The sequence below is a fragment of the Coptis chinensis genome, chromosome 7, assembly GCF_015680905.1.
Source record: "Coptis chinensis isolate HL-2020 chromosome 7, ASM1568090v1, whole genome shotgun sequence".
Taxonomy (NCBI): domain Eukaryota; kingdom Viridiplantae; phylum Streptophyta; class Magnoliopsida; order Ranunculales; family Ranunculaceae; genus Coptis; species Coptis chinensis.
The window spans coordinates 60,282,894-60,354,982 of NC_141462.1; the positions used below are offsets into that span (position 1 = coordinate 60,282,894).

A 72,089-nucleotide genomic window follows, 5' to 3' on the forward strand; every position below is an offset into this window, starting at 1 on the left:
TTTTCCCCAAATTAAAAAGGAAGTCCCTGACTTTTATGAATATCCCATTTTACAAAATATATTTGATAATATCCCATTTTACAAAATATATTTGATCAACCTCTTTTGTTGTATACAGATATGGCTCGAAAGTCCATGAATCCCAATGTTGGTCGCCTTTTACCCGATAAGAACAAACAGAAAGCTTCTGAACCTATATCATCTCAAGCTCCTAAAGACAAGCAATCTGTCCCTCCCTCTGAGCCTCCGACTGCTCCTGCTAAGGTCAATCTACCTGCTGCTCCCTCCCAAAGTAATCCTAGTCAGACTAGTTCCAAGAAACGCAAAACTCATTGGGGAGAGAGTGGTCTTGCTCTTGGCCAAACTCTTGAATATGTTCCTTCTGCTCATCTTAATACCATCTTTAGTCATGTCTTCCATTTAATTAATGGACATGATGTCCCTTTAACTGCATCACTCTTTGGTGAAAATCTTCCTGAGAATTTGGGTGTTTCACTCTCTACTAACTGCGTTCTTCCTATGGATAAACTCGCGATATGCAAAGTGACTTCTGTTGATCGCTTAACAAATTTCTGCGACTTCATTGAAAAGGTACTCATACTTGCTTTTCCTAATATTGCTTAATTAACCTTTTCCAAGCTGCTTTTATGTTTCCATCTTTTTCGTAGGCTAAGGTAAATCCCCTGGCTCAATTTGATCTCCACTATACACAAGATTTGGATATCGGTCATTTTCAAAAAACCATTGATGCTCAGAAAAAAGAACTTGATAAGCTAACTCAAGAAGTGACTAGCTTGACTAGAGAAACTACTCAGTTAAAAGCCGAGAATAATCAATTGAATACTGATTTGAGACTTAGTGTTGAAACTGTCGAGAAGGTTTTACAGCAAAAGATTGCTGAACATGCAGAAACTCTTAAGCAGGTTACTGACAACTTCGCTATAGAGGAGGCGAAGTACAAGGACGCTTCTGATGCTGAATTTAATGAAGTCGTTACAACTTTGAATATTCTAGGTGACCAATTGACAGCCTTCAGACCCTATATACCTCATGATGTTCTTATAGCTAGGGCAGGGAATCGGGTCGGGTAGACCCAAATTCGACCCAACCCGATTACCGAATACATCGGGTTCGGGTTGATTTTTATATCCGTTTATATAATCGGGTCGGATTTGGGTTCGGGTATGTCGGGTTCGGGTTCGGGTTCGGATATAATTTTTGGGCTTTTTTTGAATTTTTAGTGTTATCCGATCAGGTTAGTCGGATTCGGTCGGGTTCGGGTCGGATTCGGATATTAAATTTCGGATATAATCGGGTTCGGGTTCGGATTCGGATATTATGAAACTATTCGGATTCGGATTCGGATGTAGCCATATCCGACCCGATCCCTGCCCTACTTATAGCCCATGGAGTCACTCCCTTTGATGCTGTTGCCCAGGACCCCGTATCTGTGCTTTCTATCAATCCTGATGTACCAACCACTACAGCTTCTCGCGTTTGTGCTGATAGCACCCCAAATGATGAATTTGCTGAGATAGATGGTCTCCTTAGTACCCCTCCCTCTTAAAGTTGATATTTTGTCGGCATTACTATGTGAACTGGAAAATTGTAACTCAACCCATTTTGCTACAATCTTTTTCTTTCTTTATCAGTAACTTTTGTCCTTTATGTTTCTGATTGGTTATGAATGCTTCAATTATGCTTTTTTCCATTTCTCAATCCTAAAGAATATATCAACGACAACACTTGCATGAACTTCTGGATGTCCTCCACTGAACTTACATATCGTTGATACTTATACTTATATCAAATAATGAATGAAATTTTCAATACCCTCAACAAAAAGAGAGTATCTCTGATACTTAGACTTGTATAAAAAGGAAATGAAAATTTTGATACCCTTAACAAAAAGAGATTATCAGCGATACTTAGACTTGTATCAACAGAAAATGAAATTTTCGATACCCTCAACAAAAAAAAGAGTATCGGTGATACTCAGACTTGTATCAATAGAAAATGAAATTTTCGATACCCTCAACCAAAAAGAGAGTATCGGGATACTTAGACTTGTATCAATAAAAAATAAAATTTTCGATACCCTCAACCAAAACGAGAGTATCGGTGATACTTAGACTTGTATCAATAGAAAATGAAATTTTCGATACTCTCAACAAAAAAAGAGTATCGGCGATACTTAGACTTGTATCAATAGAAAATAAAATTTTCGATACCCTCAACCAAAAAGAGAGTATCGGCGATACTTAGACTTGTATCAATAGAAAATGAAATTTTCGATACTCTCAACAAAAAAAGAGTATCGGCGATACTTAGACTTGTATCAATAGAAAATGAAATTTTCGATATCCTCAACCAAAAAGAGAGTATCGGCGATACTTAGACTTGCATCAATAAAAAAATGAAATTTTCGATGCCCTCAACCAAAAAAAGAGTATCGGCGATACTTAGACTTGCATCAATAAAAAAATGAAATTTTCGATGCCCTCAACCAAAAAGAGAGTATTGGCGATACTTAGACTTGTATCAATAGAAAATAAAATTTTCGATACCCTCAACCAAAAAGAGAGTAACGGCGATACTTAGACTTGTATCAATAAAAAATGAAATTTTCGATATGCTTTGAACCAAATAATCATTATTACAATAGAAAACAAAGCATAACGACATACCTTTATCTTTTGAATGATCTTTCATGCACCATTGCTTGTAGATCGTATCATAACTTATTTGCTCTCTAGCTTTATCTTGGATTTTGGCAATACGCCTGAGACTGACACTTCTGTCAATCTCAGGACTTTTTATGCCTGATATCTGCCATGGTTTTTTGATATCAGGACTTTTGACGATATGCCTGATATCAATATTTCTGTCAATCTCATGACTTTTTATGCCTGATATCTGTCACGGTTTTTGATATCAGGACTTTTGACGATATGCCTAATATCAATATTTCTGTCAATCTCAGGACTTTTTATGCCTGATATCTGCTATGGTTTTTGATATCAGGACTTTAGATGATATGCCTGATACCACCACGTCTGTTGATACCAGGACTTTCTTATGCCTGATATCAACATTTCTGTCGATACCAGGACTTTTGACAATATGTATCACAGCTCGAATTTCTAAACAATTACATAGTGAATATTTGAAATATAAATATCTCAAACATCGCTATGTTATTGTCTAAAATCCCAGGCTATGACGGGATAGATACACCACATGCCAAAAACCTAAAACCCACATCAAAAAAGAATCAACTTAAATTAAAATAATCCCAAGAATTTTCCACCATCACTTTATTAAGCTATCTTTCGTCCAAACAGAATATCAAACAGCTCTAAGAATAAAAGTCTTCAATATCTTATTCTCATGTCATGCTGAAATGTAAACTACGTTATTACATCATTCCAAGAAGAATCATACCTAATAAAAGAACTAACTGACTGCTCCAGGAAAGAATCCAAATCACACGCCGCGGTTCCACTGCCTTCCACCTATGTTCCCAAGAACACACCCACGTTGCCAAAACAAAGCAAACATGGGTCAGCAAAATGGAATTTGATGGTATGGGTAGACTAACCACATATAAGTATTTCCAGTCTTTACTTATCCAACTAACACTTTAAATATATCATAACTTAAACATTCTCAGCTTGGAAAACAGGTAGTTCTGTCATTTCAACCGACATAGTTTCTTCCCAAGCAAGACTTCCATTTTATTAACTCGTTATAATAACTCATTTTAATAATTAAGTAATTTAATTAAAACGTACCGATATCCACTGCTGTATAAGGGTATGACCGCGTCCTTGTACAAAATATTATTAAGTCCTACCTTCCTACAAAAGAAAGTTATAACTTTTATATAACCTATGTAGATATCATATAGGTATTCAAATGTAAAGTCAAGCACACTCGCATAATCAAATTAATTTCTCTTATCCATTAATCAATTTCTTTTCCTTATACACCCACCCTTTAGTACCTACTCCACGATTTGCACTCCACACATTTGCCAAATCACACATTTCTGTGTGCCTTTCTCTCCTACCGATTACCACAATATCATAGCCATCTCTAGGCTTTCATATATACACATATTTCACATCCTCTTAGGGCATAAAACTCAAGTCATTCATGGCACATTCAATGAATACCTTAGGTCATTTCCGCCACATTCAAGGAATACCTATTATATCACTAACGGGCCATTCATGGCACATTCAATGAATGCCCTGGGTCATTCCCGCCACATTCAAGGAATACCCAACCCTATATTCCCGTACACTCAAGGAATACAACTAACCCGCAAGGCGAATACCTTAGTTCCTCTCTAGGGCAGTCCAAACAATCTGGTCATTCATGGCACATTCAATGAATACCCGGGTCATTTATGGCACATTCAATGAATACCCATTTATAACGTTAACGGGCCATTTATGACACATTCAATAAATGCCCACCTAACATATGACATCATCAGTCATAAAACTCATTTCCAAAACTTGAGGCGTGGAGAGTTTTAAAAGGGTGCGGTAAATTTGTTTACGTATTATTGTATTTTATTGTATATATTATTTCAGAGAACGAGGGAGTATCTTGTTTCATGTATTTTTGGTTTACGCGTTATTAATTAGATTGATGTCTAAGTGTCATAACGTTGCATATCATAAAAGGCTGAAATATCACATAGTAGTTAATACACGTACACGTATATATCGTAAGGTCTTAGCCTAAATCTAAGCATGCTAATAGCCCTAGACCTATCCTAATAGCCCAAATCATAATCCGAGGTAAAAGTCAAACTGGGTCAATTGGTCAAAGTCAACCCTGGTCAACAGTCAAAGTCAACCTGCCAAGGGTCAACAAAGCAATCAATCAGCCAGGTCAACAGCAGTCAAGCAGACCTAAACTCCTCTAACCCAAAAGCCCAAAGACTAAGGCCCAAAGTCTAACACTTAAGTCCAAAATGAAATTCCAAAATTAAAACAATCAAGCCCACCTAAACTAATCTCGGCCCAAGCCCAACAGACAAAATAGAATCACACTATTCATCTCCCTCTCTCTCCCTCACCAACTCGCCACTTCCACCAATTTACCACCACAACCCACCAACCTAGCTCCACTATGAACCCCACGGTTCCACTCCCTTTCAAAAACCAAATCTGCCGATACCCAAAAATCTCCATTCCCTTATACTACGAAAATCTCAAATCGAAGCCATTAATGTTCTGCTAAAGCTTCACTCATCCCTTCTCTAGCACCCGATCCACCACCAACAATCCACCTCAACCCAACAACAATCGCACAGCCAAAGTCATACAAAACACTCATTTAAACAACATAAAAATATGACGATTTGGTTCTTGTTTGAACGCCATTAATGGCTACGTTCACCACGCACAGTCCACACAACTCCACAGTTCCCCCATACAACCCAACAGTAACCATCGAATCTAAAACCCGACATCACCCATAATCCAACAATCACAATCAATCCAAAACGCAAAGACGCATATTAAATCCCTAGATATACAAAGTAATTTACATAAACTCTAAATGGCTTGATTAATCGATTTTGTTTATCAAAGGATCTGAACCAGTTTTTCTTTCGGAGGCTAGACTAGTTCTTCAGTCGAAATCTAACATGTAACTTAGCACTACGACATACCGTATTGAATAGAGTATCAAGTGAACAGTTTGAACAGTAAAAACATGTATTTAACGAGAAATAAAAATGTAAAATATCTACTCACCTGTAGCGCGCTCCGACTATCAGCTAGCTAACAGAAAAACTCTTCATTTTCTTCTTTCAGTAAAACCTTTTTTTTTTTTTTTCCCTGTATAAAACTCTCGCTGTATTTTTCCCTCAAAAACTCTACGTGAGAATCCATTTTTTTAGTTTTTAAAACCTCACTGAAAAACAAGGAGGAAACTTATCTATTTACCTACGGGGCTTTTATCCTTAACTGATAGTTATCATATCTTTTGTTTGATCTATTATTATTATTATTATTATACTAGGAAAATAAAATAAAAAGATGGGGTGTTATAATATGCCTGATACTAACACGTCTGTTGATACCAGGACTTTCTTATGCTTGATATCAACATTGCTGTCGACACCAGGACATTTTATGTCTGATATCTGCCACGATTTTTGATATCAGGACTTTTGACGATATACCTGATATCAACATTTCTGTCGATAGCAGGACTTCTTATGCCTGATATCTGCCATGATTTTTGATATCAGGACTTTTGACGATATGCCTTCAACATTTCTTTCGATAGCAGGACTTCTTATGCCTGATATCTGCTACGGTTTTTGATATCAGGACTTTTGATGATATGTCTGATATCAATATTTTTGTTGATAGCAGAACTTTTTATGCCTGATATCTCCCACAGTTTTTTATATCAGGACTTTTGACGATATGCCTGATACCAGGACTTTTTATCATAAAATAACAACATTCATAAGATAACGACTTTTATTTTGAATTTAAACTTTTTTATTGAATTGAACCATCTTTGTACATACCTCACTTCCTTGTAAAACTTGAAAAATACATTATTGATAGAATACTTTCTGATTATTGATATTCTGAGGCTTTGCTAGCAATTCACCATCAGCTTTCTTCAGATAATATGCTCCATTTATTCCCACCTTATGGACAATGTATGGACCTTCCCAATTCGCTGACAACTTTCCAACTCCCTTTTCTTTTGTTACTTGCGTGACTTTTTTCAATACCAAATCACCTTCTTGGAAACTTCTTTCTTTAACTCTCTTGTTGAATGCTTTCCTGAGCTGTTTATGATAAGAATCAAGCCTCATTCCTGCTTGTTCTCTTTTTTCTTCCAAGTTTAAGACTTCTACATGCATTCCTTGGTTATTCAAACCCTTTTCTACCATCATTGTCCTTGATGTCGATACTACCATCTTCGCTGGAGTAACCGCTTCCATACCATAAGCTAGAGTAAATGGCGATTCCCCCGTGGCTACTCTCGGAGTTGTCCTGTATGCCCATAACACATTATTTAGCTCATCTACCCACAAACTCTTCTTGTCCTTGAGCTTCTTTTTAATATTATCCATGATGGTCTTATTTGTTGCTTCAGCTTGCCCATTGCCCTGAGCGTAATAAGGTGCCGATGTAAAATGCTTGATCCTATATGACTCTAGCAACTCTTTTACTTTTCCTTCGATAAATTGAGGGCCATTATCCAATATAATAGCATATGGTAATCCATATCTACAAACCACTCGTTCATATAGGAAACCGATGTTATCTTGTTCTTTGACGTGTTGCAAGGCTATAACTTCTACTCATTTAGTGAAGTAGTCCGTTACCGCTAGCATGTATCTTTTCTTCCCCTTTCTAGGTATTAGTGGACCAACAATGTCCATTCCCCATAAAGCAAACGTTCATGGGTTCGATACACAATGTAACTCTTCTGCTGGAATATGAATGGCATGTCCATGCTTCTGACACTAGATACGTTTTTTTGCATATCGAAGACAGTCTCATCGCATTTGTGGCCAGAAATATCCCTATCTTACTATCTTATTTGCCAACGATCTTCTTGCCGAATGATTCCCATATTCCCCTTCATGCATTTCTGCAATAATTTGTATAGCCTCGGCTGCCGATATACATTTTAAATGTGGACCTCCTGGATTCTTCCAATACAATTGGTTGTCAATTAGTAGATATCTTTCTGCTCCTGGTTTTACCCTTCTAGCCTTATTTTTATCTTCTGGCACTTTCCCCTCAGACAAAAACAACACATAGCTGCTTAACCATGACGCCCCCAGCGTATCTATTTCCATCACCTTCGAATGTTTTATATCAATACTTAGGATTTGCTGAACACCTATATGCAACAGACGTCCTTCCTCATTTTCAAGCATAGCTGCTACGTATGAAGAATGCATTCCTGAATGGGAACTTGGAGGAGGAAGTATACATAGATATGCCTCCAGGTGTGAAGAACCATCCCAAAGATGTTGGGAAGGTGTGTAAACTGAAGAAGGCTTTGTATGACCTGAAACAGTCTCCAAGAGCTTGGTTTGGAAGACTTACACAGTCAATAAAAGTTTTTGGGTACAAACAAAGCAATTCTGACCATACCCTGTTTATCAAACACAAGGATGGTAAGATTACAGCTCTAATTGTGTATATTGATGATATGATCGTTACAGGAGATGATCCGAAGGAAATAAATGAATTGTAGAAGTATTTGTCGAAGGAATTTGAAATGAAGGATCTAGGACAACTGAAGTATTTTCTGGGTATTGAAGTTGCAAGGTCTAAAAAGGGGATTTCACTCTCACAGAGGAAGTATGTCCTTGATTTGCTTGCTGAAATCGGGATGTTGGATTGCAAACCGATGGAGACACCCATTGAAATGAATCACGGACTCGCCATTCATTCTGACCAAGTTCCTACTGATAAAAGCAGGTATCAACGTCTTGTAGGAAGGTTAATCTATCTATCTCATACTAGACCTAATATTGCTTATGCTGTGAGTGTGGTTAGTCAATTTATGCATTGTCCTAGTGAAGAACATATGGATGCAGTCTTTCGTATACTGAAGTATTTGAAAAAAGCACCTGACAAAGGTTTACTATTTGGAAAGTATGATGCATTGGATATTGTTGGATACACAGATGCAGATTGGGCTGGTGATAAAACTGATAGACGGTCTACATCAGGATATTTAACTTTTGTCGGTGGAAATCTTGTCACGTGGTGTAGTAAGAAGCAGAAAGTTGTTGCTAGATCGAGTGCAGAAGCTGAATTTCGAGGTATGGCACAAGGAGTATGTGAAATGTTATAGATTCGTACTGTCTTGAGGGAATTGGGCTTCGAACTTCAAAAGCCTATGGATTTACATTGTGATAATAAAACCGCCATTCAAATTGCACATAATCTAGTTCAGCATGATAGGACAAAGCATGTGGCAGTTTATCGTCATTTTATTAAAGAAAATCTTGACAGGAAGGTTATTCATTTTCCGTTTGTAACCTCTGAGGAGCAATTAGCTGATGTTCTTACCAAAGGTGTATCTCACAAGGTGTTTGACAACTCAGTTGACAAGGTTATTCATTTTCCGTTTGCACATAATCTAGTTCAGCTGTATTCTGCTTTCTGTGTATAGGGCGCGACCTAAATATAGTGTGTATAGAGCATGACCTGTGCTCGATCAGACGTTCGGGATGTCCAGTAGATTGAGCGCGACCCGCGCCCCGTGTTTCTCAAGCCACTGAATTGTGTTGTTTCCTATTTTGTAAACTCTATATAAACAATTATAATCTCTTTAGAATTCAATCAAGATATACACTGAATTGAATTGAATCCTCTGGCCAATTAGCTTTACCCCCCCCCCCCCCCCCCCCAAAGTTCTTTCATTTAGAGGTTTACACCCCCAAGATCACACCACATCCAAGTCAACTGTTATCTTTTTGGTCAATGCATGTAGAAATACTTCATTGCCCTTTGCCCTTTTAATAGTTTTCTAGTTTAACCCCCCCCCCCCAATTAGTTTTATCCCCGGTTCTTTCATCTAGAGGTTTACCTTCAGAACTTAGGCCAATTAGTTTTACCGCCTCAGCCCTTAGTTCTTTCATCTAGAGGTTTACCCTCCCAAGACCACAACACATTCAAGTCAACTGAGTTTGACTGTAATGTTTTTGGTCAAGATAAATGAAAAGACTCTAATGCCCTTTTCTAGGTATAATTACATAAATACCCTGTGACTTTGGCAAAGACAAACTTAGAATTCAAATCATCTAGGACACATGTCATGATCTTGTGAACTCTATCCGACAGCCATACACCATCACTACCATCACTATAGCATTATCTTCTCCAAGCCATACACCACTACCACATAAAAATACTTCATTGCCCTTTCATGGTTGATTTTCTCCTAACATACATGTAGCTTTTAACAACCGTGAGGTTAATTATGTAATTTCATAATGTTAAGGGTGTGAATGTCATTTGATAAGGATTAGTGGTAGCCGTCGGATAGACTTCCCAAAATCATGACATGTGTCCTAGATGATTTGAATTCCAATTTTGTATTTGCCAAAGTCACAGGATATTTATATAATTATACCTAGAAAAGGGCATTAGAGTCTTTTCATTTGCCTTGACTAAAAACATCACGGTCAAACTCAGTTGACTTAGATGTGTTGTGGTCTTAAAGGGGAGGGGTAAACCTCTAGATGAAAGAACTAGGGGGTAAAGCTAATTGGCCTAGGTTCTAGGAGGGTAAACCTCTAGATAAAAGAACTAGAGGGATAAAGCTAATTGGCCTAAGTTCTGGGGGGGGGGGGGGGTAAAGCAAGAAAACTGTACAAATAAATAATAGATGTTCTTTCTTTTGAAGCTCCAAGGATTATTTGAAAAACCTGAGCAGGTAATTTAGTGTGCGGTATTGTTAATGTAGAGAAAAAGGGTCTGTTTTTTCTTTTTAAGGCGTGACCCGCACCCTAGTTGGCTTGGAGTACAACGCGCACGCGCTCCTCGGAAGATTTGTACTTAGTCAAATTTTTGGGTTGAGTGAAGGAAAAAGTTACTGGACTTTTGGGCGCGCCCGCGCTCACCTATGCCTAAGGCAAGGCACGCACGCGCTCCACTGCATTCTCAGACACACCAATTTTTTTCGGTACAGTATTAAAACATAATTTTTTTTTCCTGAAGAACTTAACCTAACCAATACTAGAATAGAGACAGAAATTGTAAGAGTATATTCTAAGTGAGTGTTTTGAGTGTTCATTCTTTGTGAGTGAATTGAGAGCTCTTGTAATATGTTACTTTGTGCATCTAATAAAGTTTGGAACTCGCTGGTGGACGTAGGCATATTGTCTAATCACATTATATCCGTGTCTTGTGGTTTGTTCTCTTTTACGTTAGTCTCTTTACTTTATATGCTTGTTAGTTGATATTGAGAAGTGTTGGGATAGTATTTGGAGGGTGTTGAAGTCTTGTCTTGAAAGAATGATTAATCTTTGTGTAGGGTTGATCTATTTGGAATGAATAACATTGTTTCCGCTTTAGTTATTCACAACAGTTAACAAGTGGAATCTGATGAATATTGATGAATATTAGTATATTACTATATTGAGATACAACAAACTTATCAGGGCTAACTATAATTTTTTCAGTCAGGAACTCGACTTTGGCCGCTCCTACTTCATACTACGAAATTAAACAGGTGTTAAAATGTTAAACATCAATTTGTCCTTTAGAATGTTAGCCAATCATGATGCATTCTAGGATCCTAAACCCTTGGTTTTAGTCCATATTGGTTTTTGTATTATTTACGGATTTTTAGAATATTGTCTGGTTGTTAATTTGGTGCTTTTAGCATAAATTATTTTTAGGCTTCATTTTAATTCCAAATATTAGGTATTGTAGTTTCTAAATTTGAATCAAAAGGCTAGCTTCTAAATTCATAATTCCTTTAGTCCATATATTCATTATATTGAGTTGTAGGCCAGCCAATTCATAATTTCTCTTTGTGTGCGTTTGTTCAATTAATTGTAGGGTTTCTTTTGTGATTCTTTTCACAATTATGTGGGTTTCAAGTCTGGTTGTTGCGCACAACAACTGTAGTGTCTCACAATCAACCCGTTCATGATTGTTACCTAGGCGTCACGTCCATATCCCATATGCACACAAGTGCACCAAATCACCTCCAATTAGCATCCGCTATATTATGATATAGAGTAATTTTATGTGCACCTATAATGTTTGAATTTTTTTCGAGTCAGTTATCTGTGTGACCTTCTAATGTGGAAGACATCAAGTGATCTATGGTCTTTAATCATGATGACGCTGTATAAATCAGATCTTCATCTTTCCCTTATTTGTTACTTATGAGCATGAAATGTCTTTGTTAATTTCTTTGAACCTTGACAACTTGTCATGATAAACACTAATCTCATTCTATATTTAAAATGTCTTTGGTAATATGTAACATGATTTAGTCTTACTTTAGGTTTTCTTTTGGCGTGAAACTTAAAATATGTATTTGAGGCTATATGTCACCTGTGAATGACGCATACGGAAAGAGGGTATGTGGGTCTTAAACGTATAAAAGTTTTCAATAAACTCATAAGGGTCTTGGTTGAGCACTTTTGCCTCTTGAGGTTTCGGAGCTGGCAGTTTCCTTATATTTCCCCCCTATTTCATTGTATCTGTAGGTTATTGCAGCCAGACTTTGCTATCCTCTTTTACCTATAATAATAGCAAGAAATTGGGCCAAACAATTCAAAACAACTCTAGAGAACAGTGTTTTGTGATAATCAGGCTCAAATTCATTTTCCATGTCGAAACAACTCACGGATCCAGTTTTTCTATTTTAATAACCCTCAAAGACAAATTGAGTTGGCTAAGTCCATTATAATTTTATTAGATACCACTTTTACCTTTTTGCGTGTTAATATATAAATCGAAGATGTTTTCAAAATTAGAAATAAACAACGCGTTCTGGTTTCAATCGATTACTTCTTCTGCCTCAATTGAAAATCGAGTGGGTTCCTCAACTGAAGGTTTCAATCCATAGCTTCTTCTTCTTGCCGTCTAAAAAGATTCTTATTCAAACTTTGTATTTATAACCTATATGTTTATAGTATTTTGAAATCTTCATTTGATTTTGTTTTGAAATCATCTATTGTTTATAGCAATGATATTATGTGTTGTAATGAAGTCTAAAAACATTAGTTTTTATATCATGTTTTGTTTATTCATATTTTAGATCAGATCTGTGATTTTTGAGTTATAATTTGTTTATAGCAATGATATAGTTTTTATATCATGTTTGTTTTGAAAATGTTGTTTTATGTACTTTTCTTAATTAAACTTTAAGTTTTGATTTTGATTTTTGTTATGAACAATTATTGTTCATACATATTTGTTGTATAAACAATCATTGTTCATACACAAACAACTATGAACGTTCATAGTAGTTGTAAATACATTTGACGATGAATTTTTTCTTAATTGAACTTTAGGTTTTGATTTTGCTTTTTGCTATGAACAATTATTGTTCATACATATTTGTGTTTTATCTCTGTTTTACAAATTATTGTGGCTACTCTCGGAGTTGTCATGTATGCCCATAACACGCTGTTTAGCTCATCTACCCACAAACTCTTCTTGTCCTCGAGCTTCTTTTTAATATTATCCATGATGGTCTTATTTGTTGCTTCAGCTTGCCCATTGCCCTGAGCGTAATAAGGTGTCGATGTAAAATGCTTGATCCTATATGACTCTAGCAACTCTTTTACTTTTCCTCCGATAAATTGAGGGCCATTATCCAATATAATAGCATATGGTAATCCATATCTACAAACCACTCATTCAAATAGGAAACCGATGATATCTTGTTCTTTGACGTGTTGCAAGGCTATAACTTCTACCCATTTAGTGAAGTAGTCCGTTACTGCTAGCATGAATCTTTTCTTCCCCTTTCTAGGTATTAGTGGACCAACAATGTCTATTTCCCATAAAGCAAACGGCCATGGGTTCGATACACAATGTAACTCTTCTGCTGGAACATGAATGGCATGTCCATGCTTCTGACACTGGATACATTTTTTTGCATATCGAAGACAGTCTCGTCGCATTTGTGGCCAGAAATATCCCTGTCTTACTATCTTATTTGCCAACGATCTTCTTGCCGAATGATTCCCACATTCCCCTTCATGCATTTATGCAATAATTTGTATAGCCTCGGCTGCCGATATACATTTTAAATATGGACCTCTTGGATTCTTTCGATACAATTGGTCGTTAATTAGTAGATATCTTTCTGCTCCTGCTTTTACCCTTCTAGCCTCATTTTTATCTTCTGGCACTTTCCCCTCAGACAAAAACAACACATAGCTGCTTAACCATGACGCCCCCAGCGTATCTATTTCCATCACCTCCAAATGTTTTATATCGATACTTGGGGTTTGCTGAACACCTATATGCAACAAACGTCCTTCCTCATTTTCAAGCATAGCTGCTATGTATGCCAAAGCATTAGTATGTCGGTTTTCACCCCTATCAAGGTGCTGAAACTTACTTTTCTTTAAATCCTTGAGTTGTAATCTAACAAAGTTCAAATAATCGATCATGTTATCGCATTTTGCTACATAACCTCCATTGATCTGACTTATCACTAACTGAGAATCACTGAAAACCGATAAGTCTTTGATATTTAGCGATTTAGCCATCTCCAAACCTGTTATTAGAGCCTCATATTCAACTTCATTGTTGGAAGCGTGAAAACCCAAAGTAACTGCTGACTCCATCTTTGGTTTTCTGGGGTTATTAGCACAGCGCCGATACCACACCTTTTTTGCCCTGATAATCCATCTACAAATAGCCTCCACCCATTTGAGCCCATCCATGGATCATTTTCATCCGTCACATTATCAGGCTCATATAAGAATGTAATACTATCTTCTTCAGCCTTCCAATAATCTTCATCTTCAGCAGGAAAATCTGCTAAAAAGTCCGCCAAAACTTGGCTTTTTTTCGACACTCTATTTATATATTCAATTCCATACTCATCAATAAGAACTGACTATTTCGCCATTCTGCCTGATTTAGCTGTCTTAGCTAAAGTCTGCTTCAGAGGAAGATTTGTCATCACCACTATTGAGTGTGATTGGAAATAAGGCTTCAATCTTTGAGTAGAATAAAGAAGAGCTAATGCATATTTTTCCAACATTGAATATCGAGTTTCAGTCTCGAGCATTGTTTTAGACTGAAAATAAATTGGTCGCTCAGCTCCTTCTTCTATCTTGACGAGTACCAAACTAATGGCGAAATCCGATACAACAAGATATAAGAGTAAAGTGTCACCTTCTTATGGCTTAATTAAAGTTGGTACTTCTTGAAGATACTTTTTTAATTCAGAGAAAGCCATTTCACACTCTTCATCGCATATGAATTTTGTATTCTTCTTCAATAATTTGAACAAAGGTTTTCATCTATCAAAAGTCTGAGATATAAACCTATTCAAGGCTGCAATTCTGCCTGTAAGCTTTTGGATTTGCTTCCTAGTACTTGGCGAAGGCATCTGCTGTATCGCTCGAATCTGGTCTGAATTAACATCAATACCTCGCTTTGTGACGATATATCCAAGGAATTTCCCAGAACTTACCCCAAATGTACATTTTTCGGGATTCAACTTCATGTTGAACTGTCGAAAAATTCGAAACACCGTATCTAAGTCTTTAACATGATCACTCGCCTTTTTTGATTTGATAACCATATCATCATTATATACTTCCATAATATGCTTAATCAAATGTTTGAACATTTTCTCCACCAAACGCTGATACGTTGCTCCTGCATTTTTCAAACCAAATGACATTCTGATGAAACAATAAAGACCCCCTTCACCAACGAATGCTGTATTTAGTTGATCTAATACTGACATAATAACTTGAAAATATCCTGAATGACCATCGCAAAAACTCAACAATTCAAACCCAGATGTTCTATCCACCAGCTCATCAATTCTTGGCATTGGATAATAATCCTTCGGACACTCTTTGTTAACATCTGTGAAATCGACACATATTCTAACCTTACCATTCTTCTTTGGGACCACAAAAATATTTGCGACCCATTCTGAATTATCAATCTCTTTGATGATTCCACATTCTAATATCTTCTCTATTTCATTTTGTACTGCATTTGCATATATCGGTCTGACTCTCCTATGCTTCTGATGCACTGGAACTGCTCCTTCTCACATATTCAACTTATGAGAACATATAAGAGGATCAATGCCTGGCAAATCTGCCATCGACCCAGCGAATACATCTTTATTACTTTGTAAGAAATCCACCAAATCTTTTCGAACAGATGTACTCATTTCTGTACCGATAAAAGTGAAACAACCTTCATTATTCTGACCGATATCGACCCTTTGTACTTCCTCCATTGTTTTGCTTGAAAAGAGAGATACAGATAGTTCCAAGCAAAACAATAGAGGAAATACAAAGGGTCGATATCGGTCAGAATAATGAAGGTGATTTTATTTCTTTATATTGGCCTAAAAGTTCATACAAGTATTACTGAGGGTAATATTAACTGAAATCTGTATATAATATGATCTAAAGATACCAGAAGTGGCTTAGAACATCATATGTTAAGAAAGGACTATATGAATTATTATAGCAGAATAAGATTCTTGTGCAGATTCTATTTCTCTAAAGATAACTAGGAGATGATAATAGGAAAATGTCTTACCAAACATTCGTAAGTGCATATATGTTGGAGGATTGAAGCTTCCAGTTGCTACTAGAACAACAAATATCTGGCCCTGGTATACCAAGATACATGTAAATCGTATATCTAACGTGCCATTCAAAGAAAATGTGATCCCCCCACTACAATAACAAATACTGATAGGCCAATAATACAGTATAATAAAGTGAACAACATGGTTAAATCAGAGCTCTGTGTTCAATTCACACCATTTTTTTTTCTTATTTCTTTTTAGTTCTCCAAGTGTAAGTATCATGCAAAGGAAAAAAGTCAAAATTACAAAGTGTAGTAGACACTCCGTGTGGGACTCAGACAAACAATATGGGCTACATATTTTGAAACCTGAAATATAACTTATTGGGTCCTCCCCCTTATATTAAAATGGAGGCGTACCAACAAAATATTCCATGACATTTGGTCATAATCTAACACTAGAGTTGACCATGCAATCAGGTGCAAAATTCAACTCCCTCCATATTTATTTGTTTGTATTTTCTGGCAAACCTATTTTAAATAAGATAAGTAACTCTTTGATGCTAGCGGGGTTTGAGTCTCAGACCTCTAATATCATTATCCAAAAATTATATTGACTTTGCTAGTTGGCACCTGCATGTTGAGATAATAAGTCATTATTCCCAAAAATTTGGAATGCTGGAGTAGAATGGGATTTGATCCATATTTTGACCCAACCTTGTCTTACTTCCCACTCCATTTCTTCCACAATAGCCCTGCACTCCAGCTTCTGTTGAAGTTACCTTGAAATGAGAAAAGTTTAGAGACACATGACCAAATACCGTGAGTGATCTTACGATTTTAAATCAAGTGCTGCAGGTAGGACTGTTAATGGATCGGTTTGGATCGGGTTTTGGAAAATCCGAACCCAAACCGATAAGAAAATTAGGAACCCGAAACCAAACCGAACCAATAATATTACGTTTAATCCGAAACCGAACCCAAACCGACCCGAACCAAAAACTATAAAATCAATTAAATTTTAAATTAAATTAATTAATTTTAACTACACAATTGATAAACATATACAAAATTAATCATAAATATTACTAAAATGCTATCTTATCGGTTCGGGTTCATATCAGTTCGGTGGAGGGCAAACCCAAAACCAAACCAATATCTTATCGGTTCGGTTCGGTCCGGTTTCGGGTCAATAGAGGGCAAACTAAATTATCAAAACCCAAACCGTTTTTTATCGGTTTGGTTCGGATCGGTTATCGGATTATCGAAACCCATTGACAGCCCTAGCTGCAAGTCTTCCTCCATCTCACCAAAAAAGTAACACGTTGAAGCCAAATCAACTAGCCCTGTGTACCATAGTGCCTATTGGTACTCTACTTTGACAATATTTCCATACTGTTACAGTCAACCTAGGGTGTACAATATGACACCAAATATTCTTTGCCCACCATATGTTTTGACTAGTGTTTGAGCTTGTAATAACCTTTGTATAGGCCACAGAAAATTTTCCTTTAGGAAAAAGTGTCAAGATCTTCTGATCTTATACTCTTAAGTTTAACTTAGATTGTTAAATTGCCAATTTCTTCACAAGTTCGAATTTATGTGAATGGTTAATTCTATTAATATATTAGAGTAGGCTCGAGGGTACTCATATATGTCAACCATAGTTATCAGACCCAGCCCGGATACTGACCCGACAAAGAAACTGGGTCACTGGGTCACCGGTTCGACCAGTGGGTCAATACTTAAGTTAAAAATATTATATAATTCACTTAGTACATACATTTTCACAACTTCATTAGTGGCCCAGGTGGTCTTAGAGCCATTTCATTTTCCAATAAACCAAGGTTCGAATCTATACAGGTTATACAAAATTAAAATGTGAGATCCTAGATTGTTTAATAGTCACCCAAGGTTGAGCCTTAGTAACAACAACTTAAAATTTTATAATTTCTAAAGTTAATTATGGACCGGCGAAACCGTACGAGTTAACCGGGTTTGGACTGGGTCAACTGCTTAAACGATCTACTATGTGACCCAACCCGGTTCATCAGGTCAAACTATCGGGCCAGGTCAGGTCTGATAACACTGATGTCAACACTCTCTTTCAGTGGGACACAGGTAGAAGGACTAGACATTTTCACCTGGCCGGCAGGAATGGAAATGCACAGGTAGAAGGACTAGACATCTTCACTTGACAGGAGTTGAACTCGAGACCACTCAGAAACTAGAGCCTCTGGGCTATAAGCTCATAGTGAGCCATGTCATGGCAAAGTTTTTAAAATAGTCCCTACTTGAAAAGTATTATTTGTCTTCTTACTGAAATAACCCTGAATTTGGTGTCATTTCTAATTTAATATAAGTCAAAATTGTCTTTTGATGTGTGTTGGAAAAAAATAAAATAAAACTACGTCCGATTATTTGAATTCTACGCCCGTTATTTCAATTCTACGCATGAGCTATTTTAATAATTATCAAAAAAACACCCCAACCCTTCGTTAAGCTTAACCTAACCGCATTCTTCTTCTGACCAGAAACAAAACCTAAAAAAAAAAACCTAAAACAAACAAACACCCCGAACTCTCTCACAAAAAAAATACCAACCTAAAATCAAAAGAAAACATACTTCAACAAAACAATCGGTAGCCCAAATTTATATTATACGTTATTTGTCAGGAGACATGGTTCTCGGCTCTGGGCTATAAACAGAAATGTATTTGGTAGAAAGGCTCAAGAACTAAAGTCGTTTAGAGTATCCTCTTTATAGCACTAGAATATGCAAACTCAGCATAAACGAAGAACATTCTTGACCTATAAGACCATGTATATCAATCTATTTAAGGTCCAGTCCATCTTCTACAGATTCAGAGTCAGAAACTGCGCAACATCTCATGTGTTAAAAACAAGGACCAAAATATCAATATCGGTGAATATATCGGTGTACCCAAAAACCGATATATATCGGATATATCCATTTTTTTTGTGACCAGTCCAAACTATTTAAAATATCAAAAATATCAGATATATCGAAAATATATTGAAAATATCGGATTTATATTAAAAGATGGTCAAAAAGTCAAACGATATATATCATAAATATCGTATATATCGATTATATCGGCAATATAAAGTTTTAAATCGGAAATTCCGATATATCGGAAAAAAGGATTCAATATTCGGTAGATATATGTCGAAAATATCAATATCGGTGTACCAAAAAATGATATATATCGGATATATTGGCGATATTTTGGTCCTTGGTTAAAAGAAGATTGTGAATTTACTTAAACAGGATTGTCGAGGTCAGCATAAGACTATTGAGGTCATCCTTTTTTGCATACTAAAACGTGTCTTTGTTTGATAGATGCCGTTAGATAGCAAGAGGCTCCAGGAAATTTTGACAAGTTCCAGCTTATAAACATAACAAAGGTGTCTTGAAAATAAAGAACGAAACTTACCTAGTTACGTCATCATATCGGATTTGGCACCTGAACTCTGTGATGCCAGAGATAATTTATGCAAGGGCAGTGGAACATCCATTCTTCCTGAAACAAAAATGTCTTTAGATCTACCTGAACACAAACAAAAACAGTACCGCTCTTAAGATGGAAAAGCGACCATCAAGCAATCAATGCCGAACATGTTTGAAGCTAGAGCAGATAATGCTACATAAATCAACAGAACTTCAGTATAAATGAGCGATTGACGATTAGGTTAGTTGAGCTCAACCTCAAAAAGAGCTTCTGTTCTCGTCCGAGCTACTGTCCTCTCAAATAGTATTTAAACACCTGCTTGTGATGATTTTGCAAACTAGCTACAATGACTAGTGATTTTCTATTCAATAGTCACGAAGGTGTAAATTTGCTACTAATAACCATTGTATATAATTAACATAATAGCATCCATACTCACCCTACTTTGAATCCAACTAATACTAGTAACCATTGTATCTAGTTAACTTAGGCTAATTCCAATTAGTGGAAGACAAATGGTATTTGATGCTGACTACACATTTTAAGCATAATTTGATTCTGACTGAGTATCTTTTTCATCAACAGAACAATTATTCGAGCACAAATAGCAAATCCCCAGGTTAATTTAGAACTTTTCTAGTTTTCTTGTGTCAAAAATCTCCAATTGAATGTTGTTTTGAACCCAGTCTGACTGATTGAACCAAAATATCAGTTTAATTTAGTGTTTCATTTTTCATTTATTATTATTTTTAATAAAGAGTCACTACCATTCAATCAATTTATTTCGTATTCCATTAAAACAATGGCTGACAATAAATCAGGTTTTCTAATACAATCTTAAAAAAAAAAGATTATGTTCTTTACTTGTTAATCTTCTTTACTCAAAAACAGCTAATTGTATCATAATAAACAACCAATTAAAAAATCACACCAAGTTAAACACATATACTTTGCTTAATTGAACAGAAAAATTAATCTAATAAAAGATACCCTGACCTTGAAATTAAATCAATCCAAAAAGCTTCTACTTCTTTTTTAGTCTGACAAGAAACGAATAAGATAAAAGGTATATATATCAGAAAGAAATAACAAGTACATATAGGAAGTGTACAGGATGAAGGAAGGATCAAGCCTCACCTTTTTATATATGATCGTGGTCGTCTTGGTTGGTTTCGAAATTGCATGTGCCGATCAAAATATAAGTGTTCTCCCACCAGACGTTAATGCTAAGGTGAGCATAAATATATGTCTACAAGTTCTTATCTAACTCAAATACTTTTGTGCTGATTCATTTATTTTATGCATACAGAAAGTTTGTAACTATACAGTAAGAATAGAGACCACATGCACGAAGGGTGCAGAAACTTCAAACCATGTTAGCATTAGATTCGGGGACATGAATTCCAACGATGTCGTTGTACGTCACCTTAACTCCAAGCACATGAGACAAGTGGATCCATTGCAACCTGCAAATATTGACGATGTGCCAAAGAAGCCGTTTCAAGCATGCACAGTTGATGAGTTTTACGTGTCTGGTATATGTGTGGAGTCACCTATTTGTTATTTATATCTCAAATCACAAGGAGATGATGATTGGAGACCAGGTTTTGCACATGTACGTGTATCTCAAGCATCACACTTATCGTCAAAGTATTTCTACTTTCGACGTTACTTACCTAGGCATGTTTGGCATGGGTCTGACTTATGTGACACGGAGGTTTCTCCTTTTGGGATCAAGCATGGAAGAAAGGTTTTTACTAAGAAGATGGTGGGAAAAGATCAACCATAGTACGTGTTCATCAATTTATTTTTTCTTGCTCTGCCGATCCTTTTGGAATCAAGAATGTATATATTAAACTTAAGAAATTACTCACAATGGCTCCGTGTGATGTTATTGAACTATGAAAATTAGGATCTAGCTTATGCCTCTCCATAGTTTAGGGTTATCATATGTGTTGGATAATGTAGAATTTAACACCTAATTAAAGAGACAAAACACAATGATTTATAGTGGTTCGGTGCCAATGCGGCGACCTACGTCCATGGAAGAAGAAAGGTTTTATTGCTTGGTTGATTTAGGTTTGTGTTACAGAGTTGTTTATATAGCATAACATGAGTGCATATTCGTGTCTATGGTTTCTAAAAGGATTGGAGACTTTCCTTTATAGAACACCTACGAATCTAACAAATCTCTGTCAAAACCGACTAGGGCGTGCCCCGCGCTCAAATTAGTCTTGCTCAAGGCGCGACCAGAGCTCTTGCCTTGACGAACCTCCAGGCGATTGAGCGTGCCCCACTCTCGACTTTGCTTGGCCAAGGGCGCGACTCGTGCCTTCTCTTACTTCTCCCACACTCCCCCTCAAGTTGGTGCGAAGATATCCAGCGAACCCAACTTTGAGAGAATATCATGGAACTTAAAAGCTGAAAGTCCCTTGGTAAAAATGTCTACCAGCTATTGGTCACTTCGAACAAAGGAGGTAGTGACAATGTTAGACTGCACATTTTCACACACAAAATGACAATCAACTTCAATATGCTTAGTTCTCTCATGAAACACTGGATTTGCAGCAATGTGCATAGCAGCTTGATTATCACAACAAAGTGTAGTTGGCATATGCAAACCAAAACACAAATCCTTCAGAAGAGTGCGAAACCATATAATTTCACTGGTGGTGGAAGCCATAACCCTGTACTCAGTTTCTCTGTTTCTTGCTCTTCCAAGTGACCAAATTTCCTCCCACAAAGGTACAATAACCGGAAGTAGACCGCCGATCAATTGGACATCTTGCCCAATCAGCATCTGTATAAACAGTAATAGATGTATGCCCATTTTTTCGTATCCAAATTCCTCTGCCTGGCGACCCTTTCAGATATTGCAGTATTCTAGAAACTACATTCATATGTGGAGTCCTTGGGGCATGCATAAAACGACTAACCAAGCTCACTGCATAAAAAATATATGGTCGGGTAATAGTTAGATATATTAGTTTACCAACTAATCGCTAATACTGACCAATGTAAGTAAGAAGATCTCCGGTGTGATCCAACTTGGCTCCACTGTCAGTTGGAGAATCAACTGGTTTTATCTCCAGTTTTCTTGCTTCACTCAAAAGATCCAACACATACTTTCTTTGATTAAGAAATATGCCTCTTTTTGAATAAGCAATTTCAATCCCAAGAAAGTACTTCATAATACCAAGATCCTTGATGGAAAATTTCTTGTGCAGTAGATCCTTGAGCTTAGAGATTTCGACATGGTCATTACCTGTGATAACAATGTCATCAACATAAATAAGAACAATAACCAAGCCTGACTTGCTAGACTTAACAAATAAGGAAAGATCAGCATCACTCCGCTTAAGACCGGTCATAGCTAGAACATAACTGAATTTGGCATACCACGCTCGTGGAGATTGTTTAAGTCCATAGATAGCATTTTTTAACTTGTATACTAATCCAACCTTAGCCTCCTTTGGATGTCCAGGTGGGATGCTCATATACACTTCTTCTTTAAGATCACCGTGTAAGAATGCATTTTTAATATCCATCTGAAACAATTTCCAGTCTTGATTAATAGCTAGAGATACAAGAACTCTAAATGTGTTCATCTTTGCAACTGGTGCAAAAGTCTCCTTGTAGTCCTGACCATATGTTTGGGTGAATCCCCTTGCAATGAGTCGAGCTTTAGACCTTTCTAAAGAACCATCACTGTTGAACTTGTTTTTGAACACCCAACGACAATCAACTATTTTCTTTTCGTAAGGCAACATATATAACAATCTCCCAAGTTTTATTCTCGTCTAGAGCACGAAGTTCTTCTTGCATCGCCTTTCTCCATACTAGATGAGAGTTAGCTTCTCTAAAGTTCTTGGGTTCTTGTACATCATCGACTGTACTCAAGAAAGCATAATGAGATGAAATGATATTGGCATACGTTATATACTCCTGTAGCGGATATGAAACGTCATGCAAGGAATAAAAATTCTTGTGAATCACTGGCGGATGCAGTTCTCTATCAGATTTATAGTAATCCTTAAGAGTTACAGGAGGTCGTCTCTCTCGTTCTGATTGTCGAGACACTGGAGGAGCACTAGAGCTAGCGCCGCTCGGTAGCTCATTTTGAGATACCGCCTGTTAGCTTCGATCATTGAGGCCGCGCGTCCTCTCTTCAATAGAACCCATATCTTCAGTGGGTTCAATAACATCTTCGGCAGGAACTATAGCTTCACCAACTGCTGGGAGAGGTGCCAAATCTGCCAAACACTCCCCCTGGGACCGATTCCCAAGTATAACTGGATTTTGAAAGAAGGCTTTAGATTCCACAAATCGGACATCATGAGAGACAATCAGTTTTCTTGTTGCCGGATTGTAACAAATGTAGCCTTTCTGAGTGGTAGAATAACCAACAAAAACACATCGAGTAGCCCGAGCATCGAATTTATCTCGATGGAGAGCTTGCTGATGCACATAACAAATACACCCAAACACTCGCAAATGAGAGAGATGATCATGTGTCAGGTAATTTATTATGCCAGAAAATAGTAACTCATGGATAATTGATTCGGGGGCTACTGATCATATGGCTAATTGCCCTGCCACTGTCTATAATTTTGTGTCCAAAACCGAAAAACATAATATTTCCATAGCCAATGGTTCCACTGTTTCCATTCTAGGTAGTGGTCAAGTGGATTTTTTTAATCAAAATCTCAAGAGTGATGCTCTAGTTGTCCCTTCCTTCCCTGTCCAACTTTTATCTATTGACAAACTTACAAATTCTTTAAATTGTGATGTCATTTTTTCTCTTAATTCTGTCGTCTTTCAGGATCGAAAGTCGAAAAGGATGATTGGTTGTAAAGACTCAAATTCTCGTTAAAGGTATTTTCGTAAGTTTTATATTTAACCTAGGGACATTTATGTAATTGGTCGGTCGGGTTTACATTTCGAACATACATAACTTAATGAAACTTAACTCGAACTCATAAGCCACGTGAGGTAAGCAACTCATATGCGAAAATTAGACAAAATGTCGGTTAGCGGCTTTTCTGCGTTAGATGCTGGCACGAGTTAACAGCTTACATGCATGAGTGGGTTATCGTTATAGCATGCGGTGGGATAGAATGTAGGAAATTAAATTAAGCTGGATGGGCTGAAAAAATATTTACGATGCTAAGTCAAATTAGTTAGCGGTTAGGAGTTTAATTATAACTTCAGGCCTAATTTAGACATTTTGGGCTTGGGCCTTAATTAGCTAAACAGGTAAAGACAAAAAAAATATATAACAAATCGCACCAATTTCTCTCAATTTCACAACTATTAAAAACCTAGGAGAGAGAAAACCAAATTCTCCCCTTTTCGATCGATTCAATCCAAAAAAATTCGCAACCCATCTCTTGTAAACACTAGAGTCAAGTGTGAAGCTTCAAAATTAATTCGAATTTGCGTCGTATCACAGCGAGGTGAGTTTAATTTCGTATTTAGATTCAATTTCGATAGGATTGGGTTGTATTAACGAAATTAATTGAATGGGGTGGTGATGTATTCGGCAGTAGCTTGTTTGGAAAAGGTAGAGCTTAGCGAATTGGTGGCGAAGAAAGCTAAAGAGGATATCTTTACTGGCTTGGTAAGAATTATTGTTTATTCACTACATTTTGAGAAATTCATGTTGGTTCTATACCTTTTTTACTGTCATGTTGATTATGGAGTGGAGGAGAAGAAACACCCACCGATTTTATTAATAGAATTAATATGAATTGAAGGGGGTGAAATTTGTTGTAGTTGGAATTAGGATGTGATATGATTGGCGTTGATAGGAGGGCCTGCCGTGGCTCGAAATAGCCTGTAGAGACCGTCAGAGTAACAATGTCAGAAATGGGCTGTAGCACCAGAGTAACAGTAGTTATAGGAAAATATACCTGAAACCAAATTTTTAGCGTCGAGATTCTTCTCGACTTACGTTAGATAAGAATTTCGCGTTCGTTCAATAAATTCTAATAACCTACGTGTATACGCTGTTATAGGAGTTAAATAAGAGTGGATTCGGTGAAGCGGGCTTGATTCGGTTAAGTGGGCTTGAGAAGAACGGAGCTTGCTAATGTAGGAACCTACATACCAATATATAGCCTGCTTATTTTCATGTATGATTTGAATTGATAAGAGATAGTTTGCGTATCAACCATGCATGTATATGTGATATTCATGCTTTGCATTGTATTTTCCTCGATATAAACTAGATATATGGATAGCTTTCGTGTGAAATGATTTTTGTAAAATCTGGGTAGCTGGGATTGTTTTCTTTCGTTAAAAGAGAAAAAAACTAGTTTTAGGAAGGGTTGATCGTCTCTTGTCTCAGGAAGGAGAAAGAGAGATGGATTTTTCTATGTGGGTATGGATTACCCGATTGTTTGTAACTATGTGTGAGGTTCTGGATTGCTCTATGGATATGATTGTTGTTATTTTCGATGATTCACCGTTTGGGAATCATCGGTTGTCATTTACTATGACTGGCCCATTTGAGTCATAGGTTGTATTGAATCGACGGTTGGGAATCTAGGAACTCACACATACAGAACCAACAGTTTTAAAAGAAAAACTAAATATGTATCTATAGTATTTTTGGAAATAACCGGTAATACGAGTATATATATATATATTACTATGCTTATCACGAGGGGATTTAGAAAAGGAATTGTGAATTCCTATAAAGAAGGAACTGTTGTTGCATTTCCGGAGACGGCAGTTCGCTCTAGGATTCCAATTGTGGCGTACACCTTTCGAGGTGGTGGGCCACCTTTAAAGAGATGCATCACTGGATGTAGTCCGAGAATTCCTTTTCTACTTTTCTAGATAACCATGTTTGTATGTGTCACGTTGTATGGTGCTTAGCTTGTGTGAGGTTACATGTTACCTCGATGAGGTTTAGACGCGAGGAGTGAGAGTTTAGTCCACTCCTAGATGTGTCGGGATCCCGGTCTCTGATCGTCCGAGCGGTTGACCACCGTAAGTTAGGTGATAGCCCGTATGGGGGTCATGGTCACAGGGCCCACCTGAGCCTTAAAAGCTTTAGGGATTTTGTGTGTACGAACACAATAATGACATTTTAGCTCCCTGCCAGTAAAATCAGGAAAACAACGGTGCATGGTTCACACTGGGAAGTACTGAATCGAGATATGCTTGTGACTAAGGCTGAGTACCAGTCGTACCCTCACCATTATAATAGGATGCAGCGGCCACAATAGTTGTATGATGATTGTGAAAACTCTATTTTGAATATTAAAGAAGCATGCCGATATGATTTATGCTAGTTAGTGATTTATTATATAGTCACGATATTTTGATTATTATTATGGAAAACCTGCATGTTTTAAATGTTTGCTATAAGTAGACTATTTATTGGTTATGTGCGTTTCTACTGGGCATAGTGTTTGCTCATCTTACATTAACATTTTAGCCGAGCCAGATGCGGAGGAGGCTTTCCCTACCCCTAGTGAGGATGGTTATGAGGATTTGGATGGTTTCCCCTATGCTTGACGAGGGGCAGAGTCAAGTTCATTTTGGGTTGTATAGAGTCTAGTTCATTCTTTGGTTGTATATATTGAGAGCTAGCTCATTTTGGATGTAATAACTGATGTATTGGAGTGTAGTTAATCTTAAACATTTTTGGATATGTATATGGACATCACTGTTGTGTATAAAGTTAAGATTTTACATATATATGGCTGTTAGAAGGGTATTATGCGATGTCCAGGTTTTATGACAGGTTTTCGTATACGAAACGTCGATTAAACAAAAGAAACTCCACCGAAATTTCAATAGAATTGGGATAGCGACCGCCTCGAGATTTATCTCCATGTCCTCGGGATGCGTGATGGGTCTCGGGGCGTTACATTGGTGAAGGAATTTATTCCAATGGACTCTATCTGTTAAAGTCAAATAAGAAGGCGTGTCAAGCTAGTGGTTTGCTTGAGAGTCGCATTTTGCATAAAAGACTTGGGCACCCATCTAGTCATGTCCAGTCAAATTTATTTCCGCATGTTTCTATAAACTCTAATGATGTTTGTGAATTTTGTCAATTTTCTAAACAAACTCATTTACCGTTCCCAAATTCGCATTCTATGTCTAATAAATTGTTTGAGTTAATTCACTCTGATTTATGGGGACCTGCTCTTGTTAATTCTTATGATGGCCATAAGTATTTTGTGTTGTTTATTGATGATAAATCTCGTGCTACATGGCTATATTTGTTGAAATCAAAGATTGAGGTTGTGAATGTTTTCAAGGATTTTCATAATATGATTACTAATCAGTTTGTTGGAAAAATCAAGACTTTTAGATCTGACAATGGCACTGAGTTTTGCAAAGGTGTGTTACCTGAGTACCTTCGTAGCCAGGGGATAATTCATCAAACTAGCTGTGTTGGCACACCTCAGCAGAATGGCGTGGCTGAAAGAAAGAACAGACACATTTTGGAGACCACTCGTGCTCTTATGTTGGGCATAAATGTTCCTAAGCAATACTGGTCTCATGGCGCCTTAACTGCTGCTTATTTGATTAATCGTCTTCCCAGTCGGGTTCTTGGTTTTAAATCTCCATTGGAAGTGCTCAAATCTAGGCCGCTGGATAAGAATGTGTTAGTTTGTTTAATTAAGTAAACTAAAATTATAATCATATAACTACTAAATGAAAGAGATACAATCAACGCTACTATGACAGAGAATCATGTTGGTTAAGCCCCAAACATACACCACTGTAGGATATCTTATCTGTATACACAAATAACCTTTTACCTAATATACAAAGGAAAGAACGTAAGAAATTGCCAAGCAAAAAAAAATGTAAGAAATTAGACCTATGGAGAGATGCATTGATGGTGTTGAATCTGTGTTCTACATAATTTGAAATGTCTAGTGGAAAAACTTCAGGCTAATATGAATGAACTGATTAGCATTTGTAACTAGAACAAACCATGCATGCAGATACAATCGATAAAATTTATCCCACTAGAAGATAAAATTTAAAGTAGAATCCCATCTGCATATTTTTTAGAAGTATTAAATATCGTATGATATTTAAAACTTAAGGCTGCCTTCTGATCCAATACCTTCTTATGAGTGAGCTGTTTCTAATTTCAACTCTCTATGCAGTAAGCACTAAGGAGTTTGTTTTTATGTGTATGATCCGACCCCCTAACAATATGACGAGTTTAAGTATTTCAATCCCTTGATCTCATCCTTGAGGTAAACTTGTTATGACTTGGAATCACATTTAACTTCTAGAGCAAATATGTTATTACGATTGTCGTCATCCAAGTTGATTGAAAAGTTCGGAAGACAATAGATACTACACATACTGAGACATACTAGCCGATACATCATTAGGCTGGGCCACCCAATTACTTGTATCATTGTATGAGTCCCACAAGCATGTCCTACTTGACTGATCGAAAGCCAGTAGGGCACTACTAAAAAAAAGACTTGTCATGATGGCTGTTTTTTTTTTCTATCTTGACGGTTTTGTTGAAAACTTGATCCGCGATAAGTGTTTACAGTGATTTTTATGGCCGGTTGTTTGCATCTTTGTATGGTCGTGTATGGAGTAGGTGTCAAGAAAATATTGAGATTTTATGACGAGTTTTCTAAAACCGTCAGTTAGACCATTTTTATTATGACGGCTTTGCCTAATCTATGACGTTATTAAGAGAAGCGTCAAGAAAATTTATGACACATTTTATGTTAACCGTCATGGGCTTTCTGTTTTTCACGTTTTTTGCTTTCGGGAGTCAAGCCACTAAGCCACGAGAGTCAACAGACCACTCACGGTCTCACCAGAAAAGAAGAGATACATGAAAAAAGAATGGAAAAAAAGAAAAGAAAAGAATTAAGTTCCCACACAATATTGTGCCTCTCTTCTCGAAACCGATTTTTGTCCCTCCTCTACCATTCTCTCGAAACACTAGCTAATAAGCCTCCTTTTCTAGGGTTAGCTAAATAACTTGAAGAGTTCATTAAAACGAGACAGCCGCGAAGCTTGTCTATTCAGATCTAGTAATAAACTAATAGTAACTTCTCCTTTCTTGCTGCCATGTCAAAGAATCCTCCTTTCTTTCTTGAACATTTCTCTCTTCGAATCGTTCGTAAATTTCTCTGAAATCTCGGAGCAAAGGAACCCTCTTTCTCCTAATACGAACAAAACAAGAAACAACTACTTGGGATCGAAAATCTAGCTTTGGATTCGAATGAGATTCACATTGAAGTATTGCCATGTCAAACATTCCATCTCCTTATTTTCTTTCTTACTTTTTTTTTTTTTTTTTTTTTTGACTAAGTGGTTTTTCTTTGTAGGTCTTTTATTAGTGGTGAGAAATTTTCATTATCAATGAGTGATTCGTAATTGTTCTCTTCATCAATTGTTACCTGTTGTTGCTGATTTATCCTTGTGATGATATAAAATTTAAGGTAATTCAATTTCTTTTATCGATCTTTTATTTCTCAATGTTTCAGATCTGTTTTATATTAGAATTTGTGTTTTTTCTGTTTACGTTAGCATTATAACTATGAATCAATCAAGTTTGTTGTAACTGTGTTAGATATGCTTTACTTGAATTTGAATTGCTTCAATCTGGCATTGAGCTTCTCTGTCCTGTGTGTCTTCTTGCTAAAATATTTGTTGTCATCAATTGAACCTTTAATGTGGACACGTATGGAGTTGATACTTGATTATTGAAATTAAACTATCAGTTTTATATGATAGTTGATGTAAGATTAGCATTTCAACCATTGTGCGTGCAGTGGCTTCTTTACCCCAGTTGCATCATAGCTTTAGAAGGTACAATGTACTAAATGCTAATGTTTAACTGTTTGTTAAGATGCTTAGGAAAGCTTTCACTTGGTATTGGTTATGTGCATGCATGTTAGCTATTCAACTACCTATAAGAAAAACTATAGATTGTATGTATGTTGTTGACATGTTAAGTGTTATAGACTTCGTTGGATTGCAATAGATTTTTTTGTAAGACTTGAATTGGGATGTTATGTTGTTGTAGTGAATTTAGAGAGTGAAGAACACTGCTGAATATAGTAGACAACAAGGAAACAAAGCACTGGCTGACATAAGGAAGAAATACTTGCTCATTTGGTAAGAAGCTTATCAAATTTATTGTTTAGTGAATGGGTAATATATATGAAGGTAGCTTGGTGATGTTTCTACATAATACCTATTCTTTTACTTTCCTTTTAGTAGTGTTTAGAAGCTTGCAATAAGTGAGAATTGCAATCTATAGTTATTTGATGTAGTTCTTATGAACATTTGAATTCAGTGGAATTAGAAACAAATACCAAGGAGTATGATATGGTACTGGAAGCAAGTTTTAGCTTGTATAATATAATGCTTGGGGTGCGGTTCTATATTGTTTAGGGATATATAATATATCACAGCAAGTGTTCGGGTGTTGTTCTATATTGTACAGACCATGTAGAAACCATTAGACTTAGCTACCATCTGTAAATGTTTGGACTATTGTATGTGAGGGTTTTAAGTGATTGATTGATATGTAGGTACGACTAAATGATATAATTGTGGATGGTAGTTCTGATTTTAGTAGTTGGAAGTGGATAGAAGATGTTTAGTATTCCATATATGTCAGAGGAGTGAAGATGGCCTGGCAGAGGCTGGCAGTGGCTTGAGGGATGACCTTTAGCAGCATAGGATTTAGTTTATGCTAAATATAAGGGTAGAATGCTAATTAGAATATTGGTAGCATTTAATATTTCATTCTTATCGTTATACTCACTAGTATATTCCATATTTCTAAACGGTAAATAAATATCATTACAAGTGGATAATTCTTAAATTTTTAATAATGTATACATGGTTTCTAGGAGCTAATGAGGGGGTATAGTTTGTTATTTGGATTGAGCGGCTATAAGGAAACGTGCGAAGGTAGGAACCTACATAACCAATATATGGTCTGCTTATTTTCATGCATGTTTTGTTTGTTTAAATTAGTAAAAGATAGTTTGATTATTGAGCCATGTATATATATGTGGTACTAGCTCATGTTTCGCATGAATATGCTTTTCTTTAGACTTGTATTGACACCACTAATTGCAAACTAGGTTGTCTTGGGAACTCTTAGAGGTTTGTTGAAGTTCACCTGGGGCATTGGAGTTCACTTGGATCCATGTACAAGGCCGTTGTAAGTTGAATTGAAAGACTTACATAGTTAGTTACATATGATTCAGAAAATGGTTCATTCGATCGATGAAGGAAAGTGACAGGCCGAAGTCTAAGTTTTGGACGGCAATTTAATTTTTTTTTTAGGATATGTGTTCAAATGTAGGAAAATAAAATGTATTTTAGATCATTGAATGCTATGATCTTGTTATTGACAATATTTACAAAATGATTGAGAATTGAAGTTTATTCTACACTGTTATGGTATGGTTTTAGTTTATGGTAATGAGCATAACAACTGTAAAGGTTTACAATATGGGAATTGCATTTTTGTTTTTATTTTTAATTTTAATTTTTTAATTTTTTTTTGAAAAATCATAAACTTGTTATGACGTTTGTAGTATAAATGTCATTAAGCGAATTATATCTTGACGCCTTTTGCCATTAAATCATGACAGGTTTATGAAAAAAAATGTCATAAACAATGTCTCTTTATGACGTTTTTGAACTAATTTCACACATTAAAAAGGGATTTTTCTTGACATTTCAACTGAAACTGTCATGAACTTTATGATGGTTTTGGTAGACTTTTTATGACACCCCCAATAATGATGGCTATTTTTTCAATTAGAAAGTGTCATTATATGTATTTCATGACATTTTTTAGCTGTCATTAAATGTCTCTTTTTTAGTAGTGGGGGTTTGTAAATTTTATTTCTTAGTTTAAAGATATATAATTGTCATTTGACTGTACTAAGTTACTAACTTAAAGCACAAGTAGGAGTTGCCAGTTGGTGAAACGCAAGCTAAGAGAAAGATGTGTGTATCATCTTCACGGCCATAATTTGGTTTTAATTATGATCACATAAGAAATTAAAGGTAACATACCTCTTCAGCAAACACATCAAAAGGTTTCTGCCCATCCAAAACCATTGTAGCACAGACAAAAACTACTTTTGAAATCTTTTTTGGGCAGCACTCCAAAGCATATGAGATGCTTGCACCTCCACAACTGTGACCAACCAAAATAACCTAAGGAAGAACTGCAGATATCACACTATTGTCCAAAAGGATTACAACCAAAATATATGAAACAATAATCTAGATCACACCATCACTAGCACACTCACACCTTTTCTTCTTCAGGTAAGTTATGTAAATAATCAATCAGGGGCTTAGCGTAATCAGCCAAGGTTGATATACTGTCTGTATCTGTTCGATCGATCCTGGATCCCAAAAGATCCATGGCAGTGGGAATCAGACTTGCTTCCTCCAGCAGAGCAACAGTCTTATACCAACACCATGCTCCAAACCCTTCTCCATGAACAAGAACAAATTTCTTTGTCTGCAAGTTCTCAAAGATTACAGCGTCAAAACCCCCTAGAACTTGACCAAAGATTGAGAATTTGAGAAAAATAATTCGAAATGAATAGAAAGATAGAGAGAGTACTTGATTGAAAAACATGTATCAACGTTGGTTCGCGAAACTTTATGTTTGTTATTTTCGAACAAACATTAATTAACTTTATTTATTAATTCGAACATCAATCAAAAGGAGTAGGACCAGCACGAAGTGAAAACATCGACTTTCTCAAATCTTCAGAGTTTTTTTTCTTCTCCAGATCTCCCTTAATTTTTTGCTTTCCCTTTCAACTATAAGGGTCGTGAGGAATCCATAGGAAGAGAGAGAGAGAGAGAAAGTTGAAGAGAATTAACTAGTTAGGGTTTACGAGAGAGAAAGAGAGAGAGAGAGAACAGAAAGGGGCATGACCAAAATTTCCCCGCTACCTATTTTTCGTTATTTCATTTTTTTTTTGTTTGATATTTTTTTTGGTTTTCTTTCTTTTTGTTTCGATTTTATTTTTTTATTATTGGTTTACTAACGGATACAAACGTAGTGTGACCAAATTATTAAAAATAATAAAAAATATCATTCTAGATGTTTTCTAACGATTGCTCCCATTACCATCGGATATATCCGTGACACAGTAAATAATAGTTATAACTGTTACTTATGTAAAATTGGCTCCGTTAGAAAATGACAGTTTTAGTGTAGTGCATAAGTGAGGAGTCTATTGATAGTTCAATTCTTAGTGAGGAGTATATTGATTTTGTTTTTTTTTTTGTTAAGTTTTTGACGGTTTAATTGAATGTCATTTTTATTTGTTAAGTTGTTGACGATTTAAGTGAAAGCGAAAATGGTCCAACTCAGCTGGTGCCCAAAAAATTGTGAGAAGGTTGACGGTTTATTCTATTGCTAATTTGACTGTTTTAGAAACACCATCATATTTTCTTGATGCTTGTGTCATACACGACATAATGTTGCAACAACTGTCATAAAATTATTATATTTTCTTGACGCTTGTCTTATACACGACATAATATTGCAACAGCCGTCATAAATTTATTATATTTTCTTGATGCATGTCTTATACACGACATAATGTTGCAACAACTGTCATAAATTTATTATATTTTCTTGATGCTTGTGTCATACACGACATAATGTTGCAACAGCCGTCATAAATTTATTATATTTTCTTGACGCTTGTGTCATACACGACATAATGTTTCAACAGCCGTCATAAATTTATTATATTTTCTTAACGCTTATGTCATACATGACATAATGTTGCAATAGCCGTCATAAAAATAATACTAAAACACCTATCTTGACGATTTTTAACAAAGCCGTCAAGATAGATAAAAACCAAGTGTCATAATATGTCATTTTTTTAGTAGTGGATAAATGTTTAACTTATCCCACAATTTCTTCAAATTCCTAAGGTGTTCTGTAAAAGTTTTCTCACTTTGTTGCAAAACACTTATTGCAAGTTGAAGTTCAAACACACATGCATAATTGTTCTGGTTTCCGTATAAATCTTCAATTGAATCCCACATCTCATTTGCAGAATTAGAGAAAGTAAATATTCCAGCAATAGTTGACTCCATCGAATTGAGCAACCAAGATCGAACAAGCTGATAATTGGAAACCCAATTCTCATATTCGGCATCATTAATGGTAGGACACACCTTTGTACCATTAACAAATCTCAATTTTCTCTTGCCACCCAGAGATAGCGAAACAACCATAGACCAATGTATATAGTTTGTTCCATTCAAAAGAATTGATGACAGCTTCCAACCGGGATTAAAATCAATCTCTGTTGTAACAGCAGACTTTGGATCTGGTTTTGGATCTGTCATAGTGTTTTGTTTGTTTAGGTTGGTTTAGAGGAGAGATTAAGAGCTCTGCCCTGATACCATGTAGAATTTAACACCTAATTAAAGAGACAAAACACAATGATTTATAGTGGTTCGGTGCCAATGCAGTGATCTACGTCCACGGGAGAAGAAATGTTTTATTGCTTGGTTGATTTAGGTTTGTGTTACAGAGTTGTTTATATAGCACAACATGAGTGCATATTCGTGTCTATGGTTTCTAAAAGAATTAGAGACTTTCCTTTATAGAACACATACAAATCTAACAAATCTCTGTCAAAACCGACTAGGGCACTCCCCACGTTCAAATTAGTCTTGCTCAAGGTGCGACCCACGCTCTTGTCTTAACGAACCTCCAGGCGATTGAGCGCGTCCCGCCCTTGACTTTGCCAGGCCAACAGCGCGACCCGCGCCTTCTCTTACTTCTCCCATAGATAACAATTGCTACAACAAAGCTGAGGCATGGAGAAGGTCGCCTCTTTAAGGTTGTTTACCATCTGTTATTCCTGTGCAAACAGCCACGATAGTACAATCTCCAATGCTAACTGCACTTTGCACTTAAACAATGAAGGAAAAGAACAACAAAACTGATTTTATGATTACCCAAAATAGTAGTATAGAAATTAGATCGCCGACTGAATGAGATTTATATTGTCGTGGCTGCACGGCTTGAGTGTTTATTTGATTGTGTTCCACCACACGCCACCCCACATGATATCTAGTTGTATTCAAATAACATAACAAGCTCCCCTCCCATCCCCTCTTATTTTAATAAACAAAACCATCAATATCAGTTCCAATTGCCCTATGTTATGCATATAATGAAGGTGTCTATGAGTTTTAAACCTTTACACAGTGAAAATTATTCAAAGTTGCTCTCCAAAGTTCTTGAACCACCAAACATGTAGTGTCAAAGAACAGTAGTTGCATTGGCAATAGTCGAAACTATGCCCCACGTACACAGCGGTACATTGCCGCACAACAAAAGCTAGGTTCATAACATAGCAGAATTAACTGGCTCCAAAATAGAGCTGATGAAAAGCTCAAAGGAGTTAATATACGAGAATAGATAACACAAACCATATATCACCACCAATATATGCACAGCCAGAAATAGTCCAACCAAACCAAAGAGCCTAAAAATCTACAAGAACTGGGTCCAAAACCAGGGCCACCATGAAGCTCATTATTACACTCCAATGGTAGACCACAAAACACATACTTGAAAGAGCAAATACACCTACAAATAAAATAAAACACACGCCATAATGAAACCAAAGACCAAAATATCGATATTGGTGAATATATCAGTGTACCCAAAAACTGATATATATCGAATATATCTATTGTTTTTGTAACCAGTCTAAATTATTTAAAATATTGAAAATATTGGATATATAATATCGGAAATATATTGGAAATATTAGATTTATATTAAAAGATGGTCAAAAAATCAAATGATATATATCATAAACATCATATATATCAATTATATTGGTGATATAAAATTTTATATCGGAAATTTCAATATATATCGAAAAAAAAAATTCAATATTTGATAGATATATATCAAAAATATCGATATCGGTGTACCAAAAAAACAATATATATCGGCCATATTTTGGTGCTTGAATGAAAACAAAAAATGGATCATCTTCCACTCTCCAGCTCACAACAGCCACACATTGAACCACTTTAGGAATAGCATTCGAACATTCCTCTCTCTCTCGACAGTGATGCATAGAGATAGCAGCAATCTCCACTCCTTGCTTCACCATGTATCCTTCTACACTCCAATCGGAGCTCTTAAGATTGCAACACCACAACCTATCAACCTGAGCAAGACAAGAAACATTCTTCAAATATTTAAAGGAGAAACATAGAGATAGTACAGTGGAGACGAACAACAGAAGCTCCTCTTCCAAATTTTGATTGTACCGTGAGAAAATGCACCCTCCAATGCAAGACCTCCATACACAATATTGCTCGTCTCCAAACCGGACATCTCCACACAAAAAAACACCAGCAGCGCCATTGGCTTTCACAACCTTTCCATCCCCACTCCTTTGCTTTCTTCCTCTCTTTCTTTCTTTTCTTCCAATCAATCTTTTTCTTTTTCTTCTTTCTCTTCTTCTTCCACCAAACCTGGACAACCCACCACTCTACATATATGGGGCAAAACTTAGAAAGGATTTTGGTGTGTTTTTTTGTAGCGGGGTGCGTCAAGCCATTAAGGTTCATCGGCATAGACGATTGCCGGAACTGGTAGTACTCATCCATCCATGGTGGAGGGATTAAAAGCCCCAAAAACTTCGACAAGATATTTTTTTTTTCCATTAAAGACAAATAGAAATCGAAAGATTTCAAATTTCTCACCGTAAGAGTTAGGCCTTGCACCTGCATCTTTCCGTCATCAAGCTCCAGATTTGTCGGCACCTGATTATCCTTTTCTTCCTCCAATTCATCGACAAAATAAAAAAGACCAGAATTGTTTCCTCTAAAATGAAAGTGGGGAGATTGAAACCCTTTCCCATCAGTCCACTCTTTTCAACATTGGTAATCAAGTTCTTGGTCACCCCATAGAGTTCCTCTTCATCTGTACAGAGATCCAAGGCGTTGTAGACCTCAAGATATGTTTCGACTTCATCAACGGAGTCGAGATCTATTTCTTCATCTTCTAGGAAACCAAATATGGGTATCTTCTTCCTACTATTTTGGCTGGCTTACAACTACTAACGTTATCTGTTGCTTTTTGTGTCCCTTTAAATGTTGGTACATCTTAAAAGAAATGGCAACCTCTTAGCAATCCTCAGAGCCCTAAAAGATTATGGTGGTAGAGTGGTAGTTGTTAGAGCATTTGCAATGCATGTGATAGTTTTCCCCCCCTCTATCACCGCCACCTCATCACTTTTCACTCTCCTTTTCACCAATCCGGTGAAAAACAAGGTGAAGTTGTGCAATGCAGAGGTGATAAAAAAATACTTCGGACGGGATGTTGGATTCCGTCTGGAGGTTTTTTATACGAAACGGAATGTAACATCTCGTCTGATATTTTATAACGAGACGGGATGTAACATCCCGTTGATGGCTCAATATCAACAGACGCGAACAGGCTCCATTTTCACTTCATTTTCAGCCAAAATTCCGATTTTGTAGCCTCCATTAACAACCTTTTAACACAAATTTCCATTCATAATGACTTCTCCACCCCCAACCCATCCCCACCAACCTCACCACATGAAGAGCATTAAGATGGTTTGGAAATGTTAAAATTTCCAAAAAAGGGGCAAAAGATCGTCGTCGAGAACGCGTAAATGTGGGCGAGGAGGACTAAATTGAACTTGGGTTTAATTTTCTACCGCGTGCGGAAATCGAGGAACACCCACCATTAAGCGTCAACATCGGTCCGACACGTAGCAAATCGAGTGTATGAGTCTCAAGTAAGTTTTGATTTTTTTATGTTAATTATTATTATTTATGTTAGTTTATATCAAGTTTGTTGTTGTGTAATTAGTTTGAATTTGTCGCATTATTTAAAAAAAAAATAGTTGTAATTATATCGTATTCGTGTTTGTTGAATGTAGGAAGTACACTTATGAAAAGTCGTTGTGCACTTTCAAATGTTCAGGTCGTGGTGGCGTTGTATGAAATAAAAAACGGATCCTAATTTTGTCACGGTTTCCGATATTATATCCGCCACACTATTTGGGAGTTTTTAAATTCTAATTTGGGACAAAATGATCAGGCGTTGTTGTTTGGGATAGTTGAGCAGTGGTGGCAAACTACCCACACATTCCATTTCCCCATGGGGTGAGCTTGGGATTACCCTCTTGATTTCATAATGCTCACGGGTATCCCAATTGGTTATGGAGATGCCGTTCCTTTTGATGAAACTTTAGAGGTTTTACTACGGCGATGAGTTTCTTTTTGAAGGTTTTGATTTGGTTGAAGATGATGAAAGCAAGACGAAGTTTTGAGATTATCGGTGAAAGCGGTTTAAGGGAGGAGCTATAAATATGAGTTGGTTTACTTGAAATATTTGAATAGACTCAAGGAGAAGCGAGAAAAGACTATCATATTGGTGAGAGTCGATCCACGAGTATGTCACGTGCCTTCCTCTTCTACTTTGTTGGTGCGGTATTATTTGGATATCCGATAGTTATTTTACGATCGGTGGATGGCATTTGTCTCGGGCGTAGAGAGGATGTGGGATTATGGACCGGGTCAATCCATCTTGGCATACCTTTACTGGATTGGCTAGACCCTTAGATTGAGGCGAAAGCTAAAAGGCAATTTGTGCGGCTTTGTTTGGATTATACCGGTAAGTCTTATTTATTAAGTTATTGTTTCATTTCATTTATTTATCTAATTATTAATGTTGACATGTTTATATATATATTGATATTGTATTTTATCTATTGATGACAAGATTGGTGGTACGAACATTTTCGTGTGATGCATCTTGTGTTGAAGAGGTTGGAAGAGGATGAGACTCATGACTGATTCCACGATTCAAGCATGGGGGGGCTTCATCAGAAAGGAGGGGGGTATGGGGACCTATCGCGATAATATTCATAACACTCGGCCGCCAGATTGAGCTTTTAGGAGCTAGTCGAATTGAGTGGCAACCCTAAAGTCGAAGTCCTTCATCTTTTCGGACCCCTTTACGCGGATATTCCGGATGTTCCAGAGAACACCGAAAGTACCGTAGACTATCATATATGTGTCATAGAGCAAGGTTTCTTTCTCGGCGAACGAATGATACTTATAGGGTCGGGCCACGTGATGGTACCTTGGGGGACGGATGTTGGCGGCAAGTATCCGGAGAGATTGTTATACCTTACCCACCACCTATAGATATATGACTCGATATTCTTCCCGGCCGTTCTTTCACACTATAGAGCAAACCCAAATGAGTGCGACGATCGCCTTTCGCTTTTTACGGCGACTATGACTTATATTGAAGAGGGTTGGTCGAGGGTCTCTTTGCTAGGTCTATTAGGCACCAATTTTGAAGGTTACTGCGTTATGACCGGCATTCATTTTTGAAGGGGTTGCCGATCCGCATTGAGTGTTTCATGATATTCGGATGCCGGGAAAGGAGTGGAGTGATATTTGATGATGATGACCTTTGGCATTGAGCATGATTTTACTCAAGGGCAAGATATGAGAATACCTATTCCACCAAGAAATGCCGCGATGGTAGCAGATTTGTCGGTCTGATACCAAAGTTAGCCGAGGTTAGTATGATTTGAATTTATTTATGATTTGTTATTATTAGTATTCACTATAACCCCTAACTTGCATTTGTTTTGTTAAACATGATGAAGTAAGGTCGAGCTCTTAACTACTGACTCTCCGGTTATGCCATGCGTGAGTCCTTCATGGAGTCCTCTCGTCGCAGTTTTGAGTACTTACAAGAAGAACGTAATCGAACTTTGCAGCTTCAGAGACGTGTGCAAGAGTTGGAGAATGCTGGAAGTGGAGTACCTTAAGCTCAAGCTCAACCAGAGAGGCGACAACGACGTAGGGGGGAGAGCTCTTCGACCGAGCCTTCTCGTAGGGGGAGGAGGTCTCAGTAGATATTTTTTTGTAGTTTGTAATAACTGTGCGCCATTACTTGTCTTATGGCGTTTGGAATTGTTGTTTGTAATGAATTTTTGATTAGCAGGTTTTTCTTTGATGAGTTTTGGATATGAATATGTCATTAAACAAAGGAGGTTATGTCCAATTTTTTTAGAAATTATAAGTTAGTTTTTTACCGAAGTTTACGTGTTAGACTTGGGTGTTGTTCATGATTGTTGTTTGTCTTATTTATTATTTTCAAAGTATATTAGCAGGTGTTTTTATATGAATATGTCAATAAAACAAATGAGGTTATGGCAAAAAAAAAAAAATTAAAATTTATAAGTTCAGTATGTTTCAAAAATGGAACATTCGTTTCGCTCGTTTCACATTCGTTTCACTCGTTTCACATTTGTTTCACTCATTTCCTGTCTTTGTTGAAACATAAAATTTTTAGTTTGGAATATCACTCATTTTTGTAGGTGGTTTGGTTATGACAGGAATAGTGTATGGGGATACCGAGACGGAATGTAACATCCCGTCTGGTTTTTATAGACCGAGACGGAATGTAACATCCCGTCTGGTTTTTAAGCACTTCTCACTGCACATTTTACTATTCCAAACAATGGAATTATGGATGGGGATGGTGGCCCATTTGGAATTATTGAGGGTACATTTGGATAGACATTTGGATACAATGTGTTGTCACTTGGAGAGTGAACAAAAATCTAATAAAATGTGTTGTCAATTGGTAAGTGGAGCAAAATCGAAGTATCACATGTGACCTTATCATATGTGACCTTACCTTTCATATTTCGTTTTACTCTTCTTTCTTTTAGATCAAACAAACAACACAGCCATCTTCTTCCCCACAACCAAGCTAAAAATAGAAAAAATGTCTAGAGAAGAAAGAATTGCATATAACCAAAGGTTATGGGGAGGATCTAGTAGTAATAGTTCGTCTTCTGGTTTCACCGGGTCGCCTTACGGGTACTTCAACAAGATGACTACATGGAAAGAGTAAGAGATGAGCATAATGATATGATGAGGTGAAGGAGGAGGAGGAGGTTGCGGTTATTATCCATTTGGGGCATTAATGACTCAGCAGCCATTGAAATTGAAGATGTGGATACGCATAAACGCCGTGGATGTGAAGCGGCGAGAGTACACGCGTTTAGAGATGGTGGTGATTTCAAGAAACAAAAGATAATGAGGGATTACTTCACAACACCTTGTAGGTGGCCTCCTCATAAGTTTAGACGAAGGTACAGGATGACAAGAGAGCTTTTTATGTATATGTTGCATACCGTTGCATCACTCGACGATTACTTTAAAGACAAGGTGGATGGATCGGGAATTCGGCAAGCAATTTACGGGTTACAAAAGGGACTAGCTGCGGTTGCTTGACAATTAGCAACCGGTTGTTCTTCCGATTCAAACGGATGAGTATTTACAAATTGGAGATTCCACAAATGTATCTATGAAGCGTTGGTGCAAGGCAATTATCACGCGGCGTTTGGGAAGAGTACTTGAGACGACCAAGTGAGGCAGGCACTGCTAGGATATTAGCTGAAAATGCGGCAAGGGGTTTTCCAGGAATGCTTGGATCAATCGACTGTATGCACTGGGTGTGGAAGAATTGCCCAAGTGGATGGGCTGGAACACATGTAGGGTACAAGAAGGAACCAACTTTGATACTTGAAGCCGTTGCAGACAAACATTGTTGGATCTGGCATTGCTTCTTCGGCCTACCAGGGTTTGCATAATGACATTAACGCGGTTTTCATCGTTCTCATGTTTTTGAATCATTAGAGCAAGGTGAGGCTCCTGGCCGTTGCATTTAATGTGAATGGTAATGACTATGATATGGGATATTATCTTGTCGATGGTATTTACCCAAAATGGGGCACATTTGTTCAAGCCATTCGCTATCCAAGAAATAAGCATGAAAAGATCTTTACTCAACGTCAAGAAGCCGCAAGAAAGGATGTTGAAAGGTCGTTTGGAGTTTTGCAGTGCACGATGGCATATTGTTAAGGCTTTCTGGCGTTGTCATAGTGTTGTTGTTCTTGGAGATATAATGAAGGCATGCATTATAATGCATAATATGATTGTTGAGAATGAACGTGAAAGTGGAGTTTGGAATTGGAAAGGTCGAGGAAAGAAACAATACGCGCTTTTTCGGGAAGATGATGGTTTTCATTTTGTCTATCGATGATTGAAGCAAGAAATAAGATCAGAAATGAAGTTACACATACTAATCTTCAAAAGGACTTAGTTGAACATGTTTTTAATTGGACTGACATTGAAGAAACAGCAGATCCGATACCAATTTATGATCCAAATTGGTCGGATCCAGATGAGGGAGAAGGAGGCGAAAATTAAAATGGAAATGAAAATGTATTTCCTATGTATTTCCTAACGTGAACTATTAAGTTCCAACGTATTTCCTATGTATTTCCTAATGTATTTCCTATGTAGTTCCAACGTATTTAATGAGTTGTGTTTTAATGAACTATATTACAATGTATTTTAATTTTATTGGTAATTGTATTTCTATGAAAATAATTATATTGGATGAGAACATACATAGTGCATTAATTAAAAAAAACAGGTTAGATAAAAATACATAGTTCATTAATTAAAAATACAATGAAATTAAAATACATAGTGCATTAATTAAAAAGACGATTGAAATTAAAATACATAGTGCATTAATTAAAATACATAGTGCTTTAATTAAAATAAAATACTAGATAATTAAAATACATAAGCTTAGTTAGAGCTAGAACCACCTCTAGCCCTTCCCCATTCAAAGACGTATTTCAGCTTGTTGTTGCTTTCGATTATAAAAGCGGTATCGGGATGGAGGACACTTGTATCGGTCGCTAAAATCTTAGCTTCATATTGCATCTTTTGAAGCCGATTTTTTTTCCAATTGAACCTGATTTTTTTTTCTGCTTGAATCGATTTTTTTTTTTTCTTTGCGCCATCACGGTTCTTTGACCATATGCAAGTTCCCTTTCCCTAAGTTCTAAGCATTTTTGTGTTTCATTTGCATCCTGTGAAAATGTATCCTCTAAACGTGTAAAGTAACCCTCCAACATACCAATTGATTTTTCTTGGTTCCTTTTGGACTTGGCTTTCTTCGATCCAAGAGGACGCGGCTCCATTTCTTTTGACGCTCTATTTCTTGAGAACCCTCCAATTCAACTCCACCAACACTTGGTGAATTAGAAGTTGAATCTTCACCATCATTTTTTGCGACCTTTTCCCTTTGTGGGGCGGCTTGACCTTGCCTCAAAAACGTTACTCCACTTTGGATTATCCTTGAGTATAACGTAACAATGATCAAGTGAAAAGCCGATTTTTTTCTTGTAGTTGGTGCGTCATCCTTGCCTCGGACAACTAAAAAAAAAAAAAATAGTGGTAATTAGACTAAAATAATCACTAGGACTAAGATAATTAAACTGCAATAATAATTAGACTAAGATAATAATTAGACTAAGACTAAAATGGAAATAATAAATACACTAAGATAATTAGACGAAGACGGAAATAATTAGACTAAGACTAAGATAATCAATAAATTCCAAATTGACAACGTTGTAATTACCCGGCTTTGTATTGTTGTACCACTTGCATGTCGAGCCTCCACCGCATTCACAATTGCAACAAATTTGTTCATCATTTTTGAAATATATTTCCACCTTCCGCTAATTGAATCGGGAGACCTATCCGACCCACGTGCTTGATTGAACTCGTTTGTTACACGATTCCAAAATCCTTTTGCATTTTGGAAAGCACCAACAATGGAGTCTTCACTAATTTTTATCCAAGCAAGACATAGAGCTTGATCATCGGACATGCTAAAGTGAGCTCTCGCTTTTGCTTGAGTGCTACCACTTGCTTGAGATGCTTGAGTTGATGCCATTTGATATTTGGTTTTTTTAAGAACTGATTTTAAAGAAGAAGAAATATGATATATGATTGTTGGAAGTGTGAGTTGAAATGAAACAAATGTTGTATATATACCAAAGTTTTTTATTTTGACCGTTTTTTGACCGTTCTGACTTTTTGACCGTTGGTACACTAGGACTCCGGACGGGATGTTGGATTCCGTCTGGTGAGTTTTGTAATCCAGACGGAATCCAACATCCCATCCGGGTTAACAAGTCGATGATAAACTTCGGTGGAAGGTTTTCACTTGGTTTGAACTCGGGAAAACTATCACCGAGTTTATCACCCAGCATTGCACAACACTTTTGGAGGAAAGTAGGTGATAGTTATCACTTCCCCCCCTCTATCACCTGCATTGCAAATGCTCTTAGAGTGTCATTCGAATGATTCTTATATGTAAGTTTTGTTTATTTGACTGTCTAGACTAAGAATCTCCGAGGTACATACTAGACTGCCTAGACTTGCCTATTCTTCGAAACTAGAGGAGCTTTGCATTTACCGTACTACTCTTTTTTTGCTCTGACCAACACTGCACTTTTTGCTGTCCATGGAGCGTATGAATTTCCCCCATGACAGTGTCACAATTCAACATATAGTTAATTACTTGACGATCGACATGATGTGTTTGTTATAATAAAAGAGAAAGAGGATGCAGGAATTAGAAAGACGGATCTGATACAAAATCCCAATATCGTTTTACCTTAGCATGTTCATATGTTTGTATTTCCAAAAGGTTTTACTTGACAACATGATTTGTTTGTTATAAAATAAGGGCGCGTTATTGGCACCCTTTTGGCAAAAAATAAAACAATAATGATTATTCCTTATATGTCTTTTTATACTCCACATGCCCCATAGTTCTACGGCATCGGGTTGCCGCGAGATTCCATATCCCATGGCAGGCAGTTGCCGCGAGATCGTACAATCCACAGCAACAGGTTGCCAGGAGATCCCATATCTCACGGCAGAGAGTTGCTGCGGAACATTTTTTGTGTTTTTTGTTTTTTTTTTTTCACTTCAAATTTTGCGTATTGAACACACACGACATATGAATACCTCATTTTCTTCTTTAAAGCTTCTTTATACACTCCAAGAACGACACCAAAACCATGAAAAAAAAAATGTACAATCGAAGCATAATTTTGCTATCTCGCGGCAAATATTTTCATATGCTATAAGAAAAATTTGTGATCAAATTAATAAAAAAGAGTTTTGATAATTAACACAAGAAAAGACTCTATTTTAGTAAATACAACCATCTCACGGCAACTAACTTTATTTACGGTGGCTATTAAAAAAAATTGAAAGAAAAAATGACCCACGACAACAGTTGATAAATAATATTTTATTTATTCTTGATGAACAGTAGATATATAATGTCGTGAATAGTAAATTATGGTGGAAAAACAGTAGATAAATACTCTCTAAATTATGTGAGATAAAGAGGAGTAGTCGTGTTCGCAAAACTCTAATTCGTACACAATTTGGATACGAATTTAGATTGCAAATATAATTCACTAATAAGAGTAAAAAAAGTAGATATGAGGTGAAAACAGTAAATTTAAATTGACAAGAGAAGATATTAGAAGGGGTTTAATCCGCCACGCGATTCGATTGACTAATAGTTAGTATCGAATCGCTTGTATTGATCCCTAGTGAAGATCAAGTCCTCTCGGATCAAGGTTCCACTAGCATGAGAGTGTAGCTAAATCACAAATCTCTTTGGTGGTGGCTTCATACTCTAGTTCTCCATTATGAGCTCTATCTCTAGTTACTCATAACGAAGAACTTGAAGTTCTTATTTGCAAAACAATAAATATTAATGATTAATCATCCTCACATGACTTTATAAACCTCCTCTAACAGAGGTTTAGTCTTGTTTCATTGGAATCATATTAACTACATAAACTAAAGACATAATTGAAAAGACAAATTAAATAAAGAACTAAAACTTTTATTGATGGGAATTAATGGTGGCTACAATTACTTACCCTAATGAAAATAAAACTAATTAAAGCTAAACTAAACTAAAATTAACTAAGGAAGGGAGCTAGAAGAGTTTAGGAAGGAGATAAAGTGTTTAGCCTTAACCCTCTTTATATAGGAGAAGGTTAGGGTTACATTTTCATGCATGTGCCAAAAAGGGGGATTTTGGGCCTCTAAAGTGAGCCCAAAGTTCATTAGGTTAAGTTTAAAATGGCTACAACTATTGGAAATTACTTTCGTGCCTTTTTCGTCCACTTTTATAGTTTTGATTGGGGCAAGGCTGGGTCCATTAGAAAGCTGATTCCGTGCTGGTCGTTTGGACATAATGTAGGCCCAATTTCGAGGCCTGAGTCCAAGGATACGGCATGTTGAAGTTCTGTTGACATTTCTATTCTTTTTCTACTCAGATTGACTTTGACTTCTCAGTTTTGACTGGGCTTAAAAAAGGCTTTTCTCCATGATTCTTGGGTTTTAAATGTAGAACTTCTTTGGCAATCATCTTGACTCGTTTTCCATGAAAAAGTGGTGCTTTTAGTCACCTAATCAACTTCAAGTCCTGAAATGCACAAAAACACGTAAACAATACTAACTCTTATTTATTATAAACATAATTGGCCTAAATAGAGTACTATTAAAGGGTTTAAACTACACTTTTGGGTGCTTATCACACCACCCTCAAATAGCATTTTGCTTGTCCTTAAGCAAAGATGAGAAATAAAAACAGATAAGAGGCAAAAAATGTAGTTCTAACTAATCTCGTTTTGCGGAGTGCGATTGCATTGACCATATGCAATAAGACCTTAAACCACTAGAAATTTCCTAGTGGACAAGTTATAGCCTCGTGAGAGTTTTCCAGAGAAGGTACTCACAAACTTTATTTATACAACAACGAGTAAAAGATAAAAATAAAATTTTCTAATTAATCTCAGATATCTATACATCTCTATAACAATATAATAAGAACAATGCTTTTGAAACTTAAGCTAATACACGCATAATAATCAAATCATCTAAAGATACACTTGCATGCTATGAACTATGTTATAAAATGCAATGGTAGGTCCGTTTCTGAAACTTTTGGAATAACGTCCTTAAGTAGGTCCTCACAATTTGTCAAGACAAAAATACTTTGATTTTTCCACTCAAGTTAGCTCACTCCAGTGTGCAGTGGGCACACGTTTCCTCACAATCTCAATGACATCCATAGGAGCCGAGGTCGATCAATCACATCTACCACTTACTATCACACCAAATTAATCCTAATTGAGCTAGAGGTCTTTATTAGGTGATATGGGGATGAGGTGATGGTTTAAGAAGAAAAAGAATGGATATTCAAATAAACAAGTTTGAGATCACAGGGTCTTCAATTACATGTAACTAGAGAAAACCTTGTTCTTACTTTGCTTCTACACTTACTTAGTTTTCATCCTTAGCCTTTTTATTTTGGCTTTTTTACTCCATTTATTCTATTTTTGGAGTTTTTGTTTGTTTCTATTTCTATTTTTGTTTTCTTTTCTTTGGATGGAAACTTCTTTTATTTATTTATTTTCTTTTCTGAAGCAACTAGCTAATTTTGGTTTTCCACAGGTTTTTCTCTTTAGTTTCTTTGCTCATCCTATTCTCGGACTCATTCAAAGATGGGTAGGTTTATTTTTATTTTTATTGGTTTAAAAGATGGGTAAAAGACTTGTGGTTACGAAAAAGCTAAATGAAAGGCTCAGAGGGGCGAATAGCGGATAATTACTTATAGATATGAATTTTTAGCTATATCGATCCAAAGATGGCCTAAATTCTCACTTAGGATATGGTATGGTGATCAAGCAAGTGGATGTGTGATTTCTTTACTCATATTATATGTCTCTTTTGTGTCATCACTCAGATACTCACTCATATGAGGCTTTTAGGCTAGAATCTCACAGGATATATAAAATTAAGTAGTCTAACCTAAGTCTTAGAAAAATATTGCCAAGTACACTTATACATGCTCATGCAAGATGTTAATGAAAAGATGCAATGACTATTACCTACGTATTACCTAAATTTCTAAGAACTATGATAATAGTAAAAACAATAGTTTTACCTAATCTTAACTAATTATGCTAGGAATAAGTAAAATACGTGAATTTACTAGAAGATCAAAGTTCTACTTTCGTTTATCATGCAATATGTGGAGTAGAGAATTCGATCCACTCCTAGTTGTTTAGATGTAAAGTTTTACTAGTTTAATCAATTCTAACAAAATCAATGAGAGTAATGGTTTATAATTATACTAAAATGGTGATTGAACTAATTAAAATGTTCTAACTTATACTATGGCAATTAAATATTAAGATGTGAATATGGAGAAGGAATTAGGGGGATTTGATTCCACCTTGATTGATTCCTAATATGCTAGTGTAGATTATTGCAATCCTAACCAATAAAGATTAAGTATTTCATCCCTAACTATTCATGACAACTCTAACCAAATAATAGAAAGCATGAGAGGAAGTTTAACCCATTCTTATGGTGAATAAACTAACCTCTAGAGTGAAACTCGTGAATAAGCAATAATACTAACTAACACATCAAGTCTTCAGCAAAGCTTCATCAAACCCCTCTAATAAAGGTTTAGCTCAGATTCATCAGACTATCATTAATAGAAGAATAAGAAGAAGACATTATTGAAACAATATAAATAACTTGGATTTATTAATCTAATAGAAGAGAGTCTAAGAATTTAAAACTATATTAAAAACTAAGTATTGAATAATTAACTAAGTTTATGAATTAAAATCTAAGTACTTAAGAGTTATGCCTTAGTGCTCTTTATATAAGAGATGGTTAGGTCTACAATTTCGTGCATGGGCTTTGGAGCCATGTTTTGGGACATAAAATCGAGCCCAAACCTAATTACTTAAGTCAAAAAAGGGTTTCTCTGTTGGGAATTATTAAAATAGCCTTCTTGTCCACTTTTACTCCTCTGATTGGATCAGGGCTTGGACCATTAGAAAGATCTTTTCGAGACCGTTGTTTTGACATATAGTAGGCCCAATTCTGAGGTCTGAGTCCAAAGATACAGCCTACGAAAGTTCTACTGACTTTTATGTGCTATTTCTGTCCGCGTTGACTTTGACTTTTCAGCTTTGACTGAGCTTTAACAAAGCTTTTTCTCCTTGAAACTTGGGCTTTAACCATAGAACTTCTTAGCAACTAACCTTTGCTCCTTTCTCTTGCAAAAGGGACACATTTCTTCATATATTTGACTCCAATGCCTGAAATACACAAAAGCACGTAAACAGTACTAACTCTTATATATTAATCACATAATTGGTCTAAATGTAATATTATTAAGGGGTTAAAACTACAATTTTAGGCTCTTATCAAACCACCCCGAAACAACATTTTGCTTGTCCTCAAGCAAATATGAGAAATTAAAATAAGTGACCAAAAATGGAGTTCTAACTAATCTCGTTTTGTCGAGTGCGATTGCATTGACCATATGCAACAAGGTCTTAAACCACTAGGAATTCCCTACTGGACAAGTTATAGCCTCGTGAGAGTTTTCCAGATAAGGTACTTACAAACTTCATTTATACTACAACGACTAAGAAATAAAATTACTATTTTCTTATTTATTCTTAGATATCTATACATCTTACTAGCAATGAATACAGAATAATCAAGTCGATACCTACGCTAATATGTGCATAATAATCAATCATCTACTGATAAACATATATATAATGAACTATGCAATGAAATGCACTAACAGGTCCATTTATGAAACTTTAGAATAGTGTCCTTAAGTAGGTCCTTACATATATGTCAAGACAAAAACACTCTGATTTTTCCACTTAAGTTTCGCTCACTCCAGTGCGCAGTGGGCACACTTTACCTTACAATCTCAATGACACACAAGGAAGCCAAAGTCGATCAAACACATCTGCCACTTACTATCACACTAACATATTCCTAATTGAGCTAGAGATCTTTATTAGGTGTTACGGGGATTAGGAGATGGTTTAAGAAGGAAGAAAATGAATATTCAAAAGGACAAGTCTGAGGTAATAGAGTTTTCACATTATGTAACTCGAGAAAACCTTGTTCTTACTTTGCTTCTATACTTTGTTTCCATCCTTAGCCATTTTTTTCTTTTTCTTTTAGCTTTTGACTCATTTGATTATGTTTTTGGAGTTCTAACTTTTATTTTATTTATTTATTTATTTTTTCTTTTCTTTGGATGAAAACTTTCTTTTCTTATTTGAAGCAACTAACAAATTTTTGGTTTCACAGGTCTTTCTCTTTTCTATTCTTCATTTCATCTCTATTCTCAGACGCATTAAAAAATGGGTAGGCTGATTTTTGTTTTGTTTTGTTTTTGTAAAAGGGTAAAGGAATTGTGGTTTATGAAAGGCTAAAGAAAGGTTCAGAGGGGCGACTAGTGGAAAATAATTTCATATAAGTTTGAATTTCTGGCTATCGATCCAAAAAGGGCCAAAATTCTCGCTTAGAATATGGTATAGTGATCAAGCAAGTGGACGTGTAATTTCTCTATTCGGAATTTACTTCTCCCTTGTGTCATTACTCATATATTTCACTCAAGGTTTTTAGGCTATATTCTCACAGGATTTGTAAAATAAGTACTCTAGCCTAGATTTCATAAACTTCCTGCCAATACAAACATAGATGCTCATATAATATATTTACGGAAAGATGTAATGATTATTACCTACATATTAATCTATGTTTCTAAAAACTATTTTAATTTAAACGCTAACGTGAAACTTCTAGACTATTATCATCATAGAAAAAGAAGCAATACCAGTATTCCTAAGTGTATAGCATAAACATTTTATTTATATTTTTGATTTTTTTTTACTAGAAAACAAGTACATATTAAACATATATATATAGGGGCTGGCTACCTTGACAGCTTCAGTTGACATCCCATCTTGACAGCTTATCTTAACCGTTCATATCTAATGATATCAATGCTCAAATCTCGCTCCCAGATAACACAGGAATAAAACAGGGGCAAGTTGGTCATTTGACTTTCTAACATGAAATGAACTCAAAATTAGATCCGATTCTTTCTCCTACCTCACTCCCAACAAATCAAAACTAGACAGACTCTCTCAAAAAGACGAATTGAAGTCTCTCCATCAAAACCCTTCCTTGTTTCTTATTAGAAATTAAATTTATGAGTTTGGAGAAGAATCCATCTTGTTGAATTATTTGATTATCAAATCAGGGGAACCAATTAACTAATTTTTGGGTGGCAAATGTATGAATTAATTAAAAAGATTTTTGGATAGAAAGTTCTCATATTCAGTTGAATGAAACTTTGGTCGACTTCATATCATTGCACCAAAGTGAACACATTCAGATTTCGGACAACCAAAGCAAGAAAGAGTAGATTATAACATCTTCAAACACATGGACAAGACTCTTTTCTATTAATCGTCAACTGAAATTTTGAGAAAAACACCCCATACATCAAAACATTATTCTAAGAAAACAACACTCTTTCAAAAAGAGTGCCCAAAGTTAATGTTTGCCCTCTCTACAATTGCCTTTGTTAGCAACAAAAGACATAAAGGACTTGTTACACTTCGTTCTTAATTTGGAGAGGCTAGATTGAACCATTGAAGTCTTGGATATTCATGTGTTTTGCAATTGCACATACCACACAAACCACATCTTGTGCACACAAACGACAACCCACTATTTTTTGTTCAATGTAAATCAAGCACACCCCATACATCATGAAAGGAAAAGGATGCAAGGAAATTCCAGTATGTGTCTTGTGCATTTTTTCTTTTGTGCCAAGAGCTTCACAAGTTGAAGGAGAGAGACGGAGATAGAGAAAAAGACCCGTGATGGAGGGTTTCTCGATCTAAAGTCGTGGTGGGGTGGTGGGTTTCCCTGTAGTGAGGAGAGAGAGAGAGAGAATAAGGAAGAAGAAATAGGCGTCAGTTCTTACCCAATCTATTGAATCTGATCTAATTTGTGAAAAAAATAGAAAATTACTATTATACCCTCCTGTATTTGATTGGTAAAATTAGCGCAAGATCGGAACATTGGATCAGGTATAATCAAATGGATGTGGTGGGCTGTTAAGATGGGCTGTCAAGGTAGCCAGCCCCATATATATATATATACCTTAAATTACGCGTGTTTCTATGCCACCCCCAAACAAAAACATGCTTTGTCCTCAAAGTATATAAATAAGAAGGATAGGAATTACCATGGAAACGCGTGAAAATTTTAGAGCACCTGCAAAACAAATTTAAAACATACTAATATAGATAAATAAAAACAGATGCAACTCTATATGAGTTCCACCCGTTATGGGGATAACAAGAATTAAATTGCTTGGGACATAATCAGACACGAACAAAAAATAAAACTTACCTCATATCCAGCAATTAAGCGTTGTCCTCCTCTTCTATAAAGAAGTGAGGTTCATTTGCATCCTACTACGCCATGATAATTTGCCAGGCCTCACGCCATTTATCATCTACCTTTGCTAACTTGTTAAGCGTCACTTGGTCGAATAGGGTGTAAGGGGCAACCCAATTTGGTTGTAGCCTCCACTTTCACCAAGTCATTGCACGGGATGAGCGTATAATGCAATTGGTGGGTCTTGCAATGTCAACCCCAACCCAATCAGTGAAACCGGTACAAAACTCAGGAAAGAAACATAGTATTATGCGGCAAACCAAAACAGGCATAAGAAGGTACTTATGCCTCATACTATGGGCTCGTGCTAAACTAGAAACTAAGGACCGAGGAAGGTCATAAAGTATACGTCCCTCAGCTAGAGCAAGGAAGATGTCACAAGTGGCGTCATTTGCAGAAGAAAAACACCATTCCCCTAAGATATTTAGCATGATAAAAAACATAACAGTGCCCACGTTAAGGGACAAGCTACCAAGGGCTACGTTATATTGCCCTTGGTCCTCTACACAGAAAATTCCTGCTCCATATGTCTCATGCAAAAACTCATATAGTTGTAGGTGTACATATTATATACCAAATAGCCTCATGAGTTTTAGATTTCAGCAGGCATTGAAAGTCCAATAGCAAAGGCCAACAAGAACTTGGTTAAGTCTATTGTTTCATCATCAATGGTGATAGAGAACACTTGTTCTCCATCCGACCGATAAAAGAGCTTACAATGATCATAGAAATAAGTTGTAAGTGCAGGAGGATATAGTTCATCAGAGCTTACCATTAATTAAAGGCTGCCATCCTGCCTATATAATCACGTCGCGAAACCAAGATCCTTAGGTGTCACTCGCGAACAAATCTTTGAAGGACTGCTCTGGTATGATATGAGGAGATTTCATAGCAAACAAACACACTCTAGAACTCCTGGAAGTGACTGCGAAGGTGAAGGCGCGGGCGCGCTCTGGCTTGACAAGAATTCCAGTACCTTGGGGGCGGGCGCGCTCTGAGTTTAGGCAAAATAGGGGGCATGATCGCTCCATGTACTAGAAGTGGTCTAAAGTGAAAGTGAAGATAAAAGTGAGAGGTGCAAAGTGAGAGGTGTGGTTTTAACATTAGAGTGAACCAAGGATTTATAGAGGACTAGTTTCTTAATCTAAGTTCCACAAGTTGCCCAAATTGTTAAGGCAAGATGATGGAAATAGAAAATTTCTAAATCCAAAATGGAAACAGACCAGATGCATACTCCAAAATGAAACCAATAGCTTTTTGGGTGAAACTAAAATAGCAATCATCACATTTCCAATCCTTGAGGTTGCACAAACCAACACAAGCAAATTCTAGCGACACCAATTTAGCAACATGCTCCCACAAATCATATTCTTACAACCTTGCAATATTAACTTCCAAAACGATGGATAGGGAAAAATACAATGCTAAACAAATAATACCACCCCCAAACAAATCAGGAAGGTGGGATTCATGAAAAATAGATAGCATGCTTGGACAAAAAATTAAATTAACTTAAAATTCAAATAACAATTAATTACTCAAAAACAAATACATAATCCAATATTAACTACTTAACTAAACAACTAAAAATCCAATTCTACTAAAAACAGGAAAATACATCAAAACAACAATTCAACAAAACTAGCCACGAGATGAGGATGTGCCAGAGTCATCCGTCTTGCATCAACGATGCTCATGCCTCACAAAGCCATCAGAAGAAGAACCCTCATGAGGTGGCAAGCGTCATATAACTTCTACTTGAAATTTTTGTTGTAGCTCCATAAATGCATTCATGGCTTCCCAACGCTCATCCTCACGCTGGACGAGAGTCTCCATGTTAGCCTGGAGATCCCGGTGACTATCATTGATCAATTGAAAATTCGTCTGAAGGCTATCTTGGTTATGTTGAATGTTAACTTGCCTAGTTCGGAGATCCTCACAAATGTCATTTAGAGAACGCAGGCCACAATGAAGTAATGAGACGCGTTTTATATCAGTAGTAGCCCTTTCCAAAGTGTCTGCATCAAAACATGTCGTGTCTTCCTCATCCGACTCCGTCTCAACACCCCTATCCTCAGGCAACCGCCACTCCCTCTGAATACATTCCTTATAAATTCATGCATTTTCATGCAACTTCAACATAATCCTATCAGTCTTCGGAACACACCCCCAATGCATCATAATCTTAGTAATCAATGTAGGGAAAGGTGCGGTATATATACCAACTGCTCTAATCTTAGTTATCAAAAAGTTGAGGATGCAAAATCCATACCTTTTCTCCTGCAGGATCCAGAGATCGTGCAGACACGTTGAGTTGATGTCACTTACTTTAGTGGTGTCAATGATATTCCGACCAGCCCACTGAGCTACAGCCAGTTGGTTGGTTCTCAGAGACGATAATCGAACACAATGCGATTTCGGATTGTACTGTTATTCCAATACAGTCTCCTTCATCAAAGCCTCAACTCCACCAAACTGAGATTCCTGCATTGTGAGTATGAGGTCTCTTTCCTCAATGCCAAGAATCGTAGCCAACACAGCTGTATTCAATTCCCTCCTCTTACATTCACTTTCACAAAAACCCGACGACCCTCAATCTCCCTCTTCTTATAAAACTTCAACACCAAATCGGCGTGATAAAAATCATTCGCCGAATACCACAAATTTTGCCACTTCCTACGAATTATCTTGGTATCATAAAAGGTTGTGAATTGTCGAACTTCAAAAAATTGTTCCGGAAGAATTTTTCGAGGTTGAGTAGCCATTGAGTTTGGATTTCAAATTTTTGGGGTGAATGCAAGGTGGGGGAGAGTGAATTAATCAAAGGATCGAAATTTGGAATGAGTTTGTGTGGAGTTAGGGCGCGCGGATTTCAAGGTTTTCTTTGGTCGGTTAATGGAGGCGTGGAAAAGATGAAGAACGCGAAGGGTTTTTCTCTCTTATTTAGGAGTCACATGCTAGTCACGTGACCGCGTAGGGTTTAAGCATTTCAGCCCAAGCCCAAAACAATATAGATAATACCCATCCTGTCTTTATGCCTCGTAAACTTAAAACTAAAATACCCGATTCGTTAACGGTCTGATTTTTGCAAATGAGCTATAAAAACGATCAGGAAAGATAGTACAATCTAATAATCTATAAAAAAAAACACTCAAATCTAACCATGGTTGACATATAAAAAGATGGAAAATGCCTCAAAGCACGTGAATGACATAAGTTATGTGATCAAAAGAAATCTAAATTCATAGATAGTGTCAACCCGAATCAAAATACGACTAAACGACATAAACAACAAGAATAAGAAGTTGAGCGATCAAGAATGGAAAGACCAAACACCCCACGCCCAAACAAATTTTTGAAAACTGTGTTTAGAAAATTTGCTTAAACACGTGGGTCTTTTAAAGTTAGATTCTCAAGACTTGCTAGATTACTATTTTTGTGGTTTTAATATTTTTTACTTTTTATGAATAAGGTTTAATATAAAGGAAAACAATAAAACAAATAAAGATGTAAATCATTCCATAGAGAAACATGACTCAAAAACAGAGAAAACATATAAGAGTGGAAATCGTGAATTACGTTAAACGTGGACTTAGGATCCGGTACTTACAGCCACACACTCCAAAGGGAGGGCCCAGTTACCTTAATGGTGTACTTACCAATATATGGAAAAGAGAGGAAGGACACCAAACATCAAAGGTCAGTCTTCATAGACAGGGTCCTGTAAAAGGACATTCTCCACATCTGGGGACATTAACTCATGAAAATATTTTAAACGTTGGCCATTAACTTGAAAGGTATTGTTGTCTTTGGGATTTACCAAGGTGATTGCCCCGTAAGGAGTGACTTCAGTAACCTTAAAAGGAGCAGACCAACGGGTTTTTAATTTCCCTAGGAAAATGTGCAAACGGGAGTTGTAAAGCAAGACCTTTTGAACAACTACAAACTCTTTACACAAAATTAATTTGTTTATCATGAACACATTTGATGTTAGCTTTATAATCCTTCGCAAGATCATAAGAATCGCTACGGATTTATTCAAGCTCGTTTAATTGCAATTTGTGCTTGACACCCGCCTCATCAAAATTGAAGTTCAAGCTTTTTATAGCCTACATAACACGGTGCTCCAATTCAACGGGCAAGTGACAAGATTTTCCAAACACAAGTCTAAAGGGAGACGTACCTATAGGAGTTTTAAAAGTTGTCCGGTACGCCCATAAGGCATCCGTTAGATGCTTAGACCAATATTTCCGATCAGGATTTACTGTTGTTTCTAATATATTTTTTAATTTTCCTATTAGAGACTTCTACTTGGCCACTAGTTTGTGGATGATAAGGAGTTTCCACCTTATGGGTAACTCCGTACTTTTTAACTAAAGAAGAAACAACTTTGTTGCAAAAATGTGTTCCGCCATCATTAGTGATGGCTTTGGGAATGCCAAAATGATAGAAAATGTATTCCTTAACAAAAAACACAACTGTCTTATGGTCATTGCTACGGCAAGCCATGACCTCTATCCATTTGGAAACGTAGTCCACGGCAACAAGAATTTAAATAAAAACATGGGAAACAGGAAAATGACCCATGAAATCAATGCCCCATACATCAAAAATTTCTACTACCATAATGGGATTTAAAGGCATCATATTACGTTTAGTGATACGTCCAAGTTGTTGGCAACGAACACACGTCTTGCAATGTACTTGGGCATCTTTAAAAAGGGTAGGCCAATAAAACCCACATTGAAGAATTTTAGCTGCCGTTTTCATACCACTAAAATAGCCACCACGCTCTTTGTCATGGCAGAAGGATAAAACCTCATTATACTCCCACTGGGGAATACAACGACGAATAATCTGATCCGCACAATACTTAAAAAGGTAGGGCTCATTCCAGTAGTATAGCTTAACTCTGGCCAAAAACTTCTTACGTTCATTTCTTGACCAAACATCAGGAATAATATCAGAAGCTAAATAATTCACAATGTCAGCATACCATGATGCTGAAAAAATAGAATAAAGATGTTCACCGGAAAAGAGTCAGGTATGGACTTAGAATCCCTATCATTGTCATTGGTCAGTCTAGATAAGTGGTCGGCAACTACATTTTTTACCCTTCTTTTATCCTTAATTTCTAAAGTGAACTCTTGTAGGAGAAGAATCCATCGGATCAATCTCTGTTTAACATATTTCTTGGCGAGAAGGTACCTAAGAGCTGCATGGTCCATCTAGACTAAGGTCTTTGTACCAACCAAATAAGGACGGAACTTATCTAAACATAAACCACATCTAAAAATTCATTTTCCGTAGTAGTGTATTTTCTTTGAGCATTATTTAAAGTTTTACTAGCATAATAAATAATAGTGGACTTATCATCTAGTTTCTAGCCTAACACAACACTAACAACATAATCGCTAGCGTCACACATAAGTTTGAAAGGTTTAGACCAATCGGGAGGCTATATAATCGGTGCAAATGTTAAAGCGGCTTTTAAAGTACCAAAAGCTTGTTTGCAGTCATAATTGAAATCAAAGATGACATCTTTTAAAAGCATATTAGTTAAAGGCCTAGCTATTTTCAAAAAATCCTTGATAAAATGCCAATAGAAACCTGCATGGCCTAAAAAGGCTCTAATGTCACGGACAGTCCGCGGTATAGGTAGAGACACTATCTTATCTAATTTGGCCTTATCTACTTCTATGTCGTTACTAGATACAATATGATCTAACACTATTCCTTTTTTAACTATAAAATGACATTTTTCCCAATTTAAAACCAGATTCTTCTCCTCACATCGTGTCAACACCTTAAAGAGGTTAGACAGGTAGTCACTGAAAGAGTCTCCATAGATAGAAAAATCATCCATGAAAACTTCCATGAAGCACTCCACCATATCACTAAAGATATGAAGCATACACCGCTGGAAGGTACTAGGAGCATTACAAAAGCCGAAAGGCATTTGTTTATAGGCATATGTTCCAAAAGGACATGTGAAGGTAGTCTTGTCTTGGTCATCAGGATCGAAAATAATCTGAGAATAGCCAGAGTAGCAATCTAAAAAACAATAATAAGCATGACCAGCTAGACGTTTGAGCATCTGATCTATAAAGGGTAAAGGAAAGTGATCCTTTCGTGTCATGGCGTTTAAGCGTCTGTAGTCAATACAGATCCTCTATTTCATAGAAACCAGTGTAGAAACATATTCACCCGCAGCATTACGCACAATGGTAAACCCTACTTTTTTAGGAACTACGTGAATGGGGCTGACCCATTCGCTATCGGAGATAGGATATATAATACCCGCATCGAGTAACCATAAGACTTCTTCCCTAACCACCTCTTTCATGGCAGGGTTCAAGTGATGTTGAGATTCACGTAAAACCTTTGCATTATCCTCCAAATGTATACGATGTGTGCATACATTAGGGTCAATCCCCTTAATGTCGTCTAAGGACTAACAAATTGCGGAACGATGTTCCCGAATCACCCTAATCAAATGTGTCTCTTCATCAACAGACAACAGAGAAGATATAATCACCGGATACCTACCATCCAGATCAAGTTGAATATACTTCAACTCAGAAGGAAGAGGTTTAAGCACAGGGGTGGGAGGAATGTTGAGAAAGGCTTCTGGAGAGTCCTCGTCTTGAATATTGAAGACTTGTTTAGGTAGAAGGTCTTCGAACTCAGAAGATGGAGCTACAGAAGGATCTAAGATAGGAGTATACTCGAAAAGGGCGTTGACTTCCTCTATGTAGGAGTCATCGTCGAAATCTGAACTTCCAAAAGAAAGGAATTGATGCATCTGATTCTCTGGAAATGTGTTATTGAAATAATCTTGAGCTAAGCTCTCGATCATGCTAACTTCTCCATCGATAGTCGTATTGGCTAACTGTTGTATCATTTTAAAAATATTTACCTCAATAGAAAGATGGCCAAAGGACATGGACAACGAACCATCGTGGTAGTTTATGAGCGTGTTGGCAGTTGCCAAGAAAGGACGCCCTAAGATGATAGGAACAGAGTCGTTAGCGACTTCTGTGTCGAGGATAACGAAGTCGGTTGGGTAGTAAAAATCTTGAACCTTAACCATCATATTTTCAACCACACCCTTAGGATAGTTAATAGAACGATTAGCTAATTGCAACATCATTTTAGTTGGTTGCATTCCTTATAGACCTATTTGTTTATATAGATAATAAGGAATTAAGTTAACATTTGCCCCCAGGTCTAATAAAGTAGTGGTCATGTGGGTATCCCCTAAGGTGCATTGTATAGTAGGACGAACAGGGTCCTTATACTTAACAATTCCATTATGTTTAGATAAAGTTGGAAACTGTTAAGTTAAAAAAGCGTCTTTTGGAATATTTGTTTTACGCCTAGTATTGCACAACTCTTTGAGAAACTTAGCATGTTGTGGTAACTTTTTAATAGCTTCAAGAAAAGGTAGGTTTATCGTTAAATTTTTAAAAATTTCTCTAATCTCGTCAAAATTTGTAACCTTGTTTAACATGGCTAGTCTCTGGGTAAATGGTGGTTTCTCTCTATATTTAGCATATGGATTAACAAGATGTTTAACCATGACCATTTTTTTATTTGATTGTGGTTTAACTGGTACCTCTACAGGGGTAGGATCTTCAGTTTCTATTTCGGTATCTAGTAAGTTTTCATTTGTAATGACCACTGGTAGTGTAACAACGGGCATAATTACGGCGTTATCAACCACTTTACCAGAACGTAGAGTGGTGATGGCATTTAACTCACCTACGTTTACATTTTCATTACTAGTATTACCGATTACTTCAAAGGCTGTGTTTGACGTTTTAGGATTAGGTATAGCTTGACTTGGAAACACACCTTTTGGTTGTACTTTCTCTTGGGTTAACTGCTGTAAAGATTGTTGTATGGATTGTAAAATCTGTTGTTGAGTTTGCATGAAGGTGTTGAAACGATCCAGTTGTGGATGTGTAGTGGTCACAGGTGGTGTGACAGGAACTATCTCACGTTGATTATTAACGGGTGGGTTGTGATAGTTATTATTAACTGGAACGATACCTCTATTAGCATTATAATTATAATTATTATAATTATCTTGCCCTTGTCCTTGTCGTGATGGAGCTTGGTTGTAATTGTTTGCTGGCCTAATGTTTTGATTATTATACCCCGGAAGTGTAACTTGTTGATTATTTCTCCTTTTGTCTCTAAGGTGCGTTAGGAATAGAAAAGTTATTTATGGAGCAAACATTATCTAGCTGTGCGGGTGGTTGTTTATAGACGAGAGGACAATAGGAGTCGGGATGCTCATGACTCAAACAGAAATTACATGGAATAGAGTTAACGTTCATGACAGGGGTAGGCTTTTGTTGAATAGAAATGACTTCTACCTTTTTTATAAGGGATTCGATTAGAGTTTTAAGCTCAGGATCAGGTTTAACCTCAAACATACGGGCAGCCTTAACTATTGAAGAAGCATTAGCGGAGCGGGGGATATTGTTACCCCCAAGTTATTATTACGTTTTGTTTGATCTTCTAAAAACCTATAAGCCTCTGAGGCTCCTTTACTATGGAACCCCATTCATTATATCAAGAACCTCTTTATGATGATGTAAAAAGGCACGAACAAGTGTGTCTTTCGCAAGGTTATGATGTGGACACTCTATGAGAAGATCAGTGAAACGATTCCAGGCCTCTGAAAAGGATTCATGAGGATTCTGGCGGAAGAAATGAATCTTGTAAAGCATTTCATCTGTCTTCAGTGGTGGGTAAAACTGTTCCATAAACAATTGAACAAGTTTGGCCCATGAGTCCACACAATTACGTGCTTGGGCAGTTAACCAAGATGTCGCTTTATCAGCTAGGGTGAAAGGAGACACCCTCAATTTAATTTGTTCCGAGCCTACGGTAGGATGATGGAATTTGGTAAGAACTTGTTTTATCCTACGCATATGCTGATAAGGCTTCTCATGGTTTAACCTATGAAAAACTGGTAACAAATTAAAAATATTCTAGGGAATTCGAAAATCCCTCATTGGGTCTACAAGAACGATGCATGACTTAGGGCTATCATTCAAGGCTTTGTAAAAATCAGAGAGAGGAGTCTCTCTTTCTTTAGCCATTGATGCAAGTGTAATGTGTGGTATTCTAGATAGGTGTGTGCGTTGACGTTTATGATAGATCACGTTAGACGGTTTTCTCTTACCAGACCTTAATCTCATGCAAGGCTAGGTCCAATAAGAAAGAAACACGAACAATAGTCAAAATAACCCTGATATGCTAGAATTGAAAACTCCTCTGATAGAAGAGGCGAGGAGTGGAAGAAGGAGTACCTAAATGCCTCCTTGCTACGCATATGAATAGCGTCTTGTATACGCGATCTCAGTGTATTTAAGAAGTTAGAAACACTGAATAACTTGAACAAAACGAGAGTTTGAACTAACCTGTGAAAATCAGGCTTCTTCAAAAGGGGCACGGGCGCGCTTAGAAACAGGCTTATAAGAGCACGGGCGCGCTCAAGGTTTTCCTGCAAAAAATATTTTCCACTACCTTGAGGGCGGGCGCGCTCAAGGTAATTCTGCAAAAAAAAATATTTTCTGAACCAAACGGACACAGTTAGAACTAAACAAGAGTGGGTGGGTTTAATAGGATTTTGGTAGGATCGAAAACACTACGGGAATCAAATCTAAACACAACTAAGATGGCAGTGGCGCCATTTGATAATAGTAAAAACAATAATTTTACCTAATCTTAACTAATTATGCTAGGAATAAGTAAAACACGTGAATTTACTAGAAGATCAAAGTTGTATTCTCGTTTATCATGCAATATGTGGAGTAGAGAATTTGTTCCACTCCTAGTTGTTTAGATGTAAAGTTTCACTAGTTTAATCAATTCTAACAAAATCAATGAAAGTAATGGTTTATAATTATGCTAAAATGCTGATTGAACTAATTAAAATAATCTAACTTATACTATGACAATTAAATATTAAGATGTGAATATGGAGAAGGAATTAGGGGGATTTGATTCCTCCTTGATTGATTCCTAATATGTTAGTGTAGATTATTGCAATCCTAACCAATAAAGATTAAGTATTTGATCCCTAACTATTCATGACATCTCTAACCAAATAATAGAAAACATGAGAGGAAGTTTAACCCATTCTCATGGTGAATAAACTAACCTCTAGAGTGAAACTCTTAAATAAGCAATAATATTAACTAACACATCAAGTCTTCATCAGAACTTCATCAAACCCCTCTACTGGAGGTTTAGCTCAGATTCATCAGACTATCATTAAGAAGAAGACATTATTGAAACAATATAAATAACCTGGCTTTATTAATCTAATAGAAGAGAGTCTAAGAATTGAAAACTATATTAAAAACTAAGTACTGAATAATTAATTAAGTTTATGAATTAAAATCTAAGTACTTAAGAGTTATGCCTTAGTCCTCTTTATATAGGAGAGGGCTAGGTCTACAATTTCGTGCATAGTCTTTGGAGCCATGTTTTGGGCCATAAAATCGAGCCCAAACCTAATTACTTAAGTCCAAAAAGGATTTCTCCGCTAGGAATTACTACAACAGTCTTTTCGTCCACTTTTACTCTTCTGATTGGATCAAGGCTTAGACCATTAGAAAGCTCTTTCTGAGACAATCATTTTGACATATAGTAGGCCCACTTCCGAGATCTAAGCATAAGATACGACCTGCAGAAGTTCTGCTGACTTTTATGCGCTATTTCTGCGCGCGTTGACTTTGACTTTTCAGCTTTGACTGGGCTTTAACAAAGCTTTTTCTCCTTGAAACTTGGGATTTAACCATAAAACTTCTTAGCAACCAACTTTTGCTCCTTTCTCTTGTAAAAGGGACACATTTCTTCACATATTTGACTCCAATACCTGAAATACAAAAAAGCACGTAAACAGTACTAACTCTTATTTATTAATCACATAATTGGTCTAAATGTAATATTATTAAAGGGTTAAAACTACAGTTTTGGGCTCTTATCAAACTACGCTTAATTCTATTGCTACTTGAGATTTCTAGACTAATATCATCATGGAAAGGGAAATAATATAATTATCCTAAGTGTATAGTATATACTATTTTTATGCTTTTTCTATTTTTATACGACAAATAATACGTAATATACAACCTAATATGTGCTTAAACATTTACGTATATCGTGTTTCTATATCACCTCCAAACAGAATCATGCTTTGTCCCCAAAGTATGGAATGAAAATAAATGATAGAGAGTACCATAGAAACGTGCTTGTAAATGGGAGCACCTAAAAAAGAAAGTTAAATTATACAAATATAAAGAATTAAAATGCAGGCGCAACTCCTATATGAGTTCCATCCATTATGGATATAAAAGGAAATAAAATTTGCTTGGGACATAAGCGGACACTAACAAGAAGTATAAATATTACCATATATAGTTGTTTCTAATCATGCATTTTCCTCCATTTGCTCCTAACTTGTGAAATGAGGCTCTTTTAAGTCTTGCATATCTATGACTACTTTCCAAGCCTTCATCCTGTTTTCATCTACCCTAGCCAACCTATTTAGTGCAATTTGGTCGGACGGGATGTGTAGGGCTACTAGGTGAGGTTGTAGGCGCCAGCCAGGCCAAACCATAGCATGTAAAGAACGGACTATAGCATTGGTCGTGCGCATTGTATCAACCTTAACCCAATCAGTGAAATGTGTACAGAATTCTGGGAAAAAGAATGTCATTATACGTGTGACTGTGACTGACATAAGAAGGTACTGATGCCTAACAGTGTATGCTCTTGCAAGACCATCCACTATGGTTTTGGATATGTCATAATACCAACACCCTTCGTCTAAAGCAAATAAGGTGTTCCATGCATAGGAATCCATTGATTTAAAGTGTCAATCTCCTAGGACATTAAGCTTAAGGAAAAGCATATATAGCAAGGCCCGCATTGAGGGCCATGCTTCCTAAGGATACATTATGTTGGCCTTGGTGTTCTACTCGAAATATACCATCACCATATGTCTTGTGGAAGTTTATCCAATCATAATGATTGTCATTATCATCTATATAGTTAAGCTCGGTATGTGGGGCAGCTGTTGGAATTTCTAAAGCACATCCAATTAAGTACTTAGTCAGTAAACAAGATTTGTCATCTAAGGTCACTATGAGTCCATCTTCGCTTGGGGACCGTGTATAGAATTCAACATGCTCATTAAAATATGTAGTAAGTGCAGGAGAATAAATTTGATCAGGTCTTACCAGTAGGGTTTCCCAATGGTGCTCCAATATCATATCATCAAAGTATGCACCGTACTTGTCATTGAGATAAATATCCTCAAAAGACTATTCCGGTATAATTTTTGGAAAAGACATAGCAAACAAGTAATGAATTGAAGTACTGAAAATTAGAAAAGTGGAACCAGGAAATCCGAGCCTATTGTGTGGAGTTGAGGGCACGCGCGCTTGGAATAACCCTTGGGTGGGCGCGGTGCGCAAATCATAATGCTAATACCAAATTAGTACAAGTGCGGGGCCCGCTAAGTTTGATCTTGTATAAGGCGCGTGCGCACTGTGAGATGCAGTGATGTGTTTAGGGTTTTCAGTTATGAAACTACATGCTTAGAGATTGATTTTATAGTGTTTGGTTGCTAAGTCTGAGGATGGATTGTTGCTAAAATAAAAGATGTAAAAAAAAAACATATTTTTAGAATAGTTTCCTACACATGACCTCGTCCTGAAAAGCTGTATGCGCCTCTTCCATATTCTCTATCGAATTAAGCATGTCGGCGTGGTTATCGGCTATGGTTCGAATGTTATGCTCTAAGTTGCGGTGATCACGTTGAATGGAACCCTGACACCTCTGTATCGATTCACAGAGCGTAGTTAGGTTTCACTGATGATCATAAAGTGTACGTATCCCGCTATGGAGTAGTGAAAATCGTCTAATATCAAAAGTAGCACAATCCATAGCATTCATAGCAAAACAAACAAGATATTCATCCTCATCTAAACCATCAGCTCTCTCTTCAGGCAGTGTCCAATTCCTTTGCTCACAATCACTATATGCCTTTGTGTTTGAGTGAAGCTTAATATGAGTCCTAGGTGACTCAGGCACGCAACCCCAAGATAACATAATCTTAGTAACTAAAACAGGTAGGGGTGTAGTGCTCGGGCCTATAGCCATAAGCTCATCACGTATAAAATCAATAAGGCAAAAACCATACCTCCTGTTCTGCAGTACCCAAAGAACGTGCAGAAAACGACAAGCTGATGTCACTCGTTTTTGAAGTGCTACAGACGCTATTTCCTAGCCACTGCGTCACAGCCAGCTGGTTAATCTTTAGCAACTACTGCCTGGCACAGTGAGAACGATCATTGTATCGACCCTCAAGCAACGTCTCTAGCATCAGCTGATGCACTCCAGTAAACTGGGATCTCTGTAAGCTCAGGGTGACCTGTTTTGTTGGTATCCCAGTGATGGTAGCAAGCAAATCATGAGTCACATCCCGGTGAACTCCTACCAAATCCACAAACATTCTCCCTGAAGGAAGTATCCTCTTATTTTGATAAAACTTCAATACCAAATCCTCATGGTAGTACTCCTCAGTAGAGTACCACATTCTATCCCACCCTCTAGCACCCATCTCCATACCGTAGAATGGCTGGAATATCTCCGTGTTAAATGCAAATTCCAGCATGATTTTTACTGGTCGGGCCATTGGTAGGTTTGATTTTGAATACGGGTAGGGGTTTAAGTAGGGGATGATTGTGGGAAGGTGTTGTAAAAATTTGGAGAATGTCTATTCGATGGGGGCGCGGGTCACGCTTGGATTTAGTTTTTAGTAGGCGTGATGCGGGCTGTGATCGATTTAGGTTAGGTTGAATTTTGTTTGAGAAGATGAAGTGAATGGGACGGTGTTGGATCTTAAATGAGATGGTCGGTGGGGTGTAAATATTGTGGGTTGGGTGGAAAAATGAATTTTGGCCCAAGCCCAAATCTTTTTAATAATACCCATCTTGTCATGCTGCCTCGTAAACTTAAAACTAAGATTCCCGATTCGTTAGCGGTCCGATTTTTGCGAATGAATTATGAAAATGATTAGCATGAAAAATGGTATCTAATGATCTAGGAAAAACTTAAATCTAACCATGGGTGATATATAAAATGGTGGAAGAACGCCTCAAAATGCGTAAATAGCATAAGTTATAAGGGCGAAGAGAAATCTAGAAGACTAGATTGTGTCACACAAATTTATATGACTTAAAGCAGCATAAAAAAATATATGAAGTTGAGAGAACAAGGTGGGGTGATTCCCCCAAACAAAATTTTATAATAGGATGATTTTTTTTTTGTTGTGGTGAAAAAGGTCTTTTAAAGTCAGATACCCTAGACTTTCTAATCTATCTAATATTTATGTGTTTTATATTTTCTAATTTTTATGAAAAGGATTTTTGAAAAATACAAGAATAAAACAAGTAAAAATATAAATCACTCCATAGAGAAACACTACCCAAAAGAAACGAGAAAAAATGCAAGAAAGGAATGCGTGAATTACATGAACGTGGACTAAAGATCTGGCACTTACAACCACACACTCTGAAAGGAGGGTCCGGTTACCTTAATGGAGTACTCCCAAATATAGAATATGGATAGGAAGTACACCAAGCATAGAGGGTCAGTCCTCATAAACAGGGTCTTGTAAAAGGGTTTCTTCTACAGCGGGCGAACGTAATTCGTGAAAATGTTTTAAGCGTTGGCCATTTACTTGAAAGGTAGTGTTGTCTTTGGGATTTACCAAAGTAATTAGTCCATAAGGAGTGACATCAGTAACCAGAAAAGGTCTGGACCAACGTGTTTTTAATTTATTAGGAAAAATATGCAAATGTGAGTTATATAACAAAACTTTTTGACCAAGGTCAAACTCTTTACGCAAAATATGTTTATCATGAATACATTTCGTGTTAGCTTTATAATCCTTCGCTAAATCATAAGAATTACTACGGATTTCTTCAAGCTCATTTAATTGTAATTTGCGCTTGACACCAGCGGCGTTAATGTTAAGTGACAAGATTTACCAAAAACTAAGCGATAAGGGGACATACCAATATGTGTTTTAAAAGTCGTTATATATGCCCATAAAGCATCTGTTAGGCGACTAGACCAGTCTTTCCTATCAGGATTAACTGTCATTTCTAAAATCTTTTTTATTTCTCTATTGGACACCTCTACTTGACCACTAGTTTTTGGGTGATATGGAGTCGACACCTTATGTGTAACTCCATATTTCTTGACTAAAGCTTCAATAACTCTATTATTAAAATGTTTTCCTCCATCACTAATGATGGCCTTAGGTACACCGAAACGTGAGAAGATATACTCCTTCATAAACAAAACTACAGTTTTATGATCATTATTACGACAAGCGATGACTTCAATCCATTTAGAAACGTATTCTACAGTTACAAGAATATAAATGAAACCATGCGAAACAGGAAACGGGCCCATGAAATCAATACCCCATACATAAAAATCTCCACTATAAGAATGAGATTTAAGGGCATCATATTACGTTGAGTAATACGCCCAAGTTGTTGACATCTAATACACGCTTTGTAGTGTGTATGGGCATCTTGAAACAAGGTCGGTCAATAAAAACCACATTGAAGAACATTGGCGGCAATTTTCTTTCCACTAAAATGACCCCCGCATGATTGTTCGTGGCAGAAGGATAAAACTTCATTGTGCACCCACTGGGGAATGCAACGACGAATTATCTGATCCGCACAATACTTAAAAAGGTAGGGTTCATCCCAGTACTAAAACTTAACTTTGGCCAAAAATCTCTTGCATTCATTTCTGGTCCATATATCAGGAATGATCTCAGACACTAAAAAATTAACAATGTCTGTATACCAAGGTGTAGAAAAAATTGAATAAAGATATTCATTCGAAAAAGAGTCAGATATCAATTCGGAATCACTGTCATCCTCATTAGCTAACCTAGACAAGTGATCTGCAACTATATTTTCAGCTCCTTTTTTATCCTTAATTTCTAAGGTAAATTCAGTTAGGAGAAGAATCTAATGGATCAATCTCTGCTTAGCATCCTTCTTCGCGAGAAGGTACCTAAGCGCGGCATGGTCTGTATGGATGATGGTTGTGGAACCAACTAAGTAGGAACGGAACTCATCTAAGGCATAGATAATGGCTAGAAATTCCTTTTCAGTAGTGGTGTAATTACGTTGAGCATCATTTAAGGTTTTACTAGCATAAAAAATAACATTAGACTTATTATCTAACTTCTGTCCTAGCACAACACCAACAACATAATCACTAGCATCACACATAAGTTCAAAAGATTTTGACTAGTCTGGTGGTTGTATGATAGGAGCAAAGGTTAAAGTGACTTTAAAAGTTTCAAAAGCCTGTTTGCAGTCATGATTAAAATAAAAAATGGCATCTTTTAAAAGCAATTGTGTTAACGGCTTAGCTATTTTTGAAAAATCTTTTATGAAACGTCTGTAGAAACCTTCATGGCCTAGAAAGGCCCTAATCTCATGGACAGTCTGTGGTATAGGCAGAGACGAAATTTTGTCTATTTTAGCTTTATCTACTTCTATTCCATTTTTAGAAATTATGTGGCATAAAACTATGCCTTTTTTAGTGACCATAAAATGATATTTTTCCCAGTTTAAGACTAAGTTTTTTTTTCTGACACCGTTTCAAAACTTTAGAAAGATTTGAAAGACAATCTTCAAAGGAATGACCATGAATGGAAAAATCATCCATAAATACTTCCATGAATTTCTCCACCATGTCACTAAAAATATGCAGCATACAACACTGGAAAGTACCAGGTACATTACAAAGGCCAAAGGGCATTCTTTTATATGCATACATACCGAAGGGACATGTGAATGTAGTCTTCTCTTGGTCATCAGGGTCAATAATAATTTGGAAATAGCTAGAGTAGCCATCTAAAAAACAATATTAAGCATGGCTAGCTAGACGTTCAAGCATTTGGTCAACAAAGGGTAAAGGAAAGTGATCCTTACGTGTTATAGCATTAAGCTTCCTATAATCAATACAAATCCGCCATGTTATAGGAATTCGGGTGGAAACTAACTCTCCATCGGCATTACGTATGACTGTAACATCTGATTTCTTAAGGACTGCATGAACTGGGCTTACCCATTCACTATCTGAAATGGGTATATAATGCCAGCATCGAGTAATCTCAAAACTTCTGCTCTAACTACCTCTTTCATGGTAGGGTTCAAACGACGTTGTGGCTCATGGGAGGTTTTCGCATTATCCTCCAAATGTATGCGATGTTTGCATACGCTAGGGTCAATATCCTTAATATCGTCTAAAGACCAACCAATCGCAGAACGATATTCACGAATAACCCTAATCAAATTTGCCTATTCAGTATCAGATAACTAAGATGATATAATAATCGGATGAGTGCCATCCGGATCAAGATGAATGTATTTTAACTCAGCGGGAAGAGGTTTAAGCTCAGGGGTGGGAGGAGTGGGAATGAGGGAATCAGGAGGGTGTTCCTCCTCTAAAATGCAAATTTGTTCAGGAATGAGTTCTTCAAACTCAGGAGCTAGATCATGGATAGAAGTAGATTCTAAGAGGGCATGTACTTCTTGGATATAAGAATCCTCAGTACTGCTAAAGGAAATAAATTGGTGCATCTGATTATCTGAAAAAGTTTTCTTAAAATAATCTTGAGCGATGCTCTCTATCATGCTAATTTTGCCATCTATAGTCGTGTCTGGTGTCTGTTGCAAAATTTTAAAAATATTTACCTCAACAAAAAAAATTCCAAAGAAAATGGACATCGAACTATCACGATAATTAATGAGGGCATTGGCAGTTGCCAAGAAAAGACGCCCTAAGATAATAAGAACAGAGGCATGGGCGACTTCTGTGTCTAAAATGACAAAATCGGCTGGATAATAGAAGTCTTGTACTTTAACAAGAATATTTTCAACTACGCCCTTAGGATACTTAATCGAACGATCGGTAACTACAAAGTCATTTTAGTCTATTTTAGATTGTGTATACCTAGTTATTTATAAAGGTAAAATGGGAGTAAGTTAACACTCGCCCCTAGATCTAGAAGAGCAGTTGTTGTGAAAGTATCGCCTAAGGTGCATTGTACAGTGAGACGACTAAGGTCCTTGTACTTAACGATTCCGTTGTGCTCAGATAAAGAGGGAAACTGTTCTGTTAAGAAGGCTTCTTTAGGTATGTTTGTTTTCCTCTTTGTGGTGCAGAAATCTTTAAGAAACTTAGCGTGTGTTGGAAAACATTTTATAGCTTCGAGGAAAGGTAGGTTTATAGTTAAATTCTTAAAAACTTCCCTAATCTCGTCAAAATTATTGCCCTTCTTTAGCATAGCTAGTCTCTGGGGAAACGGTGGGTTTTCTCTATATTTAGCATAAGGGTCAATATAAATATCGCATTTTTTTTTTTAACTTTTGTTAGTTTCCCCTTCGGTTGAGGTTTAACTGGTACTTCTACTGTGGTAGATTCTTCAGTTTCAAATATGGTATCTTGTAAGTTTTCGGTATCTTGTTGTGGGGAATCCTCAGGCATTATTACTTTGTTGTCAACCACTTTCCCTGAACAGAGAGTAGTTACGGCCTTTAGTTATCCTTGTATTATATTTTCATTACTAGAACTACCATTTAATTCAAAGGATGTGTTTGTTGATTTTGGATTAGGTATAGGTTGACCTGGAAACACGCCTTTTTGTTGTGGTTATTCTTAGGTTAACTATTGGATGGATTGTTGAATGGCTAGTAATATCTATTGTTGAGCTTGCATGTATGTGATAAGAGCCCAAAACTGTAGTTTTAACTCCTTAATAATATTACATTTAGACCAATTATGTTTATAATAAATAAGAGTTAGTACTGTTTATGTACTTTTGTATATTCTAGGTCTTGGAGTCAACGAT

The 72,089-nt window shown here is 36.6% G+C and overlaps 3 long non-coding RNA genes across 5 annotated transcripts; 1 reads left to right on the forward strand and 2 right to left on the reverse strand.

Moving 5' to 3' along the window:
- Positions 1–3,299: 3,299 nt before the first annotated feature.
- Positions 3,300–21,034, reverse strand: LOC147488214 (uncharacterized). Of its 3 annotated transcripts, XR_015201795.1 has the most exons (7): positions 20,897–21,034; positions 20,756–20,799; positions 19,745–19,831; positions 16,873–17,068; positions 16,296–16,368; positions 3,795–3,860; positions 3,300–3,515 (listed from the first exon to the last, which is right to left on the reverse strand). It is a non-coding gene; the product is annotated as an uncharacterized LOC147488214 (long non-coding RNA). The 3 variants fall into 3 exon arrangements; XR_015201796.1 differs by lacking the exon at positions 3,795–3,860; XR_015201794.1 differs by lacking the exons at positions 3,300–3,515; positions 3,795–3,860; positions 16,296–16,368 and having other exon boundaries at positions 16,493–17,068.
- A 9,061-nt stretch (positions 21,035–30,095) lies between these two features.
- Positions 30,096–32,121, forward strand: LOC147488215 (uncharacterized). Its single transcript, XR_015200817.1, has 4 exons — positions 30,096–30,210; positions 30,798–30,889; positions 31,633–31,693; positions 31,870–32,121. It is a non-coding gene; the product is annotated as an uncharacterized LOC147488215 (long non-coding RNA).
- Positions 32,122–36,681: 4,560 nt separating this feature from the next.
- On the reverse strand, positions 36,682–37,939 carry LOC147488216 (uncharacterized). The gene is made up of 2 exons (XR_015202204.1): positions 37,088–37,939; positions 36,682–36,984 (listed from the first exon to the last, which is right to left on the reverse strand). It is a non-coding gene; the product is annotated as an uncharacterized LOC147488216 (long non-coding RNA).
- Positions 37,940–72,089: the final 34,150 nt, after the last annotated feature.